We start from the raw sequence: 72089 nt of genomic DNA, 5'->3' as shown, positions 1-72089 counted from the left end.
TGATTTGAGTCGCCTGAAACACTGATCTTATCATCATGTAAACAGAGAGAGCATGCATTTTTATGAGTCAAACAGGCACGGCATTCAACAGCTCTTGGTATAAGAGCTACATACAGTAATATAGTAAGTAAACAAACCCTGTGGTTGATACATTTGTGGTTTAAAGGCCCATTTCTATCTACAGGTGGAAAATAAAGTCCTTATTCAGTGGCTGAATATTCTACTCTATTCTATTCAATTCTATTCTATGCCATTCCGTTCTATTTTATTTTGTTGGCCCGAATTATATCTCTAGCACACACAGCAGCATCACCTACTCTGTGGCCTGACTATCCTCTCCCCTTTCCCCTCAGCATTCATCAGGTTCATGTCAGCGTAGTTCTTAGCCAGCAAGGCAACCATGCCGTCGTGCCCCAACATGACTGGGGTGCAGGAAGCTTACCATGTTTGTGTTGTTGGCCACAGCTGCCAGGTGAAGGATGCCAGTGCCCTCACGTGGCTGTGTCAGGTTGATGAGGTCCTTTACGCCCATGTCCACCATCTTCTCTATCTGGTGCTTTTCTCCCTCACTGACACTCTGGAGGAGAGGGTAGATCTGCAGCCGCTAGGTTATTGAAGTCTTCATCATCAGTCAGTGGGCCAGGCCAGTAGGGAGCTCTCCTTCTAAACCTGAGTAAAATACTGTCAAAAGTTTAAAATACTTTCAAGCATTTTTACAATGGAACAATGGAATAAAGACAAATTTCAAGCTAAAGCACACTCAAATAATAGACTACCTTCAAGTAAATGTATCTGTCCCAGGTGTGTCTTCTTGAGATGAATATACATTATACTATCAATTCCCTCAACTCTTGTAGCCTACCTTGTGGCCATTATTCCTCGCTATTGTAAGCTGATGATGTGATTTCTATATACCTCATATCAAATCAAACACAAGTTTCGTTTAGGTTATTAAAAAAGAATCACATTTAAAAAAAACATGAAATGCACAATGCATTGTGTCGTGGTTCCTCCTGGCACCAGAGGGCAGCAGAGACCGCCCTAGAGACTTTTATTGGACTCCGGTGTGTCTTATTATTTCATGATTGTGTCCCTGTTAAAAGAGGTGTGTTTTCTGTGGTCCTTTGCAGAAGCTTGAATTGTTTACTGTGTGTGTGTGTGTGTGTGTGATTGTGTGATTGTGTGTGTGTGTGATTGTGTGCGCGCGTTAGTTTCTTGAGTGAGTTTTTGAGACTTAGTGTTTGTTGTTTTCCCAGTGTTACTGTGATCCTTCCGTTACCGTTTCACAGTAAAGTATTATGTTTATCCTTAACCATTGATTCCTCATCTGGTCTCTTCTCTGCACCTGGGTCCAACCTCACCACGTCATATTATGTGAGGTGAATGCTGTAACAACAAAATTAAAAATTAAGTCCCATGATGGTTGTGACTGCCCATTACTGCTTATCACTTATTAACCATAATTTATTCACATTACTTTACTTTAATAAAATATTTCAGTTGTGTATATTACATTCATTTTACTTGATGAATTTATTATTTCATTTCAAGTCATCATCTCATCTCCATAGAGCTGCTGCCTGTGCTGTCTGACAAAATCACTATTTTGTAGTTCTTCAATGTAAATAAAACATACTTTTATGACTGGTGAATAGCAACTATCAATCACTTAGATAATATATTTTCAGGTAGCGATACCTTTCGAAGCATCAGCTGCTCTCCCGAACAAGTAGATGCGCAATGGATTATGTCATTGTAGTAAAATGTTGGCCTCCCTAATACATTGCACAGTTCAGGCTGGATCTGACTGATCTCTAGAGAAACTGTGCAATGTGAGCATTTATCTTACAGAGGAAGAAAAAATTTAATAAAATTCAGATAATTGAACCAAAAATTTACCGAAATTTCGTCTCAGCACTATTTGTTGACAAATCTAGTCATCATTAGGAGTGAAAATAATCAGTAATGGAGGGAATAGTTAGGACACTACTTTGTTCAAAGCACAACCTCTGAAAAAATCCCCATAGCAACGGAATGTACAGGTAAACTCACTAGAGGACAGTCCGAGGCAATATTCACATAATAATAAGGAATCCCTTTCAACCACGCCCAGAAATTGGGGAAAAACAAACATTATTTCATATTGACCCCCAGTGTAAAAGAGGCAACTTTCTCGTAGATTTTTTAAAATACAGAAATAACTAAACATGCCGAAAAGCTGCTGTTTTGTTCAATGTAGATGGAACGGTTCGCAATGCTCCCACATAGGGAAATAGACACTGCGAGAAGAGCCCTGTGGCTTCAGACTATTTCTCAGCGTGGGAGAGTGGGAAATTGTGGGGAGCTGGTGTCCAAGTAGGCTACACATGTAGCTAGCTATGTGTGTGGGAAAAAAGTCATCACACGTAAGACATTTAACTTGTTTAGTACAGTCCGTTTGTAACTCCATTCACTACTTGTAGCTGTATAGTCAATTTGTTAAGTTGTTGGTCTTGACTAGCTTAATGTTCCGGTCGGTAGCTAGCTAGCACTCACTCACTCACTCGCTCAGGTGGCTGCTGGCATCGTCATGAAAAGGTCCTCAGGGAAGCCCTATATTATTAGGTTTTTCTAAGTAGTGAGAACGCTTGGGAGCAGGCAATGTTCAAAATAAATGGTATGCCAGCAGCATACCACCCTGCATCCCACTGCTGGGTTAAGGGTTATAACACCCTTATTGTAAAGGTATTAACCCTGGTGCCCTGGATAAATTCCCAATCTGGCCCTCATACCATCATCGCCACCTACTCATCCCTAGCTTCTAATTGGCTCATTCATGCCTCCTCACTAAGTATTCCCCTGGTCAATGCTGTAAATGAGAATGAGTTCTCAGTCAACTTACTTGGTAAAATAAGGGTTAAAAAAAAGTGTTTAGACATGTTGTCTTTTTCTTAAATGTAGTTTTGTACTTGACTAAAACAAGCAGACAACAAGAAAATTGTGTTTGAAAAAGGTCAAGTTTTTGCTATGAGCCAATGGGGTAACCTAATGTAGGTAGCCACAGGTGGCCGAGACGTTCTATCTAATACCTACTGGGAGTATGGGCCTCAACCTCGAAGGAATAACTTCAAGCATCTTTAGTGCTGGCACGCAATGCAAATTCAATCTTACTCAATGGCTATGTTCTTAAGTGGGTAGAATTAAGGTTTCACTTCACTGACGCTGCAAATATCAGTTTATACGGTCTATGTTAGTGACTTTGTGGTTGAGTGACAGGGGAGTGACAATCTTTAAAAAGGTAAAAACAATAGGCCACAATGTGCCTGGGAAGGATTTAGATTAGACTGCATGAATAAACGAGGATGAATATTGCTCCCTCCTTCAAAATAGGTAGTCTCTAAATCTTCAGACTGGTTCTCAGCACAGTCAATTAGAGCTATCATATATTTATGGACGCAAGATGTCACTAGTGCCACACAACACTTTACTGTAAAGACAACTAAGTTCATGGTCAAGTGTGAGTCATTGTGGCCTGGACAGAAACAGTTTTGACAGCCTATTGTAGCCTACTGGTAAAATATCAAATATACAGGCTAAAACTTGAATTATTTTTAGACCACAGATTAAGTTTTCACACAAAAGTGGGTGGAAGGAGGTGTGTCCCATATAAAGACGTAGTAGCATTGTGAATAATATAGTTGCGGTCCAGATTAATCATTGTCAGACTCCTCTTCCTCTTTATGCAGATTCCTATGTGACCTCTGAGTTACTTCAAGATTGAGATTCATAGTAATATTTATTGTTTATCTGCATCGGTTGTGTCATTATTCATTGGAACAGAATGAGAAAGGGAAGTGGAGAATACACAGGATATTGTCACACAGAAGTCTGATGCAAGGCCAGACCAGCTGTTGTCTCTGAGCAACTCTCTCACTATGTGTCTTAGAAAGACCTTCTTGACCCTAACCAGTCAGGCTTCAAGATGGGTCACTCAACCAAGACTGCTGTTCTCTGTGTCAAGGAGGCTCTCCACACTGCCAAAGCTGACTCTCCTCTGTTCTCATCCTCCTAGATCTATCATCTGCCTTCGACACCGTGAACCATCAGATCATCCTCTACACCCTATCAGGTTTGGGCGTCTCAGGCTCTGCACACTCTTGGATTGCATCCTACCCGGCAGGCCGCTCCTGCCAGGTGACGTGGAGAGGATCTGTGTCTGCACCACATACTCTCACTACTGGTGTCCCCCACAGGGTTCCGTCCTAGGCCCTGTCCTCTTCTCCCAATACATAAAGTCTGTCATATCCTCACAATGTCTTTCCTATTATTGCTATGTGGATGACACTCAACTACTTTTCTTCATCTCCCCCGTATGACACCAAGGTGGTGACACGCATCTCTGCGGGCCTGGCAGATATCTCAGCTTGTGTAACGGTAGTCCTCCTCCTCTTCATCCGAAGAGGAGGAGCATGGATTGAACCAAGGCGCAGCGTTGTGAAATGACATTTTTATTTAAGACACGACAAAACAACGAAGACAGAAAACGAACTATACTTGAATAAACTAACAAAATAACAAAACGAATGTAGACAGACCTGGACGACGAACTTACATGAAACACGCAATAACAGGAAAACTGACTACACAAAAACCAAACGAACAAACATACCGAGAACAGTCCCGTGTGGCGTAACATACAGACACTGACACAGGAGACAACCACCCACAACGAACACTGTGAAACAACCTACCTAAATATGACTCTCAATTAGAGGAAACGCCAAACACCTGCCTCTAATTGAGAGCCATACCAGGCAACCCTTAAACCAACATAGAAACAGAAAACATAGAATGCACACCCAAACTCACGTCATGACCAACTAACACATACAACAAACTAACAGAAATAGGTCAGGAACGTGACATAACCCCCCCCTTAAGGTGCGAACTCCGGGCGCACCAGCACAAAGTTTAGGGGAGGGTCTGGGTGGGCATCTGACCACGGTGGTGGCTCAGGCTCAGGACGAGGTCCCCACCCCACCATAGTCAATCCCAGCTTGCTAATCCCCCTCAGAATGACCACCCCTCCATTCCACCCACCTAATATAGGCAACACAAAATAAAGGGACAGCTCCGGGACAAGGTAGCTCAGGACATAGAGGTAGGTGAGAATAGAAAGGTAGATAGAGAGGTAGCTCAGGATAGAGGGGCAACTCCGGACTGAAGGGCAGCTCCGGACAGAGGGGCAGTTCTGGATACATGGCAGCTCTGGACGCTCATGACTAGCTGACGGCTCTGGACGCTCATGGCTGGCTGACGGCTCTGGACACTCATGGCTGGCTGACGGCTCTGGACGCTCATGGCTGGCTGACGGCTCTGGACGCTCATGGCTGGCTGACGGCTCTGGACGCTCATGGCTGGCTGACGGCTCTGGACGCGCATGGCTCGCTGACGGCTCTGGACGCTCATGGCTCGCTGGCGGCTCTGGCAGATCCTGTCTGGTTGGCGTCTCTGGCAGATCCTGTCTGGTTGGCGGCTCTGGCAGATCCTGTCTGGTTGGCGGCTCTGGCAGATCCTGTCTGGTTGGCGGCTCTGGCAGATCCTGTCTGGTTGGCGGCTCTGGCAGATCCTGTCTGGTTGGTGGCTCTGGCAGATCCTGACTGACGAATGGCTCTAGCGGCTCCTGACTGACTAACGGCTCTGACGGCTCGGGACAGACGGGCGGCTCTAATGGCTCGGGACAGACGGATGGCTCAGACGGCACTGGGCAGACGGATGGCTCAGACGGCGCTGGGGAGACGGATGGCTCAGACGGCGCTGGGGAGACGGATGGCTCAGATGGCGCTGGGGAGACGGATGGCTCAGATGGCGCTGCGGAGACGGATGGCTCAGACTGATCCTGTCTAGCGGAAGGCTTTGGCTGCTCCTGTCTGGTGGAAGGCTCTAGCGGCTCCTGTCTGGCGGAAGGCTCTAGCGGCTCCAGTCTGGCGGAAGGCTCTAGCGGCTCCAGTCTGGCGGAAGGCTCTGTAGGCTCATGGCAGACGGGCGGCTTTGCAGGCTCATGGCAGACGGGCGGCTTTGAAGGCTCAATACAGACGAGCAGTTCATGCGGCGCTTGGCAGACGGACAGTTCAGGCGCCGTTGGGCAGACGGCAGACTCTGGCCGGCTGAGACGCACTGTAGGCCTGGTGCGTGGTGCCGGAACTGGAAGCACCGGACTGGAGACACACACTTCAAGCCTAGTGCGGGGAGCAGGGACAGGGCACACTGGACTCTCAAAGCGTACTATTTGCCTGGTGCGTGGTACCGGCACTGGTGGCACCGGGCTGAGTGCACGCACATCAGGACGAGTACGGGGAGAAGGAACAGTGTGTACGGGGCTCTGGAGACGCACAGGTGGCTTAGTGCGTGGTGCCGGAACTGGAGGCACTGGGCTGGAGACACGCACCATAGGGAGAGTGCGTGGAGGAGGAACAGGGCTCTGAAAACGCACTGGAAGCCTGGTGCGTGGTGTAGGCACTGGTGGTACTGGGCTGGGGCGGGGAGGTAGCGCCGGAAATACCGGACCGTGCAGGCGTATTGGCTCCCTTGAACACTGAGCCTGCCCAACCTTACCTGGCTGAATGCTCCCCGTCGCCCGACCAGTGCGGGGAGGTGGAATAACCCGCACCGGACTATGTAGGCGAACCGGGGACACCATGCGTAAGGCTGGTGCCATGTAAGCCGGCCCAAGGAGACGTACTGGTGGCCAGATATGTAGAGCCGGCTTCATGGCACTTGGCTCAATGCTCAATCTAGCCCTACCAGTGCGGGGAGGTGGAATAACCCGCACTGGGCTATGCACACGTACAGGAGACACCGTGCGCTCTACTGCGTAACACGGTGTCTGCCCGTACTCCCGCTCTCCACGGTTAGCCTGGGAAGTGGGCGCAGGTCTCCTACCTGCCCTTGGCCCACTACCTCTTAGCCCCCCCCAATAAAGTTTTGGGTAGTACTCACGGGCTTTTCGGGCTTCCGTGCTAGACACGTCCCCTCATAACGCCGGTTCCCTTCTCCGGTTGCCTCTGCTCTCCTCAGTGCCTCCAGCTGTTCCCATGGGAGGCGATCCCTTCCAGCCAGGATCTGCTCCCATGTGTAGCAACCTTTACCGTCCAAAACATCCTCCCATGTCCATTCCTCCTTCTTGCGCTGTCCCTTCCTCCCGTTACACCGCTGCTTGGTTCTGGTTATTTGGTGGGTGGTTCTGTAACGGTAGTCCTCCTCCTCTTCATCCGAAGAGGAGGAGCATGGATTGAACCAAGGCGCAGCGTTGTGAAATGACATTTTTATTTAAGACACGACAAAACAACGAAGACAGAAAACGAACTATGCTTGAATAAACTAACAAAATAACAAAACGAATGTAGACAGACCTGGACGACAAACTTACATGAAACACGCAATAACAGGAAAACTGACTACACAAAAACCGAACGAACAAACATACCGAGAACAGTCCCGTGTGGCGTAACATACAGACACTGACACAGGAGACAACCACCCACAACGAACACTGTGAAACAACCTACCTAAATATGACTCTCAATTAGAGGAAACGCCAAACACCTGCCTCTAATTGAGAGCCATACCAGGCAACCCTTAAACCAACATAGAAACAGAAAACATAGAATGCCCACCCAAACTCACTTCCTGACCAACTAACACATACAACAAACTAACAGAAATAGGTCAGGAACGTGACAGCTTGGATGTTGGCCCACAACCTCAAGTTCAACCTCGGCAAGATGGCTGCTCTCCTCCCGGGGAAAGCTTGCCCGCTCCAAGGCCTGCCTGCTCCGTCTGGACTTCTGAACTCGCTGTTGGCTGGGCTCCCCGCTTGTGCCATCAAACCCATGCAATTTATCCAGAGTGCTGCAGTCCACCTGGTGTTCAACCTTCCCAAATTCTCCCATGCCACCACACTCCTGTGAACACTCCACTGGCTTCCAGTCTAAACTTGCATCCAGTACAAGACCGTGGTACTTGCCTACGGAGCAGCAAGGGGAACTGCCCCTCCCTACCTTAAGGCTCTGCTACAGTACATCCCAACCTCAATTCTGGCTTCAACTGTGACTCATCTGTCCTGGGCTTCCAAAGCCAATTCTTGGGCTACCCAAGAGGAAACGCTGAAGTTACAGAGGCAAGAGAGGGAGAATCCTGGCGAGATTAAGGCGAAGGGAAAACTGGCCAACTCTTCCCTCCGTTATCACTTGATAATAAGATGGATGACCTTCAATTGTGGATTTGCTACCAACGAGACTGCAATATTCTCTGCTTTTCTGAAGCATTGCTCTTGGACAAGATACCCCTCATGGCTATCCAACTCTATGGATTCTCCAATCACCGTGCCGACAGGACAGTGGATTCAGGGAAATTGAGGGGGGGAGGGGTTTGCCTCTTCGTCAATAACAACTGGTGTGCTGAACTGAGTGCAATGGAAGTGTTGACCAATTGTTCACCCGTCTTTGAATACCTGATGGTCAAATGCAGACCCTTTTTACCTCCAGAGGGAGTTTTCAGATAATATTGTGACTGTTGTATACATTCCACCTCAGGACAAGAAAAATAACAACCAGGCACTTAACAAACTGTACAAGGCTGCTTTTCTGGTTGCTGCCGATTTTAATTCCACGTCATTAAGACACGTGAAGCCCAACTTCCATCAACATGTCTCCCTCACCACTAGGGGCGATAAAGTCCTAGACCACTGTTATTCTACCCACAAGCAAGCATACAAGGCCCTCCCTTTTCCACCAATCGGCAAATCAAATCATGACAGGACTGCTTTGCTTGCGCTGATTGGAATATGTTTCGGGACTCCACCAGTAACATCGATAAGCTAACCACCTCTGTCACCGGCTTCATTAGGAAATGCATCGGCGATGTTGTCCCCACAGTTAAGGTTCGCTGCTTCCCCAATCAAAAGCCCTGGATTAACACTGAGGTTGGCGCTAAACACATTTTTTACAGTTCCCGGACGACACTGGGCCAGGATAGGGCTACCGCACACAGGGCCATCGCAGACAACCTTGAGACTATGGCTGTGGACAGGAACAAGTACAAGAAGTCCCGCTTTGACCTTCGCAGAGTCATCAAATTAGCAAATGGACAATATAGGAATAAGGTGGAATCATATTACACAGGCTCTGACATGCGCCGCAGGTGGCCGGCGTGAGTAAAGTCTTTAATCAGGTCAATAACCGCAAGGCCGCAGGGCACGTTCTCAGAGCATATGCAGAACAGCTGGCATGTATATTCACGGTCATTTTCAACCTCTCCTTTCCCAGTCTGTACTCCACACATGTTTTAACATGACCACCATCATTCCTGTTCACAAGAACTCTAAGGCTTCCTGCCACAATGACTTCCGCCCTGTAGAACTCACATCTGTAATCATGAAGTGTTTTGAGAGGCTGGTTATGGCACACATCAACTCCTTCATCCCAGACACCATAAACCCACTCCAATTTGCATACCGCCCCAACAGATCCATAGACGATGCAATCTCAATTGCACTCCACACTGCCCTCACCCACCTAGGTGTAATACCTATGTGAGAATGCTGTTCATTGACTGCAGCTCAGCGTTCAACACCATTGTCCCCTTCAAGCTCGTCACCAAGCTTAGGAACCTCAGCCTGAACACCTCCCTCTGCAACAGAATCCTGGACTTCCTGACAGGCCGACCCCAGATGGTAAGAATTGGCAACATCACCTCTGCCATGAAGAACCTCAACACATGGGTGTGTGCAAGCTCCCTGCCATCCGGGACCTTTACTGTTTTTCAGGCGGTGTGAAAGGAAGGCCCAGAAAATCATTAAAGACTCCAACCACCCAAGCCACTGTTTTCCCCGCTTTGGGATGGCAAGCGGTACCGGTGCATCAAGTCTGACACCAACAGGCTCTATCCCCGTGCCATAAGACTGCTAAATAGCTACACGGATGATCTAAATTGACCTTTGTATTTTATTCCTATTCTCTATGCACACTGACAGGGCCCTACACACTACGCACACGGACACTCCAACACACACACAAACACTCTCTCATTTGCTCACACTCATATACAAGTATCATATATGCTGCTGCTACTCTGTGTATCACATATCCTGATGCCTAGTCACCTTACCCCTATACATATCTACGTCTATCACTCCAGTATCCCTGTCACCTTACCCCTATACATATCTACCTCTATCACTCCAGTATCCCTGTCACCTTACCCCTATACATATCTACCTCTATCACTCCAGTATCCCTGTCACCTTACCCCTATACATATCTACGTCTATCACTCCAGTATCCCTGTCACCTTACCCTATACATATCTACCTCTATCACTCCAGTATCCCTGTCACCTTACCCTATACATATCTACCTCTATCACTCCAGTATCCCTGTCACCTTACCCCTATACATATCTACATCTATCACTCCAGTATCCCTGTCACCTTACCCCTATACATATCTACATCTATCACTCCAGTATCCCTGTCACCTTACCCCTATACATATCTACCTCTATCACTCCAGTATCCCTCTCACCTTACCCCTATACATATCTACATCTATCACTCCAGTATCCCTGTCACCTTACCCCTATACATATCTACCTCTATCACTCCAGTATCCCTGTCACCTTACCCCTATACATATCTACCTCTATCACTCCAGTATCCCTGTCACCTTACCCCTATACATATCTACCTCTATCACTCCAGTATCCCTGTCACCTTACCCCTATACATATCTACCTCTATCACTCCAGTATCCCTGTCACCTTACCCCTATACATATCTACCTCTATCACTCCAGTATCCCTGTCACCTTACCCCTATACACATCTACCTCTATCACTCCAGTATCCCTGTCACCTTACCCCTATACATATCTACCTCTATCACTCCAGTATCCCTGTCACCTTACCCCTATACATATCTACCTCTATCACTCCAGTATCCCTGTCACCTTACCCCTATACATATCTACCTCTATCACTCCAGTATCCCTGTCACCTTACCCCTATACATATCTACCTCTATCACTCCAGTATCCCTGTCACCTTACCCCTATACATATCTACCTCTATCACTCCAGTATCCCTGTCACCTTACCACTATACATATCTACCTCTATCACTCCAGTATCCCTGTCACCTTACCCCTATACATATCTACCTCTATCACTCCAGTATCCCTGTCACCTTACCCCTATACATATCTACCTCTATCACTCCAGTATCCCTGTCACCTTACCCCTATACATATCTACCTCTATCACTCCAGTATCCCTGTCACCTTACCCCTATACATATCTACCTCTATCACTCCAGTATCCCTGTCACCTTACCCCTATACATATCTACCTCTATCACTCCAGTATCCCTGTCACCTTACCCCTATACATATCTACCTCTATCACTCCAATATCCCTGTCACCTTACCCCTATACATATCTACCTCTATCACTCCAGTATCCCTGTCACCTTACCCCTATACATATCTACCTCTATCACTCCAGTATCCTTGTCACCTTACCCCTATACATATCTACCTCTATCACTCCAGTATCCCTGTCACCTTACCCCTATACATATCTACCTCTATCACTCCAGTATCCCTGTCACCTTACCCCTATACATATCTACCTCTATCACTCCAGTATCCCTGTCACCTTACCCCTATACATATCTACCTCTATCACTCCAGTATCCCTGTCACCTTACCCCTATACATATCTACCTCTATCACTCCAGTATCCCTGTCACCTTACCCCCATACATATCTACCTCTATCACTCCAGTATCCCTGCACATTGTAAATATGGTACTGGAACTGACCCTGTATATAGTATGCTTACTTACTTTATCATGTTCTTATTATTTTATTGTTATTCTTATTTGTATATCTTGTGGGTTTTTGTTCTACCTTGTTATGTTTAGTTTTACATTGTTATTGATTACTGCATTGTTTGGGTTAGATCGGGCAAGAAATGCATTTCACTCTACTTGTGCATGTGACATTTAAACTTGAAACTTGCTCCGTTCTGCCACCTCCAAGTCTGCTAAATGACAAAAATGTAAAGGTAATGTAAATGTTGGAAGAACTACACTTTTTTGGTATAGCTTAACTCGGAAAGTTTATTTCAAGGGAACCTTCAAGTTCTTACATCTCCACTTCATAGCCCCTTCAAATTAAAATCTGGACCTTGAAGCCAGTTCCATTCTTATTTGTTCCATTAAGACCTAGAACAGGTAGAACTGTTCTACCCTCCTTCTGAAGGTGACAACCAGAGCTGCGGCCACACACACAGCCACACACACCACCACCCTCATTGGCACCCTGATCAGCACCGACTGTTTAAGACCTGATGGAGGAAGACAGAGAGCACACCTGTGTCACTTGAGATGAAAGAGGGACTGGCACACAATAGTCCATAGATGAAGCACAATGAGGTACAGTACTAAAAGCATTGCCTTGGTAAAAAAAGTTAGAATTTTACTTAGTACATTGTAAACCCCAAGGCATTTTTAACTGAAATAATTATTGTAAGTTGTACTCAAAGTTAATGAAAAGTTATTTATACTTAAAATGTTTATGTGGTACTGACTCTAAGAACTAAGTCACACCAACAATTATTTTTAAAGATATGATAATAAATCAACTGGTTTCCGAGCATGCTCTACTGCAGGTAGAGTTTTCTATATAGTTTTAATATCTGTGTTTATGCATGTACATTGACTGATTGATTGATTCAAAAGTTATGCTACATAAAGATAAATAACATTTTTCTAAACTAATCCGGTCACCAAATATTTGCCCCATTACTGAAATGGTTGTTCCAGTTTACATGGTTTCTCCTCCCACTGTTCTTAACCCTGGCAGTCATTATGAATGCAGCTAGTGGATGAATACGAATTTCAACTGTTGGATAGATGCGTGATCGATTTCAATACGAGTTACACATCACTTTGCAAGCCAGCATGATGTGATTTAGAGTAAGGGTTGCAAAATTCTGGTACATTTCTCAGAAATCCTCGTTCGAATATTACTGGACATTTTTTGGGGTACGTTTGTGGAATTTTGCAACCCCGCTTAAACTATAAGTTTCAGGCTACTGTATTACGCTTTATGATATAGATAATAGTTTAATTATAATGTTATTATAATAATATTAACCTAGGAACTCACTTGAAGGCCACAGGACTGAAAATGAACGAATTCAACAACCATGTCTCACGAACAAATAAAGTCATGGCTGGTAAAGCTACAATTCAACCGAAGAGCCAAGGCACACAGGGAAATGATTGGAGTCGTTGCTTAGTGGGGGTGTTCAATTTAAGTATATCTTAGTCCAAAAAACTGCATTTGTATTACTCATATGAAGGTAGTACTGCTCGGTTCAGCTATTTTTAAGTTTCTTAAGTTCCTATTTTTGAGGTAATCGTTTCCTCAAAATGTTTGAACAGCCAGAACTTATCTGGTTTTACAGTGTAGATGGTTTCTTACCGTCGTTGTCCTCTCCACCGTAATCATCCGTGTCTTTAATATCTAGTTCAGGAGCAGAACATGCTCTTTTAAATAACTCTTCATTATCAGACACATACAGTAGAGCAGTATGTTTGTTCTTTTATGTCATTAAATCTTGTGAACTTATCCATCCCCTCTCTGGTCCTGTGAGGTCCCCCACTAAACCAGTCCTCCACCCCCTCTCTGGTCCTGTCAGGTCCCCCACTAAACCAGATCCTCCATCCCCTCTCTGGTCCTGTCAGGTCCCCCACTAAACCAGCCCTCCATCCCCTCTGTTCCTGGCTGGTTCTCCACTAACCAGACCCCCATCCTCTCTCTGGTCCCGGCTGGTTCTCCTCCACTAAACTAGATACCATGCCCTCTCTGGTCCTGGCTGGTTTTCCTACACTAAACCAGACCCCATCCTCTCACTGGTCCTGGCTGGTTCTCCCCCACTAAACTAGACCCCATCCTCTCTTTGGTCCAGTCAGGTCCCCCACTAAACTAGACCTCATCCTCTCTCTGGTCCTGGCTGGTTCTCTTCCACTAAACCAGACCCCCATCCTCTTCCTGGTCCAGTCAGGTCCCCCACTAAACTAGGCCTCATCCTCTCTCTGGTCCAGTTAGGTCCCCCACTAAACTAGACCTCATCCTCTCTCTGATCCAGTCAGGTCCCCCACTAAACTAGACCTCATCCTCTCTCTCACCCAGTCAGGTCCCCCAGTAAACCACCCCTCATCCTCTCTCTGGTCCTGGCTGGTTCTCTTCCACTAAACCAGACCACCATCCTCTCTCTGGTCCTGGCTGGTTCTCTTCCACTAAACAACCCCTCATCCTCTCTCTGGTCCTGGCTGGTTCTCCCCCACTAAACTAGACCTCATCCTCTCTCTGGTCCTGCCAGGTCCCATACTAAACCACTCCTCATCCCCTCTCTCGTCCAGTCAGGTCCCCCACTAAACTAGACCTCATCCTCTCTCTGGTCCTGGCTGGTTCTCCCCCACTAAACTAGACCTCATCCTCTCTCTGGTCCTGGCTGGTTCTCTTCCACTAAACCAGACCCCCATCCTCTTCCTGGTCCTTTCAGGTTCTCCACTTAACCAGATCCTCCCTGTGACTGTAGGAGTGGCTGTGGGAGCAGTTGTGTGTTGTCTTTATAGTACGCAGAAGGAGAACATGTACATACTGACATTCATCATTTTTCTTTGACTTTAATGTAGTGCAATAATAACACAGTAATACACATGGAGACAATTGGTCCACTGTATCAGTTATTCAGTTATTTGTTCTTTTCAGAGAATCAACTGATTACTGATTACTCACAATCAACAGCATTGTGAGTAACAGAAACACGTCATTGACACATTGTGACTAAACAGTTAGTGTATCATACTATTGTAGTAAAATAACTAAGAGGTTCCACTATAATTATATTGTTTTGAATCCATTACCTTTGTTATTAATTTATGAAGGGTCTGAATGCAGTAAACCACTCCACCCCACCAACCAATGAGGACAAGGTTAGTGCATCAATATCCTAATGGAAGTTGAAACATGGTTCATATGAAACATCATTTGACCCAGTTGATATCCTGCAATCAGACTAATGTCCAGTTTCAATGATTCACGTTTCAACAACAATTCTGACCCTTGTAGAGTCAACCTGCTGACAGAATCACCTATGCCTCCATTCAATCAAAATCCTCCTCAGAGAGTTGATGTAAGTGAAGCTATACTGAACATATTGTAATGGTATCACTCTCCCTCCTATACACTGTTTACAGCCTTTACTTTGGTGTGACCTTGTGCGTCTTGTCTCTGTTGGTCCAAGGTGAAGATGCGATGACTTATGCCTCTGTTATTTTCTTTTAGTATGTAGCACAATAGCAGCTTCTTAGAAAAACATATTTTAGCTTAGCTGATAACAGTTTTTTTCCTGCATTACTCATGTTGAAAATGATTTTGACTAAAGTAAGTCAGAACTCCTTTCAGAGGTCCATAACATTGTATTACCTGTTGGGGTTTAATTCAGTAATTTACTGTCTTCGTCAGTAGGAGGCAGTATAATTCTCAACTGTGAGATATACTCCCTGTGTCACCTTTACTCCCGCTCCCCCTCTCCGGCGCTCGTTGTTGCCAGTGTGGTGATTATTGCGCACACCTGTCACCATCGTTACTTCTTGCTTCTCGTCTCCCAGCGTCTGTTACACCCTGCTAGCTAAGCTATAGCCTAGTTCTCTCTTTCCGTATTGAATATCTTTTCATTTTGTTCCACTAAGAGGCAGCTGCCACAATGAAGCAGAATATTTATTCTGAAACTAAATGAAAATCAAAGATTGTGTTTCAATGTCTTGCCAAGGCTGCACTGTAGCATCTTGTCACAGACGCTAAACCACTAATGGACAGGGGCTTTGACCTGCTTCATTTCTGACCTGGGCCGGTGTACCCCTCCTTAGGCAACCTGGTGGTCATACCGATACCAAACTTGATGTGGACACCTGTTTAACGTAGCGTGATACAGCCTCCAGATGTTTGGATTACAGGCAGCACCACTACGCCTGGCAAGAAACTCTGCTGCAGGTAAAGGTGATGAATGGAGTAGTCTGTGACTAGGCTAACGTCATTTGCAATGTCAACGGGAAGAACTGGTGGCTATGGTAAGCAAGGCCTTCAAGTGCTTAATAAAATTCTTTATTTTGTCATAGAAATTCTGAGTAGGTTTTGAGAAAGAGGACAGACAAATCTATCTTTGCTGCTGACTAGAAGAAGGTTGTAAATGAAATAAGGTCAATGTATTCATGCTTTACCTGACATTGTGGAAGGGTAGCCTGAAAAACACCTGTAGCAGTTTGAAATACTGTATTTTTATTAGTTTATTTAAAAACAGTTTTAGTAATTAATATACATTTTAGAAGAAGCATTGTGCTCATTTTAAGTCTGCTTAGGACACAAATGATTAATTAAACAATACCAAGGAATTTCTCCATGCTGATGTCATTAACGGACAGAAAAAATTAAACACATCAGCCAAGGTTTGCTGATATTTGAATCCCTACTACATAAAGGTGTATTAAAAGATACTATAAAAAAGATACATCTTCCACTCTATGCACTAAAATATATAAACATCAACTTTAAAAACATTTATAATATCCTCTGTTACTGAATCAATAAAGCTACAGACAGTTTGAAAGTCTTAGTCCAGCACAGGGAGAAGAGTGAGGAACAAGGGGTCATTCCTCCAGGACATGGACCTCAATACCAGAGGCTTCTTCTATACAGAGAACAAAACAACATGTCTCACCATTCATTCTATAGCAGACGATAAAGATGAACTAGTTAATAGGATTAGAGGAACAAGATGAGAATATTCAATGACTATTTATGACCTGATTCCGTTTCAGTTCACACATCTGAAGATCAGAATGTGAATGTAATGTTTGCTCCATGTGTTCTATAGATTGATGGAACCATTCAGAATGTTTAGGTCTATACAGTCCTATCAGATCTGTGAACTCTGATGTTGTGGGAGGAGTTAGGAACCTAAATGGAACTGGACCAATGCCTGTGACTCTCACCTGCTTGTGGGGGCAGAGCCTTGGGTGGGCGGTTCCTCCTTGTGTGAATAGTGACTATGGCAGCCATGATGGTCAGTGTCACAAAGAGCATGATGTGACTGATGGGCAACTTAACAACATTACTGGTACCTGGACAATGAGACAGACAGTGATTAAACACAGTCAATCATTTAGATTGATTTAAAGTAAAGTTTGAAGACCAATATCCATCAACCAAACACCTCTACAACTTCGTCTCTGTCTGAACAACAAAGATCTAATTCAGCATTTTAATTTGTGTGTAATGGATTATGATATTTCAACATTCATCACAGGTAACTTAAACTCTATTTTTATTCAAACAGTTGAGAGTATTTGTCTCATCGGATGGGGCCACAGTGTCTCCTGACACCTGTCTCAGCCTTCAGTATTTATGCTGCAGTAGTTTGTGTCTGGGGGCTAGGGTCAGTATGTTATATCTGGAGTATTTCTCCTGTCTTATCCGGTGTCCTGCGTGAATTTAAATATGCTCTCTCTAATTCTCTCCTTTCTCTCTCTCGGAGGACCTGAGCCCTAGGACCATGCCTCAGGACTACCTGGCATGATGACTCCTTGCTGTCCCCAGTCCACCTGGCCGTGCTCCAGTTTCAACTGTTCTGCCTGCGACTATGGAACCCTGACCTGTTCACCGGACGTGCTACCTGTCCCAGACCTGCTGTTTTCAACTCTCTAGAGACAGCAGGAGCGGTAGAGATACTCTCAATGATCGGCTATGAAAGGCCAACTGACATTCACTCCTGAGGTGCTGACTTGCTACACCCTCGACAACTACTGTGATGATTATTATCTGACCATGCTGGTCATTTATGAACATTTAAACATCTTGGCCATGTTCTGTTATAATCTCCACCCGGCACAGCCAGAAGAGGACAGGCCACCCCTCATAGCCTGGTTCCTCTCTATGTTTCTTCCTAGGTTTTGGCCTTTCTAGGGTGTTTTTCCTAGCCACCGTGCTTCTACACCTGCATTGCTTGCTGTTTGGGGTTTTAGGCTGGGTTTCTGTACAGCACTTTGAGATATCAGCTGATGTAAGAAGGGCGATGTAAATACATTTGATTTGGATAGCCTTTCTATGTTAAAGCCTTTTTTCTTGTCTCTCCATTTTTTGGTTTGTTACACGTTACTTTTACTCCCTAACCTAAGTTGGTGGGGGTTTTCTCTACCTTTAGAATGTCTGATATCTGGCAAATCTAATGGGCGTCATGGTGGGTGTTTTATTAAAACCATGATGTGTGCAAACCCTGGATGACGAACAGGGGGGGGCTGTATTGAAGCCACAGGCAGCAATATTGGTACTCCTCCTCAATTGTAAAATATTTTGGAAGCTATAGAAATGCATTTAATTTCTTCACTTGTTTTTTTTTACCCATTTATTGTATTACAGACACCTTTATGCATACTTTCAATGTATATTATGTGAGCTAAACATGAAAAAAAAAATATATAAAAACATTTTCCTTAAAATATTAATTTTTTGTACTAATGTTACTGTCCTCACTACAACAACAAAAATACTTAAATGCATGTAATTTCATCCTTGAAACTTTTAATTGAAAATACTGTAGAATTCCATTCATTTCTATGGAGGACTGCTCCTACTAGGGAGTGCCAATATAGCCGAGCGGTGGCTTCAAAGCATCTCATTGGCCAACACAGCATCAGCAATCCAGGGTATAAATACACTACCGTTCAAAAGTTTGGGGTCACTTCGAAATGTCCTTGTTTTTGAAAGAAAAGCCAATTTTTGGTCCATTAAAATAACATCTAATTGATCAAAAATACAGTGTAGACGTTGTAAATGACTATTGTAGCAAGAAAAGGCTGATTTAAAAAAATAAATAAAAAAAAAGGAATATCTACAGAGGCCCATTATCAGCAACCATCTGTGTTCCAATGGTACGTTATGTTAGCCTTTTTAAAATGATAAACTTGGATTAGCTAATTGATCATTAGAAAACCATTTTGCAATTGTTAGCACAGCTGAAAACTGTTTTTCTGATTAAAGAAGCAATACATCTGGCCTTCTTTAGTTGAGTATCTGGAGCATCAGCAATTGTGGGTTCGATTACAGGCTCAAAATGGTCAGAAACAAAGAACTTTCTTCTGAAACTTGTCAGTCTATTCTTGTATGAAGGCTATTCCATGCGAGAAATTACCAAGAAACTGAAGTTCTCATACAACGCTGTGTACTACTCCCTTCACAGAGTAGCGCAAAGTGGCTCTAACCAAAAATAGAAAGAGTGGGATGACCCGGTGCACAACTGAGCAAGAGGAGGACAAGTACATTAGTGTCTAGTTTGAGAAACAGACGCCGCACATGTCCTCAAATATCCCAGGTCAGTGATTGGGGACATTGCCCTGTGTAGGGTGCTGCCTTTCAATTGGGATGTTAAAACAAGTGTCCTGACTCTCTGTGGTCACTAAAGATACTGCAAGAGTAGGGGTGTTAACTCTGGTATCCTGGCTACACTCCCAATCTGACCATCATACTGTAGCCACCGAATCATCCCCAGCTTCCAATTGGCCCGTTCATCTCCCCTGTAACTATTCCCCAGGTTGTTGCTGTAAATGAGAATGTGTTCTCAGTCAACTTAACAAGTTAAATGATGCATTTAACCGCGGCGCTGAGTGATCTAAGGCACTGCATCTCAGTGCTAGAGGCATCACTACAGACCCAGGCTCAATTCCAGGCTGTATCACAACCAGCCGTGGGTGAAAGTCCCATAGGGCAGCGCACAATTGACCAAGAGTCGTTAGGGTTTGGCCTGGTAGGCCGTCATTGTAAATAATAATTTGTTCTTAACTGACTTGCCTAGTTAAATAAAGGTTAAACAACAGAGGTTAGTTGACAGTGGAGTAGAGGGAGCTGGGGTCAGCAGGGTTCTCTGTCTCTCCTTATGTCTTGGCTCCCTGAGGTTAGTTGACAGTGGAGTAGAGGGAGCTGGGGTCAGCAGGGTTCTCTGTCTCTCCTTATGTCTTGGCTCCCTGAGGTTAGTTGACAGTGGAGTAGAGGGAGCTGGGGTCAGCAGGGTTCTCTGTCTCTCCTTATGTCTTGGCTCCCTGAGGTTAGTTGACAGTGGAGTAGAGGGAGCTGGGGTCAGCATGGTTCTCTGTCTCTCTCCCTCTGGTAGTAGAGGGCTTAACAGAGGAATAGGTCACTGCATCCTCCCCCTGGAGCTACACACACACCCACACACACGCACAACCAGTTAAAGGCTTTAAACATTATGTAGGAGTAAGAGTCATACCTGCACACAGTAGTATTTAGTTTCACTTACATCAACACTCTGTGGGGGATTTTGATTGAAGTGGAGGATGGAGGCATAGGTGATATTGCCATCAGGTTGATGCTTCAAGTGAACAGAGAACAATAAGATTATGGACTAATTAACTGGACATTAATCCCATTGCATGATAACAGCTGAATAACATGATTCACATGAGTAAATATAATGACAGAAATGTAATCATATTGTGATTTACTGACCTTGTCCTCATTGGTTGGTACGTTAGAGTGGCTTCCTGCAGTCAGATCCTACAGAAAAAAAATGAAATGTAAACAATGCACAGGATCTAGTAAATAACGAAAGAGAAGTATATAATATGCAATAATGTATATTTGTTCCTCACAATTTTGTCATCAGCTGACATTCGGTTATCTGAAAAGCAGAGCAAAATTGAAATGAGGTGTCTGAGGTGTCACTTTCCTATCACTGTGATCTGGTAGGCTATATTTATTCAATTTATGATATACTTGTTCTCCTTTTGTGTAGTACGATGACAGCAGCAACAACACACACAGCTGCTCCCACAGCCACAGGGAGGACGAGGATTTGGATTGGTGGAGGAGAACCTGGCAGGACCAGAGACAGGATGGTTCAGTACAGAGAGCCTGAGGTCATATGGAGATCAGAGGAGGCTGGTGGAAGGAGCTATAGGAGGACGGGCTCCTTGTAATGTCTAGAATGAAATGGAACAGTATCAAACATATCAAAGATATGGAAACCACGTTTGACTCTGATCCTTTAATTCCATTCCAGCCATTACGATGAGCCCGTCCTCCTATAGATCCTCCCACTAGCCTCCACTGATGGAGATAGTATTGTATAAAGTAGAGCTACTACACCAGAAGTGAATGGATTGGATGATGTGGATGGTCTTGCAGTTGTGGAGGATATGTTCTCTGGATATGAATAAGATGAATGTGTCATATGGTGAATTTTGGTTTCACATGTGGTTGAGTAGCAACATTACTATCATCAACACTATGGGGTTTAATTCAATCAAACCCGTATTGCAGCGATTATAACATTGATTTTGTCCTTTGAAATGATGCAACTACTCAGACAATGTTACTTTGTTCAATCAGAGAAAAGGTCACTTCAAAATTCTAATTTCAAATACACTACATACATTTTCTTTGTGCTGGGACTGTTGTCCTTTTTCAATGTCCTGTACGCATTACCCACATGACAAGGTCAATCTTACTCAAACATACTCTTACTGACATAATTGATCAGCTTTTCATTGAAAATGTTGGCACTGCAGAGCAACAGATACTCACTGGTTCTAACAGACAGATGAACAGGAACACCCTTTCCATGTTGTGGTCCAGTCTTTGCAAGGTATTGTTGACAAGTGTAGAGTCCAGCATCCTCAGCTCTGACATCACTAACATTTAGAGAACAGTTAGACCCCACACTCAGTCTGTCAGCTATGTTGTTCAGTTGTTGTTGTTTTTTCACCTTCCCTAGACCCACTAGTTCAATGGCAGTTCCATCTCTGTCATAGATCCATGTAGTTGAGGAACAGTTTGGATAAACCACATTGTTACACGGCAGACTGACATCATCTCCCACTATGGAGGACATAGAGAGAGTTTGTCCACTGACACCTGACAAGAACATAAAATCAGGTCATTATTTTGAATACAGATTAGAATAGAGATGGCGACCATTAATATACTTAAAAGGTATGCTTTTCACATAAATGGAGTCACCATATCCACCGAATGTCACAGCAAAAATGTTTACCCAACCAAAGAAATTCTACAATATGAATATTGTTTTCTGAGATGGATAGTTTGCATGTTATTCTCTAAATATCGCACTGGTCTCACCTGTTAGCAGATATAAAAGGGACCCAAGCAGTCCCAAAACAGCCATTTGAACCATTGTCCTCTCCCTCACTCTCTCCTTTGCTTCTCTCTCTGTCAGAGTGTCTCTGCACTACAACTTTCTCACCATACACTACTCACTGGGCACATACGTCAATTCAATGTCTATTCCACATTGGTTCAACGCAATTTTGTTGAAATATTGTGGAAACAATGTTGATTCATCCAGTGTGTGCCAAGAGGGAAGTTTCTCTATCACCATAGCGTAATTTCCTTTCAGTGGTTATATCATTTCACACTCTTGGTGGACTGAAGTTCACAAAGCAGAAGTGTTTCACACCCTTGGTGAGAACGCTCACCAACCACTGATTCAAAGGTTAATTGTGAAGTGTTATGAGAACATTGGTTTAAACACCAAAACAACATAATGATATCTTCTCAATTTAGTAGTTTCAACATCCAGTTAATCCAATAGCAAACAATGCAATATACGGCCTTAGAAGTGCTGAAAGTAATATGCTACAGTACTGTAAATTACAGTAGATTACACACTTTCACATTAGGCAATACACTTATATTACCCAAAAGAATTGACAGAATCTATAATTCCATAATATCTATCCAACGTGTAATCAACGAAGACATCCTCTACAATCATTCATGGGAAAAAAAATATCATATAATTGCAACATAGGTGTACTGTCTGTAATCAAATGTAAGAAAAATAAACAAAACAAATTAAATGAATGAAAATAAACATAACGTTTAGCTTTGTTGGGTTCGACATTTTGAACATTGAGATATTTAATAAATGAGAGAGAAGAAGCATAGAATCAAAGGAGAAAGTTAATGGTTCTCTGAAGAAAGACCGGTGGCTTCGGAATGTGTTGGAGGGATGAGAGGAGAGCGACGTGTGAAACGGGAGACATCTGTAGATTAGATGAAGGAGGGGTTGAGGTCAGGAGGTGAGGACAGATTCTCTTAAGGGAGTAATCAAGGTTTGTTATCCTGTTACCCTTTTTATTAGCTTCCTGTAGAGCCATAACATGTAAGGATTGGAGAGAAGGAGGAGTGTCTTAAGTGGGATGTAAATATCTGATGGGACAAATGTTGGGTTGTCTGATTACAGCTGTACAGGACCTTTGGGAAGAATTAAACTTGGTTGAAGCTTCTCTAGTGTCCGTGGGTTATTTACTCTGAAAAATAAGAACGTAACAGCATGCATTCATTTGCATCAAGCCTGTCTTGAGCATTTGGCCATGAATTCTCATCCACATCACAGTGAATGTCCTCTTTGTTCATGCACGTTGGCAAAAACCTTATGGCATGGCGAATCCAAGCTTGACGTTAGTCTGCATTGATGTCGTCGCATGGCTCATCCATGCCCAGAAGGAGGGTGGCACGGTCATGGCAATTGTACACCTTCCACCTCCATTCTGAAAAATGGGGTTGAGGGAAGGGGAGAATGGGGGCAGGTATAAGGTCATGAATCAGGGATGGGTCTGAAACCATGCCTTGTGTGGAACCTGATATTGTCCCACAATATATTTTAGTTAATTATTTTTACAGTATAGTTCCAACATAATACTGTGAAGTAGCATGTGCATCAAATAGTAACAGAGATAGATGGGAGGGGTTGTCACGGCTGTTGAAAGATGAGGACCAAGGTGCAGCGTGGTGAATCAAAATGACGCCAAACAAAACAGTAAACACTACAAAACCAAACCGTGAAGCTCAAAGGCTATGTGCCCTAAACAAAGTCAACTTCCCACAAAGACAGGTGGGAAGAAAGGCTACCTAAGTATGGTTCCCAATCAGAGACAACGATAGACAGCTGTACCTGATTGAGAACCCTACCCGGCCAAAACATAGAAATACAAATAATAGAACATAGAATACCCACCCCAAATCACACCCTGACCAAACCAAATAGAGACATAAAAAGGATCTCTAAGGTCAGGGCGTGACAAGGTCTGAATAGTTTGATCGGAAACACTGTGATCATTTCTGATTACTGGTGCTGGGTTTTATAGTTTAGGTAACACCAGTGAACTTGAACAGGAAGTTAACCTCTCTGGGATATGTGGAACGCTAGCGTCCCAACTGGCCAACATCCAGTGAAAATGCAGAGCGCCAAATTCAAATCAATTACTATAAAAATTAAACTTTGATGAAATCACACATTCTATACACCAAATTAAAGCTACACTTGTTGTGAATCCAGCCAACAAGTCATATTTCAAAAATGCTTTACGGTGAAAGCAAACAATGCTATTATCTGAGGATAGCACCCAAGCAAACAAACACAGACCATCATATGTCAATCCTCCAGGCGCGACACAAAACACAGAAATAAAGATATAATTCATGCCTTACCTTTGACGAGCTTCTTCTGTTGGCACTCCAATATGTCCCATAAACATCAAACGGTCCTTTTGCTCGATTAATTACGTCGATATATATCCAAAATGTCCATTTATTTGGCGCGTTTGATCCAGAAAAACACAGGTTCCAACTTGCACAACGTGACTACAAAATATCTCAAAAGTTACCTGTAAGCTTTGTCCAAACATTTCAAACTCCTTTTGTAATACAACTTTAGGTGTTTTTTAACGTAAATAATAGATAAATTGAAGACGGGATATACTGTGTTCAATACCGGAGGAAAACAAAGTGTAGCTAGTTTTCAGGTCACGCGCCTCTAACAAAGAGTACACTTCTCTCTACCCTCCTTCTGAACAATGTTACTTCTTCATTTCTTAAAATCCCTTAGAAATCTGGATTCCCAATGAAAATCCATTGAAAAGAGAGTGACCTCCAAAAAAAAAGTCTGAATGGTTTGTCCTCGGGGTTTCGCCTGCCAAATAAGTTCTGTTATACTCACAGACATGATTCAAACAGTTTTAGAAACTTCAGAGTGTTTTCTATCCAAATATACTAATAATATGCATATCTTAGGTTCTGGGCCTGAGTAGCAGACAGTTTTCTTTGGACTGCTTTTCATCCGGACGTGAAAATACTGCCACCTATCCCAGAGATGTTTATGTATTCTAACATCATAATCTGTGTCCATTACATGGAACAAAGTCCGGACATTAATGTGGATTGCAGTTTGAGTTTGAGTTAATTTTTATTTCTACAGGGACAGTGCACATTAATAATCAACGGTTGCTGATGAGACAGCACCAACTTTTTGATGGTTCTAGATTTGTTAAACAACAGGTATATATTTTTACTAAATTAATGCAACAGGTTGAAATTATTAGATTACTGGAGAGGGGTTACGGGTTTGTTTATTGTTTATTTTAGGTGTCGATTCCACTTAATGAAACACTGTATTATCTGATGTGTTTTGAGTAGGATTCTTCCTTCCGGGATTGACGGAAGTCCCCTACAGTATGTATGTTAAAAGAGACTTTTTAATAGATACCTGGGATCAAATATCACTGATTCCTTAAGCTGAGAAATTAACTACATTTGCGACATCATTTTTTAAAATTACATTTCGTAACGATGCCAGGATAATTTTATATGGTTACGGAAAAGAGAGACCAGTCATATAATATAATATGGGAGTTAATTGTTAGACTTGGTGGCGAGATACATTTTGCTGTGTCTAGGGGTAGCACTGTGTCTAGGGGTAGCACTGTGTCTAGGGGTAGCACTGTGTCTAGGGGTAGCACTGTGTCTAGGGGTAGCACTGTGTCTAGGGGTAGCACTGTGTCTAGGGGTAGCACTGTGTCTAGGGGTAGCACTGTGTCTAGGGGTAGCACTGTGTCTAGGGGTAGCACTGTGTCTAGGGGTAGCACTGTGTCTAGGGGTAGCACTGTGTCTAGGGGTAGCACTGTGTCTAGGGGTAGCACTGTGTCTAGGGGTAGCACTGTGTCTAGGGGTAGCACTGTGTCTAGGGGTAGCACATTAAGCACACATAAACGTTGGGGTACATTAAAACAAACAATTAATGATTTGAGGGACTACAGGGGACTTATTGTCAGGTTTTGTTTGTAGTTAAAACTTTTGGCTTGCTGTATCAGTGTAGTATAGTGAGTGCTAAGAAAATGTTTTGTGTTTTTTTTTTCTGGAAAAATGGGGGTTTCATTGTCTCTCTTTGAAATGTTTCCCGGGGCTGTGGTCTTGGGGAGAGCAGTGAGTGAGATTGGTAATTTTTGTTTGTTTTTACCTTAAGGTTTGCAAATACCCACAACACACAACACACAACACACTTGTTATGACTATTTGTTGGTGTTTTTAAAATACTATGTTTGATTTCATTTGGGTTTAGTGAGTTTTCCATTTGTCTTTGTGCCATGGTATCTTAAAGGGGCACACACACACATGGAATTTTCTGAAGTTTTCCTTTTCTGAGTTTTAATTGAACACGTGAATTCTTTTGATAAGACAAGTACTGAAAACTTACTGGAAACCTTGGATACGAAATGTATGAACTGTTTGACTGTGTTTTATTAATTTGTCAAATATAGTAAGAAACACTAATTTGAATGGTTTGTATGACCTCTGTCCTGACTTTCCTGTGTGGTTTGATCACACAGGTAATTTGTAATACTAATTTGAAGGTAATTTGTAATATTGATAATTATGATGAAGTTTATAGTTCTTAGCCATATTTGTGATTTTGACCAACGGGAAGAAGGAGAGGGCATTACCTTTGACTAAGGGTAGGCTGTCTTAAGTCTGTTTTCCTATGACCGTATGGGTACAATTATTTTTCTTTATAGAGTTATTAAGTGTAGTGATTCTAATTCTATTTTGTTATTTGAAATTATTTTGTTTAATTTTTAACAAGTAGTATTTTAGATTTTTTTTTTACACATTACTCACATTGGGAGTCATGTGTCAAAAGGGGGGGTAACAGTCCTCTGAGGTTTTGGATTGAAGTGTACACGCCTTGATATGTAGGAGTGTATTGAGTGATATGTGAAGGAGTGTATGGTTGTGTTGTTTGTTCTATTCTGTTGTGATACAAATCTGACCAGATGAGGTCTGCTGGATTGTTGGGATTTCTCTCAATGGGTTATAGGTCTAACTTCCTGATCCTGTGGTCCAGACCATGGAAAACCATTGAAAGTGTCTTGACTGGCTGCATCACTGCTTGGTATTGCAACTGCTCAGCATCCGACCACAAGGCCCTGCAGAGGGTGGTGCGTACGGCCCAGTACATCACTGGGGTCGAGCTCCCTGCCATCCACGACCTCTATACCAGGTGGTGTCAGAGGAAGTCCATAAAAATTGTCAAAGACTCCAGCCACCCAAGACATAGACGGTTCTCTCTGCTACCGCACGGCAAGCGGTACCGGAGCGCGAAGTCTGGGACCAAAAGTATCTTGAACAGCCATAAGACTGCTGAACAGTTAATCAAATGGCTACCTGGACTATTTACATTGACCATTGTTTATTATGTATCCTGATTGCCTAGTAGATTTTACCCATACCTACATGTACATATTACCTCAAATACATCGTACCCCTGCACATTGACTAGCTATTGGTACTTCTTGTATACAGCTTCATTATTGTTATTTTATTTTGTTACTATTGCTTTTCCCCCCCTTTTTTTAACTATTCATTTTTTTCTTACCTTTTAACTCGGCATGGTTGGGAAAGAGATTGTAACTAAGCATTTCACGGTAAAGTCCACACCTGTTGTATGTTTTATCCGGCGCATATGACAAATTACATTTGATTTGTTGGCCCATCAGTCAAGAAACGACCTAAGACAAATCATCTGAAGTTTCCAAGCTGATGTACATTTTTATATATATATACTTAAATCATAGATCATTAACATATTTGAACATATTTAAGTATATCTGTGATAAATATACTTAAGCATATTTAAAATGATCTAAATTGGAACAATTTGAAACACATTTAATGTATATGTATTTATATTTTATTCGCATTTAAGTATATTAAATAGATCTACATTGAGATGCTTTTGTTGTACTTAAATAAAGAACAAAACAAATATACTTTGAATACACCTTAAGTACATTTTATGTTTATTCCTCATAAATTAGAAATATACTAAAATGGTATTTGAATTAGAATTCCTGTATTTTACTTACACAAAAATCATATTTATGATGTGTTTTAAGTATACTTTTACAAATACAACTGTACTCATTTAACACATTAGCCATTGTAATTAGCCATTGTCGTGGAAATTACAACACAGTTAAATGAACAGATCTAAATTGATATCGGCCGGAGAGGTTACAACAAACGTAATACTCAAAGTACAAGTCTGTCAGAAGCTCTGAAGGGGTGCTCCCCTACAGCAGTCTTTATACTCATGCACAAACTAGGCATCTCTGCTCTTAAGGTGAAATAGGCTGATCGTGACCTTGCACACATAGTTTCTAGGCTTTGGGCCAAAGTAACAATGTGTCCCCATCTTTGTGTTCTTCTATCAGTCTTTTCCCTGAGAGCAGTCACAGAACATCCTTACACAATAACAAGAAACAATACGCTACATGTAGTCATGCATTTGCAGAGACACAGAGGACGCTAATATTTACAGTACACTCCCTCCTTTTATCACTATAAGTGATAACAAAAATGTATTTAGCTTCTTAACATACAGTACCAGTCAAAAGTTTGGATACACATACTCATTCCAGGGTTTTTCTTTATTTTTTTTACTATTTTCTACATTGTAGAAAAACAGTGAAGACATCAAAACTATGAAATAACACATATGGAACCATGCAGTAACCAAAAAAGTGTTAAACAAATCAAAATATATTCGATATTCTTCAAAGTAGCCACCCTTTGCCTTGATGACAGCTTTGCAGCTTTGAAGAATCTAAAATCTAAAATTAATTTTGATTTGTTTAACACTTTTTTTGGTTACTACATGATATGTGTTATTTCATAGTTTTGATGTCTTCACTATTATTATTAAATGTAGAAAATAAAAAGTGAAAATAAAGACAAACCCTTAAATGAGTAGTTGTGTCCAAACTTTTGACAGCTACTGTACGTTCAGTCAATCATCAGGAGTGTATTCAGTAAATACAAATTATTACATACAAGAGGCATAACAAAAGGCAAAAATCCATCTTAATTTTTTATCCTTTTTCCATTACCCTTTACATTATACGTTTTCTGTTGTTTAACAACCTAGCTTAAAACCTTCAGTTACTTCATCAAACATGGATACTAACTCATTGTTGTATATTATCCTCCATTATAGGGGGAAAGTTCCTGGAGAGACAGCAAGTTATCAGTATCACTTTCACAAGTACCCCCTTTGACCAGCCAATAAGTAGTCAAGTGCCTCCCTGTTTTGCAGGGCGACCTTGGGGAGTGCTTTCACTTCCTCATTCAGAGAAAACAAGGCATCTCTAGTAGCATTTCCCATTTTCTAAACTTAAATAGACTTTCTAAACTTTCTAAACCTTAATAACTCACATTTCCTGGTGCTCCTGTAACATAATCATGTACTACAAGAGAGCAGCTATTGCTGTCATTAATCAACACAGTACAATTACAAACATTTTCACCCAAATGGTTTCCTTTAATACACCATGTGGCTACCAGTGATCCTACTATAGGGATGGGTGTGACATTGCAATTGTCTGGTCTAGGTTGTGGACATCTAAAAGTACATTAAAAGATAAGTCATAGGGTAGGGATTCCTTGTGGGGGGAAGTAGCCAATGACAGTATTGGGGGACAGTGTAATTGTTAAGTTCACCCCAAAGGAAACCCCTACATATGGAGACCCTTTTCTACTCCCACAGGACCCCACCCACATACCCAACAATAAGTCTTATATGAGGTGACATTTGCCACCATTTCAGCTGGAGAGAAAACAGATTCCCTCCCTCATCTTGACCTTTTACTTATCTTTTCCTTCAGCTCACTTCTCCGGGTCTGTGGTGGTCCCTTCGGCTCACTTCTCCGGGTCTGTGGTAGTCGCTTCGGCTCACTTCTCCTTCTGGACCACTACTCTGGGTCTGTGGTGGTCCCTTCAGCTCACTTCTCCGGGTCTGTGGTGGTCCCTTCGGCTCACTTCACCCGGTCTGTGGTGGTCCCTTCGGCTCACTTCTCCTTCTGGACCACTACTCTGGGTCTGTGGTGGTCCCTTCAGCTCACTTCACCGGGTCTGTGGTGGTCCCTTCGGCTCACTTCTCCTTCTGGACCACTACTCTGGGTCTGTGGTGGTCCCTTCAGCTCACTTCTCCAGGTCTGTGGTGGTCCCTTCGGCTCACTTCACCGGGTCTGTGGTGGTCCCTTTGGCTCACTTCTCTTTCTGGACCACTCCTCCGGGTCTGTGGTGGTCCCTTTGGCTCACTTCTCCTTCTGGACCACTACTCCGGGTCTGTGGTGGTCCCTTCGGCTCACTTCTCCTTCTGGACCACTCCTCCGGGTCTGTGGTGGTCCCTTCGGCTCACTTCTCCTTCTGGACCACTACTCTGGGTCTGTGGTGGTCCCTTCAGCTCACTTCTCCGGGTCTGTGGTGGTCCCTTTGGCTCACTTCTCTGGGTCTGTGGTGGTACCTTTGGCTCACTTCTCCTTCTGGACCACTCCTCCGGGTCTGTGGTGGTCACTTTGGCTCAATTCTCCTTCTGGACCACTACTCTGGGTCTATGATGGTCCCTTTGGCTCACTTCTCCTTCTGGACCACTCCTCCGGGTCTGTGGTGGCCCCTTCGGCTCACTTCTCCTTCTGGACCACTACTCCGGGTCTGTGGTGGTCCCTTTGGCTCGGCACTTTCATCTTCACCTGAACAGTCACCCACTGGAGGGCAACCAACTGTTCCAAACAACACAATAGTGCAGATCCAGACAGCAAGGCCACACAGCCTAAAGGATTGGACTCCCTCTCTCCTCCTCAGGGGCAGGAACTCGTCTGCAGAGGAGATGTGTCACGCTGCATGAGGCAAATGGCGGTCACACATTCTAGCTAAGATCTGGTTCATCCAAAATACTGTCTGTAATCCAAGTCACTGGGAGGCTGAGGTTGGTTGATCGAGTGAGCCGAGGAGCTCTGGGCTGTAACACGCTATGTTGAACAGGTGTCCTCACTAAGATCAATATGGTGCTCCTGGGGGAGTCTGGTACCACCAGGTCGGCTATAGAGGGGTGCACTAGCCCAGGTTGGAAACTAAGCAGGTCAAAGCCCACATGCTGTCCAGCAGTAGGATAGTGCCTGTGAGTATGTGTTAAAAATATCTACTTCATGGTGGCAACTGCCTCTGCGAAACAATAACTTGAGCAGCCCACAAGAGTAAGAAAAGTAAGCAGACAAACTATATTTAGCAGTGAGTGAATAACACATTCATATCAACGCAGCAGACATCTATTTTACTGGGATGTGTATTTTACTGGGATGTGTATTTTGCTGGGATGTGTATTTTACTGGGATGTGTATTTAGCTGGGATGTGTATTTTACTGGGATGTGTATTTTACTGGGATGTGTATTTAGCTGGGATGTGTATTTTACTGGTGTATTTAGCTGGGATGTGTATTTTACTGGGATGTGTATTTAGCTGGGATGTGTATTTTACTGGGATGTGTATTTAGCTGGGATGTGTATTTAGCTGGGATGTGTATTTAGCTGGGATGTGTATTTTGCTGGGATGTGTATTTTGCTGGGATGTGTATTTTGCTGGGATGTGTATTTAGCTGGGATGTGTATTTTGCTGGGATGTGTATTTTGCTGGGATGTGTATCTTACTGGGACGTGTATCTTACTGGGATGTGTATTTAGCTGGGATGTGTATTTTACTGGGATGTGTATTTTGCTGGGATGTGTATTTTACTGGGATGTGTATTTAGCTGGGATGTGTATTTAGCTGGGATGTGTATTTAGCTGGGATGTGTATTTTACTGGGATGTGTATTTTGCTGGGGTGTGTATTTTGCTGGGATGTGTATTTTGATGGGATGTGTATTTAGCTGGGATGTGTATTTTACTGGGATGTGTATTTTACTATGCAACATTATAAAATGCAGTATGACAGTAAAACTATTGTTTTCAAGGCAAAGGAATAATGACATGCAGAAAGATCTTAATCTGAGTCAGTCGTTTATTGATTTTCAAATGTTCTACAAGTCAAACTTGATGAACCAAAGCATGAGATACATTGACTGGCTCAGCTTCGTTAGTTTGTTACAAAAATATCAGTGTCTCCATCTTTTGAATCTTCCTTTTCCAAGCTCATGTTTGTAACAGCAAAACCCACAAGATAAGAGAAAGACAACAAAACAAATTCTGGTCAAAATCAAACATTGAGGACACCACATCTAACAGATTGAAAAATATAGGTTTTATATATATTTACATTTTCATTCCCCCTTTCAAATCATCTAACAGATTATCATCACACAAAACTTAGATCACATATTTTGTTCGCATCTTCCCAGTCCAAATTATTTTCATATGCCAGTTTTTTACTTTAGCCTCTTGTCCAGGACTGGAGGAGTATGAGAACATTAAAATGATCACAATAAAGCCCAATAAAACATTATGGTGACAAACACATAATGTGATACAGTATATAAAAAATATTAAAATGAACAATGGCAAAAACTGAATGTCACTAAGCAATATAATATTTTCACTACCCCACAACCACAATCCCAATTCACCAATTCAGCAGACTGCAGGACATCAGTATTTCAAGGGTTGTGGCTTGGATTAAACATCCAAGCAGCAAACTACCTCGAACCAACCAAAATATATAGAAGAGAAGCTGATTGTTACAGGTCTCTAGTACATGTTTGTTCTCCTCCTGGTAAAAGTCAGAGACCATTTTGTGGGGTAACATATTGTTACATTCAACAATTCAGTACATGTGGATATGTTAGAGACTGTCATTATGATGTCACTGTCGCTGTTTTAGAGAATGCCATTATGATGTCATAGCTCTTTTAAAGAACATTACTGTGGTGTCATCGGAGATTTTCCTGAATCCGTTTCAGAAGGTTATGACAATGATAGTTATTTACTGCAGCAACACACTAGAGACAATTCAGTGTGTGTGTGTGTGTTCTTCCCCCACCCCCCCTTACAGTGAAGGAATAAGAGAGAATAAGAGAGTCATTAATAACACATGAATACTGTGTCAAAGCTACCATACTGTAGGTCCACAGATGTGTATAGCCTACTATATTAATACCCTCATACAGGAACAGCATGCAAAATGTCCCCATCATACATATCGCAGAGAGATCTGCCAATCTCTGCAAATACGACTAAGTATCTCACAAACCAGTAATAACATACATTACCAGTCAAAAGTTTGGACACACCTACTCATTCCAGGGTTTTTCTTTATTTTTACTATTTTCTACATTTTGAATAATAGTGAAGACATCAAAACTATGAAATAACATATATGGAATCATGTAGTAACCAAAAAAAGGTGTTAAACAAATCAAAATATATCTTATAGTAGATATTCTTAACTGTCGCCAACCTGACAGCTTTGCATTCTCTCAACCACCATCATGAGGGAGTCACCTGGAATGCATTTCAATTAACAGGTGCGTCTGGTTAAAAGTTAATTTGTGGAATTTCTTTCCTTCTTAATGCATTTGAGTGAATCAGCTGTGTTGTGACAAGGTAGGGGTGGTATATAGAAGATAGCCCTACTTGGTAAAAGACCAAGTCCATATTATGGTAAGAACAGCTCAAATAAGCAAAGTGAAACGACAGTCCATTATTACTTTAAGACATCAAGGTCAGTCAATCTGGAAAATGTCAAGAACTTTGTAAGTTTCTTCAAATGCAGTTGCAAAAACCATCAAGCTCTATGATGAAACTGGCTCTCATGAGGACTGCAGGATAAATTCATTAGAGTTACCAGCCTCAGAAATTGCAGCCCAAATAAATGCTTCACAGTGTTCAAGTAACAGACACATCTCAACATCAACTGTTTAGAGGAGACTGCGTGAATCAGGCCTTCATGGTCGAATTGCTGCAAAGAAACGACTAATAAAGGACACCAATAATAAGAAGAGACTTGCTTGGGCAAAGAAACACAAGCAATTGACATTAGACCAGTGGAAATCTGTCCTTTAGTCTGATGAGTCAAATTTGAGATTTTTGGTTCCAACCGCTGTGTCTTTGTGAGACGCAGAGCAGGTGAACGGATGAGCTCTGCATGTGTGGCACCCACTATGAAGCATGGAGGAGGTGGTGTGATGGTGTTTTGCTGGTGAAACTGTCAGAGATTTATTTAGAATTCAAGGCACACTTAACCAGCATGGCTACCACAGCATTCTGCAGCGATACACCATCCCATGTGGTTTGCCCTTAATGGAACTATCATTTGTTTCAACTGGATAATGACCCAACACATCTCCAGGCTATGTAAGGGCTATTTGACTAAGAAGGAGAGTGATGGAGTGCTGCATTAGATGACCTGGCCTCCACAATAACCTGACCTCAACCCAATTGACATGGTTTGGGATGAGTTGGACTGCAGAGTGAAGGAAAAGCAGCCAACAAGAGCTCAGCATGTGGAAACTCCAAGACTGTTGGAAAAGCATTCCAGGTGAAGCTGGTTGAGAGAATGCAAAGCTGTCATCATGGCAAAGGGTGGCTACTTTGAAGAATCTCAAATATATTTTGATTTGTTTAACACTTTTTGATTACTACATGATTCCATATGTGTTAGTTCATAGTTTGATGTCTTCACGATTATTCTACAATATCGACTGAGTAGGTGTGTCCAAACTTTTGACTGATACTGTATATCAACTCCCCATTAGAAATCCTCTAAAATTACAGGAGTTAACAGTAACAGATATACCAAAGTCTACATTATGAGGAACAAGAGACACAGATAGATTAGTTAACAGCAACCACAGTAACATTCCGGCTCAAATAATAAAACACACAAAAATCCTCTAGAATTTGCAATATTTAGACATTTTGCCAATCACATCTTTAAAAACAAAATACAATGAATCTCACATTTATACACAAGTAAAACACCAAAGACAAAACTTCCCATTACTCAGTAAAACACAAGCCATGTCCCAAAACAAAACACACAAGATACATTACATTATTGCCAACTCTAATAGGGATTCACACTTGTGCTTCAAACACAAAACGTCACATTCGGGGCTTTCATTCAGTTTTCAGATATCGCTCAGGTACATTATAGGTTTATTTTCAGTTAGGACATGATAAGTGCTTTAACTCAACTAGTACCCTACATGTGAATCTCCTGAGTGGCCAAAGTAGACTAATGAATAGTTACTGTGCAAAGACAGAGCTATAAAAGGATAAACTGCATAACCATACCATTACAGTGCTTGTTAGTATACATGTGGTTGTACCAGTTAGTACCAGCGACTTAACCTTAACTCTTCTGGTTTATTTGAGAAATACTAGGGTCTGAGAGAAAGTGGCATATTAAGCTTTGGGTTCAATCTCAGTCTCACTACATTCAATTTTCTTTTTTTGTCGCATCTTCCAAAGATATAAGTGCTTCGACTTCTCCATTTCAGTAAAACTGTTCAAATGTAATAAGGCAGGAAATAACGGTTACTTTAAACATTATACCCCCCCCCCCAAAGTAAATTATATATACAAGTCAAGCGCAGTCTTAGCCTGCAAATCTGTAGATCTACACTACTGTTCAAAAGTTTGAGGTCACTTAGAAATGTCCTTGTTTTTGAAAGAAAAGCAAATTTTTTGTCTATTAAAATAACATCAAATTGATCAGAAATACAGCGTAGTATCCGCTAAACACCAGTCTCAACGTCAACAGTGAAGAGGCGAATCAGGGAAGCTGGCCTTCTAGGCAGAGTTGCAAAGAAAAAGCCATACCTCAGAATGGCCAATAAAAATAAAAGATTAAGATGGGCAAAAGAACACAGACACTGGACAGAGGAACGCTGCCTAGAAGGCCAGCATCCTGGAGTCGCCTCTTCACTGTTGACGTTGAGACTGGTGTTTTGCGATTACTATTTAATGAAGCTGCCAGTTGAGGACTTGTGAGGCGTCGGTTTCTCAAACTAGACACGTACTTCTCCTCTTGATCAGTTGTGCATCGGGGCCTCCCACTCCTCTTTCAATTCTGGTTAGAGACAGTTTGCACTGTTCTGTGAAGGGAGTAGTACACAGCATTGTACGAGATCTTCAGTTTCTTGGCAATTTCTCACATGGAATAGCCTTCATTTCTCAGAACAAGAATAGACTGACGAGTTTCAGAAGAAAGTTCTTTGTTGCTGGCCATTTTGAGCCTGTAATCGAACCCACAAATGCTTATGCTCTAGATACTCAACTAGTCTAAAGAATTCCAGTTTTATTGCTTCTTTAAAATCAGCACAACAGTTTTCAGCTGTGCTAACATAATTGCAAAAGGGTTTTCTAATGATCAATTAGACTTTTAAAATGATAAACTTGGATTAGCTAATACAACATGCCATTGGAACACAGGAGTGATGGTTGCCGATAATGGGCCTCTGTACACCTATGTAGATATTCCATTAAAAAAATTGCCGTTTCCAGCTAACATAGTCATTTACAACATTAAAAATCTCTACACTGTATTTCTGATCAATTTGATGTTATTTTAATGGATTTTTTTTATTGCTTTTCTCTCAAAAACAAGGAAAATGTTTAAGTGACCCCAAACTTTTGAACGGTAGTGTACATATAGCTATATCAGGAGTCTATGGGTTTCCATACTCAGCGATTCAAAGGGCATTGGGTCCCAATGGGTTTCCCTCCCTCCCCCACCCCACAGTAGAGCAGCTTTGGTGGGAGTAACACCTCCAGACTCAGGTCACAAGCTGGAAGCCTGGGTCTGCTGCGGTAGCTGTGTGTGGTGAGCTGTGTTGGGGGGCCCCAGCTCACAGTCTTTGGGCCCCTCTTCCACTCCCCGTGCGTACAGCAGCACCAGCGTGACGGTGGCGAAGGTGGCAGCATTGACGGGAAACGCTCTGAGCAGGGTGGAGGTAAGACCTCGTGTGAACACTCTGAGCCCCTCTCTCCTCACGCTCTGCCGCACGCAGTCAGCGATGCTGGTGTACTGGTAGACCCCACCCACCCCATCCGCCTGGAGGCGGGACTTAATCACGTCCACTGGATAGGTGGAGAGCCAAGAGGCAATCCCGGACATCCCACCGGCGAATAGCAGTTTGGGGATCATGTAGGGGTCATCAGGTTCACAGCCAATGGAGCGAGTCAGGACATCATAGGCCAGGAAGTAGACTCCGAAACCGGGGGTTTCTCGGACCAGCGTGGTAACCATGCCACGGTTCACCCCCGACAGCCCCTCCCGTTTGTAGATACGGGCCAGACAGTCCAGGGAGTTCTTGTACAGCTTCCTCTTGGACTTCTTCTCCCCAGTGCCTTAGTAACACAGTATACTTATAAATACTAGTGATGGGTACCAATATAGAAAAGTTGACTCTAGGACAAACATGAAATAGGTGGCCATACATGTTTTGAAAAGGTTTTAATGGTTAGTGCCATTGGTGAACCCTTTAAAAACTGATGCTATAGACGGATGGGTTGACAACGTCACCAAAATGATGCGTGCGCATCGCAGAGGCAAAAGAAAATGTGTTTTTATCATTCTGAATGGTCAGATCTCTAGCAGTAATGACAAGAAGCGGCCATGTGGAGAATCGTAGCTGGCTTGTTTCAGCTAGTTGTATGTTGTTCTTGAAAACATGTCTTGTTTTTAGGTGTTTTCACTTATGTCACGTCAATGCTAATATGGCAAAAATTTGCTAGCTAGCTAACCAACAACTGTGACTATGCATTAGAGAAAAAATGTGTGTGTATTGTGTTATAGTTTACAATATAGTTAACATGTTGTCAATAATCCTTTGATACTAAGGCAACCCACTTTGTTTTGCCCCAAAGTTGAGTATGCATCGTCTTTGTTGCTAAACAACCCATCCGTCTATGGTGCACACGCTTTCCAACAGTGTAGGGGCAGTGCACCGAGTACATTATGCTAGCTAGCTCAGATAAGCTAAAATGACAAACATTTGACAACTAGCTAGAAACGTTTGCTAACTAGAACAAAAACATCTGCACAAACATTAACTACACAGAATGTGCTTCTTAGAAATTATTGTTTGCTAAAGAGGTAGCTAAATGGCTAGCTTGAAAAGGCAGAGTACAATCCACAAATTGTTTAATTTGCTGGCTAGTTAGTTAAGTTGCTCCACCACCAAATACTGGGGAAACCAATGAATGAAACATGGAACACTTTTGCCCAGTAAAGTCTTCATGCAAGTGTTAACAACAGTTTTTGTTATCTTAAAGTAACAAATACCTCATCAAATCATGATATGGCACTCTCCTAAGGCAGTGCTGCATGCTTGCAACAACGGTATGGTTACCACAACATACTTCACTCAAATCAATAGGATATCGAATTATCAAAATTGGTCCCCAAGGTTGTCAAAAAAATGTCTAATTCTTGTTCATGACTTTCTTCATAACATATAGCAACTTCAATTGAAATACGTGTGTGCATCTTTTTACATGCATGGGCATACGAGGACATCTAGTGGTCAGATGACCTGGTTTATACCTCACCATGACACACGTGGAAACAAAAGCATATATATATATATATATATATTTTTTTTTTTAATTCAGACCGTTTTAAGCAGTCTTTTCCGAGTATTAAAATGGTGTTTTCAAGACAACTGGGAAAGCAGAAAAAAAACAGGGGTCAAATTATGATGTTGACCTCCAGGTCGGCACTCTAGAAAGATGCCGGAGGTTCCAGCTTGGAATTCCGATTTGGATGAGCGTTCAAAACTATTTTTCCCAGTCAGAGTTCTTTTTCCCCCTGAGTTGCCGGTTGTCTTGAATGCACTGAAGTCTGAGATTTTTGAGTTCCCAGCTGTTTTGAACGAGACATTAAAAGCCCATTATTTTGATAATCCCTACCTTGCATCTGCATGCGTGTCTTGGCCAGCTCCATGGGGCAGCAGATGACACACTGGATGGTTCCGGCTGCGGCCCCGGCCAGGAACTGGTTCATAGGGGTGTCATGGCCCAGGTAACGCATAGCGTTTCCCTGCACTCCAAACACTATGGCGTTGATGAAGGTTAGGCCCATCATGGGGGAGCCGATGCCTTTGTACAGCCCAAACATCTGGGGTGGGGGGTGAAGGAGGGAGAGAGAGATGGGTCAGGCAAAGAGAGGGTGAAATGGAGAAATTAAAAACATTTTATATTTCAGGCTATGGACTTATGTGGAGCATGAAAAGAGCGAGACACATAATTCTAACTCAACGCATGTTGAAGAATTAATTTATAAACTTGTTAAAACCCTTATAAAGTTAACAGAACACAAACCAAAATACGTATTCCCAATGCCCATATTTACTACAGGGCGCTACGTTTACCTTTTTTTACAAGGAGCATATGTGGAAAACGTAGGCGCACACAAAGAATTTAGGAGCACAATGTAAAATATTTGGGGTAATAAGGGTAGAATCCTTCATTTTTCAAGGGACACTAATGCTCTTAAATAAAAAGTGCTCTTGAATAAAAATTCCAGGTCACACACTAAATATTTTGGCGCATTTGCGAGTAAAATGGTCGCACTGTAGAGCTCTGTGCTACTGCCTCTCCCACCCCAATCAGCTCTGTGAGTATTCTATCAGGCCCATAACAATCAGTCACAAGACAGGTGAGGTCGTCTGAAACAGACAGGTCCAGGATCAGCGCTTAGGACAAACTGACCTCATTAATAGCTCAAACAGAGCAGACTTCAATGTGGTTGTGTTGATGGGAGAGTGGCCAAAGTCTCAAACAAATCTGAAGCCTATAGGACTATAATATACCAAACATGACAACTTAACATGAGCTCATCACCTGTTTAAAGTTAAATTGGAGACACAGCTTCCACTTAATGATAAAGATTTAGGTAGGACTTACCGACTCCTGCCGAACGATGGACTGGAAACAGTGGTAGGTCCCGCGGTAGAGAGGCTTGTCCACATTCTGAACCTGGAGTCTCACCTGCAACACACACACAGGTCAAGGTCAAAGAGAACCTGTACGGCCAATCAGCATCCCTCCTGAACAAACCAACACTTCCTGACAACAGTATCACAACATAGCAAAAAAAATGAGGGAATACAGAATAGCTTACTAGTACACACAATTATACACCACATGACCAAAAGTATGTGGACACCTGCTCGTCAAACATCTCATTCCAAAATCATTAGCATTAATATTGCGTTGTCCCCCCTTTGCTGCTATAACAGCCTCCACTCTTCTGGGAAGGCTTTCCACTATATGAAGATTGCTGCGGGGACTTGCTTCCATTCAGCCACAAGAGCATTAGTGAGGTCGGGCACTGATGTTGGGCTACTAGGCCTGGCTTGCAGTTGGAGTTCCAATTCATCCCAAAGGTATTCGATGGGGTTGAAGTCACTGCTCTGTGCAGGCCAGTCAAGTTCTTCCACACCGATCTCGACAAACCATTTCTGTATGGACCTCGCTTTGTGCACAGGGGGCATTGTCATGCTGAACCAGGAAAGGGGCTTCCCCAAACTGTTTTTACAGTTGGAAGCACAGAGTCGTCTAGAATGTAATTGTATTCTGTAGCGTTAAGATTTCCGTCACGGTAACTAAGGGGCCTAGCCCGAACCATGAAAAACAGCCCCAGACCATTATTTCTCATCCACCAAACTTTACAGTTGGCACTATGCATTTGGGCAGGTAGCGTTCTCCTGCCATCCGCCAAACCAAGAGTCGTCCATCGGACTGCCAGATGGTGAAGCGTGATTCATCACTCCAGAGAACGTGTTTCTACTGCTTCAGAGTCCAATGGTGGCAAGCTTTACACCACTCCAGCCGAAACTTGGCATTGCGCATGGTGATCTTAGGCTTAGGCAGCCTAAGGCAGCTGCTCGGCCATGGAAACCCATTTCATGAAGTTCCCAACGAACAGTTCTTGTGCTGATGTTGCTTCCAGAGACATTTAGGAACTCAGTAGTGAGTGTTGCAACTGAGGACAGACAATTTTTACATGGTACGCGCTTCAGCGGTCCCGTTCTGTGAGATTATGTGGCCTACCACTTAGCGGCTGAGCCGTTGTAGACGTTTCCACTTCACAATAACAGTACTTACAGTTGCCCAGGGCAGCTCTAGCAGCGCATAAATTTGACCAACTGATTTGTTGGAAATGTGGCATCCTATGACAGTGCCAAGATGAAAGTCACTGAGCTCTTAGTAAGGCCATTCTACTGACAATGTTTGTCTATGGAGATTGCATGGCTGTGTGCTCGATTTTATACACCTGTCAGCAATGGGTGTGGCTGAAATAGCCAAATCCACTAATTTGAAGTGGTGTCCCCATACTTTTGGATATATAGTGTATGTACTGCCATGAAGTGTGTAAACATGATTTTTCTGACACAACTTGCTAAACTCAGACATCAAAATGTTGATAGGGGATGGGGAAGAGTCCTATTCTTGTTGTGGTTCAACAAAAATAAGACAGTCAAAGTGACAGAGAGACGGGTGGATGGATTGACCTTTGCTGTACTTACTACAGTGTACTGTTGTGTAGAAGTATCTACTAACACAGTAAGACCTTTTCTGTGAAACTAATAAAGTCCTTGTTACATTAACAAGGAAATCTTCCACAATCATTAGACCTACGCAAGCAGGATGTGTATGAAATCAGCAGCATACATACATACAAACAAAACAGCATCTGTTATAGTGTGGAGAATACGGTCATCAATTTCCCCTTACTATACTGTGTTGCTGCTTTTTATGGTTGTTTGAGACAAGCAGCAACTATTGAACTTAGTGACTGCAAGCTTTATTTTCATATAATGGAAAGAAACAGCCCAAAACGATAACAACCAGACTCACCTTAACCGTGTCAAAAGGGTGTCCTACTAAGACTCCGGCAGCACCTGAAGAGAAGAATGAGAGAGCAGTCAGACAGGATAGACTACGCTATACTTAACCGAGCAGATTGTTCAAAAAAAATTACAAGTAAAAATGACTGTAGCCTATATGATACACAGATAGTTGAGAAGTTGTATTCTGGTAGGTAAAAAAAGTTATTTATAGCAACCAAAACATTGTTTCTGTAAACTAAATAAAATAGCCATGTCCGCTATTCAGATCTCAACAACAGAAATTGTAAACATAAGCCATTTAATGTTGGCTCTCACCCCACAGAGGACATCACATCAGCCTGACAAAATATAAGCTGTGATTCATCTGAGAAAGATCTGGAAACCCTGTAGCCATCAACAACAACCTGTAGCCTAACTGTAGACCAACAACCTGTAGCCTAACTGTAGACCAACAACCTGTAGCCTAACTGTAGACCAACAACCTGTAGCCTAACTGTAGACCAACAACCTGTAGCCTAACTGTAGACCAACAACCTGTAGCCTAACTGTAGACCAACAACCTGTAGCCTAACTGTAGACCAACAACCTGTAGCCTAACTGTAGACCAACAACCTGTAGCCTAACTGTAGACCAACAACCTGTAGCCTAACTGTAGACCAACAACCTGTAGACCGACAGCAGACCTGGGTTCAAATACTATTTTAAAATCTTTCAAAGAGTTGAAGCATTTGCTCCAGCCTGCCTTGCGTGCCAGATGGGCAGGGTTTACAGTTGAGACTATTCCATTAGTCAGGCTGGCTCAATCAAGCACCGGCAAAGTATTTAAAATGATTTCAAATAGTATTTGAATCTAGGTATGACAGACCGCTGCCTCATATATGGCAAGGCCACTGGGGAGAGACTGAGTCTCCTTCAGGAATAGCTTTGTCCAAGCGACTGCTCTGGAAGGTACTGTACATAACATGTGTACAAGCCCTCTCCTCCACTCCCCATGGCTCTGAATACAGAGTGATACCTCAGCCCTGGGCCCTGACAGCAACTGTCCTGCTATAGGCCTTGATATCGGCCTACATAGTTTGGCGGACTATACTCCAAACTGGCATCAAACGTTCCAAAACAAACAACATTATAGAAGGTTGGAATGTGTAGTGCACCAACAGAATGCTACAACCCAAACAGAGCTTGCAGAACTCTGTGGCTGTAGGCCATCTGTCTTTGGTATGTCTGTGCCTCTCTGGGACTGGCTAGAAGAGCAAGGCTAATCCTTACTAAGTGCCTGCTGTGCCACAGCCAGCCAATCAGAGCCAGCCTCCTTTTGTAAGCCGGGAAAAGAACAGCAGTAGGCATGTGCATGGGTCAGTGCGATCCGGGATCCTTGGGATGTCCCTACCCTAAATCCTTACCTTAACAGAGAAACTGACACGATTACTTGTGTCCTTGGCAACCGGCAGGCAAAGGGCCATTTTGGTCATATTTTACAATACCTTAGGTAGCTACAGCTACAGCAGAAAAAACTACTATCAAACTAACAGTACCCTGGGTAATTTGTAAGTTGAGTTATTTCAAATTTTCTATCTATACCGAACAAAAATATATAAAAATGCAAAAATGTCAAAGATTTTACTGAGTTACAGTTTTTATAAGGAAATCGTAAAATGAAATAAATTCATTAGGTCATAATCTATGGATTTTACATGACTGGGCAGGGGTGCAGCCATGGGTGGGCCTGGAAATGCAAATGGAGCCAGGCCCACCCAATCAGAATGAGTTTTTCCCCACAAAAGAGCTTTATAACAGACAGAAATGCTCCTCAGTTTCATCAGCTGTTCGGGTGGCTGGCCTCAGATGATCCCACAGGTGAGGAAGCAGGATGTGGAGGTCCTGGGCTGGCGTGGTTACATGAGGTTTGCGGTTGTGAGGCCGGTTGGACGTCCTGCCAAATTCTCCAAAACAACGTTGAAGGCGGCTTATGGTAGAGAAATTAACATTACATTATCTGGCAACAGCTCTGGTGGACATTCCTGCAGTCAGCATGCCAATTGCACACTCCCTCAAAACTTGAGACACCTGTGGCATTGTGTTGTGTGACAAAACTGCACATTTTAGAGTGGCCTTTTATTGTCCCCAGCACAAGGTGCACCTGTGTAATGATCATGACGTTTAATCAGCTTATTGATATGCCACACCTGTCAGGTGGATGAATTATCTTGGCAAAGGAGAAACATGCTCACCAATAGGGATGTAAACAAATTTGTGCACAACATTTGAGAGAAATACGTTTTGCTGCATATGGAACATTTCTTGGATATTTTATTTCAGCTCATGAAACATGGGACCAACAATTTACATGTTGCGTTTATATTTATATTATGCAAAGGTGTCTGCCTAGTACAAAGTACCTACGCAAGTTTTTCATTCCTCTACGGTCAGCTTGGAATGATTGCTTTGAAAGCCTAATGCAGGTTTTCAGAGGAATTGATACACAAATGCTCAAAGGCTTGGTTTGTCATAATTTACATTTTAGTCATTTAGCAGGCGCTCTTATCCAGAGCGACTTACAGCAGCAATTAAGGTTAAGTGCCTTGCTCAAGGGGCACAGGCAAATGTTTCACCTAATCAGCTCAGGGATTTGAACCAGCAACCTTTCAGTTACTGGACCAATGCTCTTAAACACTAAAGCTACCTGCCGCCCACTTTTGCAGCGTGCCATGTTGGCAGCAAAAGTTCCAACATAATTACATTCTAGTCGGAATAGCAATTAGAATAGTATTGTTATGGAACACCTGGTGCCAACATGGAGGATAGTTTACACTCATGTATGTTTATGGCTCACCTCCAAATAGTGGGCCTAATGGGCTTACATTCCCATATAATCCTAAAGTTGCCTTCTGAGTCGAGTCGGGCTTTTCACGCCACTCCACTAACGTTGAGCATGTGGATCCCTCCCCTATGGGTTTACATGTACACCAGACCCTTCCATAGCAGACCAGTGACAGCAGGAGGGAGTGTGTGATTGGTCTGTGTAGATGCATATCCTTTTTACAGTAGAGCCATCTTAGGTTATCTGTTTCAGTCTGCAAATATAACAAATGTATGCACTCACTACTGTAAGTCGCTCTGGATAAGACCGTCTGCTAAATTACCAATGACCAAAGTGTAAAATGTAAATGTAATGCTACAGGACATAGGACTACATGCTTTCCATTCTTCACAGGGTGTACCGAGGACATTAAGGAGGCTTGTGGGTGGCTGGAAAACACCTGTGGTAGGATTTCTAGACCATGTCCAAGTGCGAAAGAAGGAAGGAAAGAAGTCATTTTATCTTTCTCCATCGATAGCCAAGTAATTGAATATTGACAAGTAACTTTGTATGCCTGTTATTTGACGTATAAATCATTGATTGATGGAGCAGTAACTGAAACCACAGGATGTATCACTTATCATAAATAATTTCACCAGAAGTAGACCTTTAACTTTCAACAACATAAACTTAGTCTTCCTGGAGAGAAGGGCCATCCATCTACTTTATGAACCAACCACCTATAAACAAATCTAACCAAGAAGAAAAGCACCAGGGTAACATTGGAGACTACTGGCATCAGATTCCTAAATAAGGTCTAACCTTGAAATGTTGACGTGGTTACCCATATCCCCTGGTATCCAGCTTTTCTGACAGACTACTTTTTTTCTGACACCAGATAGCAGACTCAATATGGCTTGCACCGACCTGACTTACCAAATAGGCATATATCTACATTGCAACAATGTCATGCCTACCAATTATTCAGACTGTAGGCTACAGTATCTTATGGTGTCAAAATGAGTTTGTTATTCCTGGTATATGATGTTACAATCATAGCCACAGGAAGATGTTTGGGTATGGGGGATGCTGTGAATTGTACCGCAGTGCACTGCCTTAATAACAAATATATAATAATAATAATAAAAATGTATTAATATTTTACTTTCAATTTTCAGGGGGTTCAGCACCTCTACTTCCCGCGGCTATGGTTACAATCACACAGAGTCAGTTACTGCATTGTCTGAATAGTTCCAGACAGCTACAATATGTCACGTCTTCCCATTTATATAGATATCATTTGGAAAATGTACCTTGCGTGCCCCGTTGACTCACTTGCGCCAAATACAAAAATGCGGTTTAAATCACGGAATGGGATTGCATCATCACACACTATCGATGTCACTACCTACAGTAGTTAGCCGGGTGACTACTAGTTCATGTGAACAAGGCTAGAGTTGAACAATCTCAATGACATACATTGTGTCAATTTGTGTGAGCTATGTAAGAATGAATTTCTCAAATTGGTGTAAAGACAATTATCTGTGTGTGTGGTGTGACGATAGGTAGCCTATGACGATGGATGTGTGCGCTTGCCTTCCCTGATTGGCTTAGTGCAGCCAGTAGTTAGCTAAAGCTGCCTCCTGGGTTGGTGTGCTTCAAATCAGACTTACCTCCAATGCAGCCAGCGAGAAAGTCCATCACCACTCTTCAGTACAAATGTGCTATTAAGAGTGTCAAATATCGGTGAATTAATACGTTTTGATGCCGATTCGTTTGCCACTTAAACAGTTTGATGAAACACAGCTGCGCTAGTTGGCAACAGTCTTCGTCTCCTAGCTAGGCTAATGTGCTATCAACTTGCTAGCTAATATATCCTTGTTGCGGCCGTTAGAATCACTGAGGTATGAATAGAGTAGCTACACGACCTCCATGAACTGTCCAAGCTAAGTGATTTTACGATCCCCTTTCTGTAGTAACCTCGACCCTGTGTCTGTCTAACCAACGTTTTGACAGATGACATTGGAGGTGTTTACTACCTGCTTCGGGTAAACATCGTATCCAATCACATTACAGTGCCGAAGGCACCACCCCTCTTTTCAATCTTACCCCCAACGTTTATTGGTTGTGTATGAAAATAATCGCACATTCAAGGTTGCGTCAGCAATACGGTGTGACGTTTTTGGTCATTGATGAAAACACCCCACAACCAACTCTCGTTTGAATCATTATGGCAGGTTTGAAATAATATCGATTTTACATAGGGAAATAGAAGTTTCTACGCATAAGCAAACGGGCTGAAAAACATCTGGCTGCTGAAAGTTGCGATTACCATATCAGACATATGCCAAACCTAGACAAAATAGAAACTATTCCATATGTTATGGCTTAACTACCTACATTCAAGGTCACGTATGGACAAGCATACCATAGCATAGCTACCACCTTTCAAACTTCTCGTTTTAACCTTATCAATGACATAATGTATTTCAGAACAGTTCTCAGTTTTAGACACTAGTTTTAAACACAATAAGCCTTTGTGCCATTTGTAAGGATAGTTCGTTTTTTATGTTGCACATGTTGTTATAGTCCTATTACATTTGTAATTATTTTTTCAAAAGCTTTGATAAAGCCATTCAATGTCTGTTTCAATGTGTCTTTGACACTTCGTATACTGTCATTGCTTAGACACGATGACTGTTTTGAGCGCACGAATCTATCAATGGCAACTTCGGCATTATTCGGCTATACTCGGCTCCTCTGTTTCGTAACGCTCAACCGAACATACACGTGGTATTTTGGTATGAAGGACGCAGAAGATTCACATAACTGGCTCGAATAGTCCTTCTATAACAGGGGAAACAGTTTACACAACGACAATCAGTGGAAGCATGAGAAACATGCAGTGATATCGTTTTCACACAAGTGATCTTATGTTTGAAGATGCATATTGCCGATTTCGCGGCAGGATCCATAGGAGGTACGTAACCTATTGCGATCTCGAGGCTGTATAGCGTTATTTAAAAACAACGTAGGCTAATATTAATGTTGGTTGTCCGAACCCTGAATAACAAGTTTATGGAAAATATAATTCATAGAAATGATGTGTGAGTCGTCAATAATATTTGGAGGTTCATTCGTTATAGAAGTGTGTGACCCCACTCCTTTTGGGGGCTTTTGAGGTTATACCGTAGCAGACTAGGCCTCTGCGTATATAGATAGTCTATATATATATAATAGTCTATATAATTGTACAGGATAATGTTGCTGGAAACCCGACTTAGAATTGCCTTGAAATCTCTGTCGGGCAGAAATTTGCATTTGAATCAGGAACGTTTCCTTTCACGACCTCTATAACCCAGAATGTTTAATAAAATTATATTTGAAGGTACTTTACCTTTTGTCCATGTTCATGCTGTTGTTTCTTTTGGCGGTAGGAATGTGAGACAATATGTACACAGAGAAGTATAATTACATCCACTTTTCAAAGCGCTGGTAGTGCTTTCAGATTTCTATGACCTGAAGCATGCGCAGAATACGAAAATACATGTATACAATGAGATGCATGTATACTTGCAGGCTCGTGCGCGTGATTACATGGTTCGGTGTATGCTTCAGGTGCTAGAAATCTGAACACACTACCAGCGCTTTGAAAAGTTGATGTAATTATACTTTCCTGTGCATATATTGTCTTAAATTCCTATCGCCAAAAGAACGAACTGCATAGACAACCACTAAAGTGGTTAAAATATAGTAAAGTGCGTTAAAAGATAATTGTATCCAACATTCTGGCTTGTAGAGGTCGTGAGAGGAAGCTTGCCTGATTCAAACCCATTTTTTTTCCCCAACATTGAATTCAATACAGTTCAATTCAGGAATGTCCAGAAGGCCTCAAAACCCAAATCCTAATCCTTTTCTAAACATAGTAACATCTTTGGCAGTCTATCCTCCTTGATTAACCAGGCCACCTCATGCACCCACTGTATGTTACTTTGTGTCAAATACGTTTTTAACAGTATTACAAAGTATCAACTTAATGTTGTGTGGCAGTCAAAATTGTTATGCCATCCCAATGTTAGGATGTTTGTTAACAAGGACCAGCATGACAGACTGATACTGCTCTCATACATGTATCTAGTCGTCTTAGCAGCTCCTTCATTTACATTTGGTGATAGAAATGTGGTCATGTTACCACAGTAACACCTGGAGTTTGCTTAATTAAGATGGTTAGCTAACACAGATGTCATCATTCACCAATCAAGCTAGCTATAATAACATTGTAATAACAATGTCACCTAGTCTGCTGTGTGTGTGGTCTTCATCATTTACATTCCTCTGTCTAAACACAGGGGCATGTGGTGTTGCTGTGGGCTATCCTCTTGATACAGTAAAGGTAAGTGTTTTGATGTTAATGTGTTTTATTGAAGTGGAGACAAACCATACCAGTCAAAAGTTTGGACACACCTAGCCATTCAAGGGTGTTTCTTTATTTTTACTATTTTCTACATTGTAGAATAATAGTGAAGACATCAAAACTATGAAATTACACATATGGAATCATGTAGTAACCAAAAAAGTGTTAAACAAATAAACAAATATTTGAGATTCTTCAAAGTAGCCACCCTTTGCCTTGATGAAAGCTTTGCACGCTCTTGGCATTCTCTCAACCAGCTTTCTGAAGAATGATTTTCCAACATTCTTGAATGAGTTCCCACATATGCTGAGCACTTGTTAGCTGCTTTTCCTTCAGTCAGACTAAAGGACAGATTTCCACCGGTCTAATGTCCATTGCTCGTGTTTCTTGGCCCAAGCAAGTCTCTTCTTATTATTGGTGTCCTTTAGTAGTGGTTTCTTTGCAGCAATTGGACCATTAAGGCCTGATTCACACAGTCTCCTCTGAACAGTTGATGTTGAGATGTGTCTGTTACTTGAATTCTGTGAAGCATTTATTTGGGCGGCAATCTGAGGTGCAGTTAACTCTAATCCTCTGCAGTAGAGGTAACTCTGGGTCTTCCTCTCCTGTAGTGGTCCTCATGAAAGCCAGTTTCATCATAGCGCTTGATGGTTTTTGCGACTGCACTTGAAGAAACTTTCAAAGTTCTTGAAATGTTCTTTATTGACTGACCTTCATGTCTTAAAGTAATGATGGGCTGTCGTTTCACTTTGCTTATTTCAGCTGTTCTTGCCATAATATGGACTTGATCTTTTTACCAAATTGGGCTATTTTCTGTAATTGAAATGTTAATTGTTATTTGAAATGCATTCCAGGTGACTACCTCATGAAGCTGGTTGAGAGAATGTCAAGAGTGTGCAAAGCTGTCATCAAGGCAAAGGGTGGCTACTTTGAAGAATCTCAAATATAACATATTTTGATTTGTTTAACACTTTTTTGGTTACTACGTGATTCCATATGTGTTATTTCATAGTTTTGATGTCTTCACTATTATTCTGCAATGTAGAAAATAGTAAAAAATTAAGAAAAACCCTTGATTGAGTAGGTGTGTCCAAACTTTTGACTGATACTGTACATACCTAAAGATGCTGCCATGAGCCTTATTCTGGTGATGACATAACTCCTGCCAGGCTGAACTCTTCCTGACGTTGACAGGTGAGGATACAAACTCAGAAGCAGTTCACTGGAATTTTGCATTGCTTCATAACAACGTTATCTAAAGAAGGGGTGAGTGTCAATCTTTTCCGTCATAAAGCAGTCCTAATCAGTTGGTTCATCAGTCACCTTATCTTATTGTAAGTACTGAGAAGCACACTGACCCCCCCTCCTCTCTCTCCTGTACCTCCAGGTCCATGGCTTCTTCAAAGGAATGTCCCTGCCTGTTACCACGGTTTCCATGACTTCCTCTGTGGTGTTTGGGATGTACAGGAACTGCCGTCAGTGTCTCAGTCAGCTGAGGGGAGGCCCAGGAACCCCAAACACCAAACTAGAAATCTTCCTCTCCGGCCTGGCCGGCGGTGTGGCTACGGTGAGGAGTTTTATTTCTGAGGATATATATTCTTTTGTTGTTGTTTTCCAGAATGAACTTTCACAGGATTTGTGATTGTAGGACCATTGTATTTACTTTCTAAGGAAGGACAATGTCATATTATCCAAACTTGGATCTTATTGTTCACCCTGCTACCATCTAGAAGGCGGAGACAGTACAGGTGCATCAAAGCTGGGACCGAGAGACTGAAAAACAGCTTCTATCTCTAGGCCAACAGACTGTTAAATTGTCACCACTAGCCGGCCTCCGTCCATTACCCTGCCTTGTACTTAGTCACTTTTAGTAGCCGGCTACCACCCGGTACTCTACCCTGCACCTTAGAGACTGCTGCCCTATGTACATAGTCATTGAACACTGGTCACTTTAATAATGTTTACATACTGTTCTATCCACTTCAAATGTATATACTGTATTCTAGTCAAGGCTCATCCAATGTAGCCACTGCTGTACACATCTTTTCTATTCCTATACTGTCCATACTGTCTGTACACACCATCATATACATATATATTAATATTCTTGACTCTGACATTGCTCGTTCTGATATTTCTTAATTTCTTGAGGGAATTGTGTGTAATGTTTTGTACTGTTAGGTATTACTGCACTGTTGGAGCTAGAAACATAAGCATTTTGTTGCACCTGCGATAACATCTGCAAAATATGTGTACTCGACCAATAACATTTTATTTGATTTATTGACATTATTTGTCTTTAAAATATGGTAGTCCTGTTACAGTGTAATTAGTGAGTAACTGCCAACCTGTATGTGAATTCACTGACTGTCCCGTTTCCTTATTCTGGTCTCTCAGGTGACAGTGATGTCACCAGGCGACATAGTGAAAGTCAGGCTGCAGTGTCAGACAGAGTCCATGCGAGCCAGAAAAGGGGCCAACTTGCCCAAACCCAAGTACCGCGGCCCCGTCCACTGTCTCCTGACCATCGTCAGAGAGGAGGGGGTACTGGGGCTCTACAGGGGAGCTCTGCCTCTCATGCTGAGAGACGGACCGTCCTACGCCACCTACTTCCTGACTTACAGCACACTCTGTGAGTGGTTCACCCCGACTGGAAAGAAGGGACCAGGTGGGTGAGATTCTATTTGGTCCATAGCTTACCTTTTGACCCTCCAGCTGGTTTTCTATTGGTCTAAAGTGTGGGCTTCAGTCCTCAACAGGATACAACGTTGGTCTCTTATGAATGTGTTCTACTCTACAAATGGTTAAAGTAATTATTGTTGTAGTTCATAGATAGAGCATTTAACCCTAATCCCTATCTCTTGCGATTCTCAGAGTGGACAGGGGTGATGCTGGCTGGTGGGGTGGCTGGTATGACCGGCTGGACAGTGGGTACGCCCATGGACGTGATTAAGGCCCGCCTCCAGATGGACGGTGCCAGGGATATCAAGAGATACAAGGGCTTTGTCCACTGCATCACAGAGACAGTCAGGGTGGAGGGGTCAGGGGTGTTCTTTAGGAGCTTGGGTATCAACTGTCTACGTGCCTTCCCTGTCAACATGGTGGTGTTCGCGACCTATGAACTCCTGGTCGGCTTCCTCAGAACACAGCCTGATGCTATAAAGCCCCCCAAACTAGAGTTTGAGTAGACACTGGTAGTGCTGAGCGATTAACCGAAATGTTGGTTATTTTTTGTTTTTTAAACAACTAATAGACCAATTAGTTTAATTATTTTCATTCCATTTCATTCGTTTTTTCGCACAGTTTCTCTAGAGATAAATCAGATCCGGCCTGAATTGTGCAATGTACAGTAGTAGGGAGTTGAAATTTCCAATAGTTTAGAGCATAAAACGTGGTAATTAACTACAATGACCAAAATCCATTGCGCAGATGACTTGGAATGAAATAATAAATTCATCAAATAAAACAAATATAATATATACAACAACTGAAATATTTTATTAAAGTAATGTGAATAAATGATGGTTAATAAGTGATAAGCAGTAATGGGAAGTCACTACCATCATGGGACTTTGATTAATTGTTTTATTCTGTGTTACAGTATTCAACCCACATAATGCATAGTGCATTTAATGTTTAAATAAATAAATAATTAAAACTGTAATTATTTTGTAATAATCTAACGGAAACCGAACCGACCTCAAAAAACATAAATCGCTCGGCACTAGACACTGGACTTGAGAGACGAATGTACCTCTCTCTCTTGATTGTACTCCTCTCTCCTCTCTCTTGATTGCACTCTCTCACACTCCCGGTTCGTCTGTCTGACCGTCTGTCTGACCTTTCTGTCTGACTGTGTTTTTCTGTCTGACTGTCGGTCTCTATCTGTCTGTGTTTTTCTGACCTGCCTGTGTCTGTCTGTGCTTGTCTGTCTGATTTTGAACCATTTGATTGTCTGTCTGCCTGTCTTCTCCCTCTCTCTCTCTCCCTCTCTCTCTTTCTCTCTCTTTTGGGTCAGTAGAGGGGTTAGATCAGTGGTCACCGATCGGTCAATCGTGATCGACTGATCGATCTCCAAGGCATCTCTAGTCGATCTTCAAATATTTCTGTAAAAAAACAACTCTAAAGCATTGCGTTACTTTTTTTGTTGGTATTCCTCTTGTGCAGTTGGCGGTAGGTGTACCCGATTCAGCTGCCCTGCGTGCTGGGTAGCCGAAGTGTTCAGATTTTGAACCGTTTCATGTGTCTGAAAGGACAAACTCTGCCTTCCCCACGGGCCCGGAGAGCAAATCAAGTGCACTATACTGCTGACCAATCGGATGGCTCGAATGACCGTGTCTGCAGTAACGTAGCAGGAATAAAAGGAAGCTTCAGCAAAGTTGTGAGATTTAAAAACGTTTAAAACCATGACTAGATAGAGACTGTCTACGAATACAGTAAAGAGATGCTGTTTTTATGAGTGTGTTTAAGTTCTTACTCAGCACATACAGTTGAAGTAGGACGTTTACATACACTTTGTTTGGAGTCATTAAAACTCATTTGTCAACCACTCCACACATTTCTTGTAATCAAACTATAGTTTTGGCAAGTCGGTTAGGACATCTACTTTTATGCATGACACAAGTAATTTTTCCAACAATTGTTTACAGACATATTATTTCACTTATTATTCACTGTATCACAATTCCAGTGTGTCAGAAGTTTACATACACTAAGTTGACTGTCCCTTTAAACAGCTTGGAAAATTCCAGAAAATGATGTAATGGCTTTAGAAGCTTCTGATAGGCTAATTGACATCAATTGAGTCAATTGCAGGTGTACCTGTGGATCTATTTCAAGGCCTACCTTTAAACTCTGTGTATCTTTGCTTGACATCATGGGAAAATCAAAAGAAATCAGCCAAGACCTCAGAAAAACCTCCATAAGTCTGGTTCATCCTTGGGAGCAATTTCCATACGCCTGAAGGTACCACGTTAATCTGTACAAACAATAGTACGCAATTATAAACACCATGGGACCACTCGCTCGTCATACCGCTCAAGAAGGAGATGCGTTCTGTCTCCTAGAGATGAACAAACTTTGGTGCAAAAAGTGCAAATCAATCCCAGAACAACAGCAAAGGACCGTGTGAAGATGCTGGAGGAAACAGGTATAAAAGTATCTATTTCCACAGTAAAAACGAGTCCTATATTGACATAACCTGAAAGGCCGCTCAGCAAGGAAGAAGCCACTGCTCCAAAACCGCCATAAAAAAGCCAGACTACAGTTTGCAACTGCACATGGGGACAAAGATTGTACTTTTTGGAGAAATGTCCTCTGGTCTGATGAAACTAAAATAGAACTGTTTGGCCATAATGACCATCGTTATATTTGGGGGATAAAGGGGGATGCTTGCAAGCTGAAGAACACCATCCCAACTGTGATGCACGGGGGTGGCAGCATCATGTTGTTGGGGTGCTTTGCTGCAGGAGGGACTGGTGCACTTCACAAAATAGATGGCATCATGGGGCAGGAAATAGATGGCATCATGAGGTAGGAAAATTATGTAGATATTTTTGAAGCAACATCTCAAGACATCAATCAGGAAGTTAAATGGGTCTTCCAAATGGACAATGACTCCAAGCATACTTCCAAAGCTGTGGCAAAATGTATTTAAGACAACAAAGTCAAGGTATTGGAGTGGGCATCACAAAGCCCTGACCTCTAACCTATCAAAAATGTGTGGGCAGAACTGAAAAATCGTGTGTGAGAAAGGAGGCCTACAAACCTGACTCAGTTACAGCAGCTCTGTCTGAGGAATGTGCCAAAATTCACTCAATTTATTTTGGGAAGCTTGTGGAAAGCTTCCCGAAACGTTTGACCAGAGTTAAACAATTTCATGGCATTGCTACCAAATACTAATTGAGTGTATGTAAACTTCTGACCCACTGGGAATGTGATGAAAGAAATAAAAGCTGAAATAAATCATTCTCTCTACTATTATTCTGACATTTCACATTCTTAAAATGAAGTGGTGATCCTAACTGACCTAAAGAACGGATTTTTACTAGGATTAAATGTCAGGAATTGTGACAAACTGAGTTGAAATGTATTTGGCTAAGGTGTATGTACACTTCTGACTTCAACTGGAAATCGTACTTGCACTTGTGCTACAACAAGCACTGCAGCTGCAATGAATGAGTAGGAAAGTGTATCAATAGGCTTATGTTGTTGTTATTAGCAGCTTGGGTCTTTTCAATATCAAGGAACGTTTCACTTTCTCTGGTCATAGGAGTAACAACATGAATTTCTGTATGAGACAGAAATAATCAAATCAAACTTTTTTTGCCACATGCGCCGAGTGTAGACTTTACCGTGAAATGCTTACTTACAAGCCCTTAACCAACAGTGCAGTTCAAGAAGAAGAAAATATTTACCAAGTAGGCTAAAATAAAAAGTAATAATAAAAAGTAACACAAAAAGAATAACAATAACGAGTCTATATATACATGGTGCACCGGTACCGAGTCAGTGTGCAGGGGTACCGGCTAGTTGAGGTAATCTGTACATGTAGGTGGGGGCGAAGTGAGGTAACAAACAAACAGCGAGTAGAAGCAGTGTACAAGAGGAGGAGGGGAGGTGTCAATGTAAATTGTCCGGTGGCAATTTTTATGAATTGTTAAGCAGTCTAATGGCTTGGGTGTAGAAGTTGTTGCAGATCCTTTTGGTCCTAGACTTGGGGCTCCGGTACCGCTTGCCTTGCGGTAGCAGAGAAAACAGTCTATAACTTGGATGACTGGAGTCTCTGACAATTTTATGGGCTTTCCTCTGACACCACCTTTATATACTGTAGGTCCTGGATGGCAGGAAGCTTGGCCCTACACTCTGTAGCGCCTCACGGTCTGATGCTGAGCGGTTGCCATACCAGGCGGTGATGCTACCGGGTCAGGATGCTCTCGATGGTGCAGCTGTAGAAACTTTTGAGGATCTGGGGGCCCATGCCAAATCTTTTCAGTCTCCTGAGGGGGAATAGGTTTTGTCATGCCCTCTTCATGACTGTCTTGGTATGTTTGGACCATGATAGTTCGTTGGTGACGTGGACACCAAGGAACTTGAAACTCTCAACCCGCTCCACTACAGCCCCGTCAATGTTTATGGGGGCCTGTTCGGCCCACCTTTTCCTGTTGTCCACGATCAGCTACAGGTCTTGCTCACATTGAGGGAGAGGTTGTTGTTCTGGCACCACACTGCCAGTTCTCTGACCTCCTCCCTATAGGCCGTCTCATCATTGTCGGTGATCAGGCCTACCACTGTTGTGTCATAAGCAAACGTAATGATGGCGTTGGAGTCGTGTTTGGCCACCCAGTCGTGGATGAACAGGGAATAAATCAAATCAAATTTTATTTGTCACATACACATGGTTAGCAGATGTTAATGCGAGTGTAGCGAAATGCTTGTGCTTCTAGTTCCGACAATGCAGTAATAACCAACAAGTAATCTAACCTAACAATTCCACAACTACTACCTTATACACACAAGTGTAAAGGGATAAAGAATATGTACATAAAGATATATGAATGAGTGATGGTACAGAACGGCATAGGCAAGATGCAGTAGATGGTATAGAGTACAGTATATACATATGAGATGAGTAATGTAGGGTATATAAACATAAAGTGGCATAGTTTAAAGTGGCTAGTGATACATGTATCACATAAAGATGACAAGATGCAGTAGATGATATAGAGTACAGTATATACATATGAGATGAGTAATGTAGGGTATGTAAACATTATATTAAGTGGCATTGTTTAAAGTGGCTAGTGATGCATTTTTACATAATTTCCATCAATTCCCATTATTAAAGTGGCTGGAGTTGAGTCAGTATGTTGGCAGCGGCCACTAAATGTTAGTGGTGGCTGTTTAACAGTCTGATGGCCTTGAGATAGAAGCTGTGAGTGAGTGCTTTTGGTGACAAGCCAAATTTCTTCTGCCTCCTGAGCTTGAAGAGGCGCTGCTGCACCTTCTTCACAACGCTGTCTGTGTGGGTGGACCAATTCAGTTTGTCCGTGATGTGTACACCGAGGAACTTAAAACTTTCCACCTTCTCCACTACTGTCCCGTCGATGTGGATAGGGGGGTGCTCCCTCTGCTGTTTCCTGAAGTCCACAATCATCTGCTTTGTTTTGTTGACGTTGAGTGTGAGGTTATTTTCCTGACACCACACTCCGAGGGCCCTCACCTCCTCCCTGTAGGCCGTCTCGCCGTTGTTGGTAATCAAGCCTACCACTGTAGTGTCGTCCGCAAACTTGATGATTGAGTTGGAGGCTTGCATGGCCACGCAGTCGTGGGTGAACAGGGAGTACAGGAGAGGGCTCAGAACGCACCCTTGTGGGGCCCCAGTGTTGAGGATCAGCGGGGTGGAGATGTTGTTACCTACCCTCACCACCTGGGGGCGGCCCGTCAGGAAGTCCAGGACCCAGTTGCACAGGGCAGGGTCGAGACCCAGGGTCTTGAGCTTGATGACGAGTTTGGAGGGTACTATGGTGTTAAATACAGGAGGGGACTAAGTACACCCCCCTGAGGGGCCCCAGTGGTAAGGATCAGCGTGGCAGACGTGTTGTTGCCTACTCTTACCACCTGGGGGCGGCCCGTCAGGAAGTCCAGGATCCAGTTGCAGAGGGAGGAGTTTAGTCCCAGGGTCCTTAGCTTAGTGATGAGCATTGAGGGCACTATGGTGTTGAACACTGAGCCTTAGTTGATGAACAGCATCCTCACATAGGTGTTCCTTTTGTCCAGGTGGGAAGGGCGGTGTGGAATTCAATTGAGATTGCGTCATCTGTGGATCTGTTGGGGCGGTGTGCGAATTGGAGTGGGTCTAGGGTGTCCGGATGCTGTTGATGTGAGCCATGACCAGCCTTTCAAAGCACTTCATGGCTACCGAAGTGAGTGCCATGGGGCGATAATAATTTAGGCAGGTTACCTTCGCTTCCTTGGGCACAGAGACTATGGTGGTGTGCTTGAAACATGTAGGGATTATAGACTTGGTCAGGAGAGGTTGGAAATGTCAGTGAAGACACTTTACAGTTGGTCCGCGCATGCTTTGAGTACACGTCCTAGTAATCCGTCTAGCCGGTTTAAAGGTTTTGTTCACACCGGCTACCGAGAGCGTTATCACACAGTGGTCCAGAACAGCTGGTGCTTTCGTGCATGCTTCAGTGTTGCTTGCCTCGAAGCGAGCATAAAAGGCATTTAGCTCATCTGGTAGGCTCGCGTCACTGGGCAGCTCGCATCTGGGTTTCCCTTTGTAGTCCATATTAGTTTTCAAGCCCTGCCACATCTAACGAGTGTGATTTAATTTTTAACATTGTATTGACGTTTTGATGGTTTGTCTGAGGGCAGAGCAGGATTTCTTATAAGCGTCCGGATTAGTCTCCCACTCCTTGAAAGCGACAGCTCTAGCCTTTAGCTCGATGTGGATGTTGCCTGTAATCCATGGCTTCTGGTTGGGATATGTTCGTACAGTCACTGTGCACGACGTCATCGATGCACTTATTGATGAAGCCGATGACTGAGGTGGTGTATTCCTCAATGCCATTGGATGAATCCCGGAACATATTGCAGTCTGTGCTAGCAAAACCGTCCTGTAGTGTAGCATCTGCGTCATCTGACCACTTCCGTATTGAGTGAGTCACTGGTACTTCCTGCTTTAGTTTTTGCATGTAAGCCGGAATCAGGAGGATAGAATCGTGGTCAGATTCGCCAAATGGATGGCGGGGGAGAGCTTTGTATGCATCTCTGTGTGTGGAGTAAAGGTGGTCTAGGATATTTTCCCCCCTGGTTGCACGTGACATGCTGGTAAAAAAAATATGTAAAACTGATTTCAGTTTGCCTGCATTAAAGTCCCTGGCCACTAGGAGCGCCGCTTCTGGGTGAGCATTTTCTTCTTTGCTTATGGCCTTATAGAGTTGGTTGAGAGCTTTCTTAGTGGCAGCTTCACTTTGTGGTGGTAAATAGATGGCTACGAATAATATAGATGAGAACTCTCTTGGTAGATATTGTGGTCTACAGCTTATCATAAGGTACTCTACCTCAGGCGAGCAATACCTCGAGACTTCTTTAATATTAGGCATTGCGCACCAATTGACTAAAAGACTAAAAGACACACACACCCACCCCTCGTCTCACCAGAGGTAGCGTCTCTGTTCTGCATGGAAAATCCCGCCAGCTCTATATTGTCCCTTTCTTTGTTCAGCCACGTCTCGGTGAAACATAAAATGTTACAGTTTTTAATGTCCCGTTGGTAGGATAAGCTTAATAGTATGTCATCTATTTTATTTTCTAATGATTGCACATTAGCAAGGAGAATGGAAAGCATTGGGAGTTTACTCGTTCGCCTCCGGCTTCTCAGAAGGATCCCCAATCTGGTTCCCCTTTTCCGGCGTCTTTTCTTCACACAAAAGGTGTGGATCTTGGCCTGTTCCAGTGATAGCAGGAAATCCTTCTCATCGGACTCGTTAAAAGAAAAAGTTTATTTCCGTGGTGAGTAATCGCTTTTCTGATTTCCAGAAGTTATTTTTGGTCATAAGAGATGGTAACAGCAACATTATGTACACAATAAGTTAAAAAATAAGTTACACAAACACAAAAAAATTTGCACAATTGGTTGGGAGAATGTAAAACGTCAGCCATGTTCTTCGGCGCCGTCTTTATTTTTTAATAATGCAGTGCGACTCGAGTTTCGCCATCAGCTGGAAGATGGTTTCCCTTTTTGGTCAGTGTCAGCAGAGGAAAAGGAGAGCGGAGTGACGTTGAGAGGCAGACCGTCAGTCTGCTGTTCTCTCCCTCCACTGAGACTGACCATCAGATGCAGGCACCATCAGCCCAGTAAAATAAATAAAATAAAAATGATTTTATTGTATGCTCACTCAGCTGTAAATGTACAAGTAATAGAACAATTGATCTATAACCGGTGTGATCACATAGCCTACATTAAATTTTAAAATATGAAATATATTTTAATGGTCCAAACAAAAATGCATTGGCAGGGCAATTCAAGTAAAGCCAATATGCAGTGATAATGTATTGGACCTATAGCCTACTGCACAAACCTCATTGCTACAGTACTGTTTTCATTATCTTAAGGTTGCATAGGATTACGTTTTTTTCAGTCATGTAAAAAAAAAAATATCGGTACATCTCGGCTTGTATTTTGGCTCAGGAAGTGATCATGACCCAGAAAAGGTTAGTGACCACTTGGTTAGATGATATGCACATGCTTTTATGGGCTAAGGACTCAAAGGGTGTACCCCTCGGGCCTCAGTGTCTTCTGAATTTCATTCTTGCCCCTTAATCTGGGAAGCCAGATGTGTTGGACACTTAAGCAATAAGGCCTGAGGAGGTGTGGTATATGGCCAATATACTACGGCTAAGGGTTGCTCTTAAGCATGACACAACGCAGAGTGTCTGGACACAGCCCTTAGCTGTGGTATATTGGTCATAAATCACAAACCCCCGAGGTGCCTTATTGCTATTGTAAACTGGTTACCAACGTAATTAGAGCACTTAAAATAAATGTTTTGTCTTACCTGTGGAATACGGTCTGATATACCACGACTGTCAGCCAATCAGCATTCAGGGCTCAAACCACCCAGTTTATAATGGTTAATAAGTACTGACAAATTATCAATATCAGTGAGAGTACCAGGAAGAAACGACAAATAGCTTGACTGTGACAGCAGCTTTTCCACCACTGGTCTTCGCAACTCCTGCCTCTCCTCCCTTGTAGCTTAGTTGGTAGAGCATGGATCTTGCAACGCCAGGGGTGTGGGTTCAATTCCCAAGGGGGACCAGTATGGAAAATGTATGTCACTCTGGATAAGAGCGTCTGCAAAATGTAAATGTCTGTCATCAAAGCAGAGAAAGATAAGATTAGGCAAGATGGCATCTAGCAAGCTGAAGAGTACGGGTCTGTTTTGTAGGCACTTTTGTACTTGAATCAATTTTATTTGCAATAATTGAGCCTTTTATCAATGCGCTGCAAAGTGCACAATTTTAAAAGGGATTGTTGATTGAGGCTAAAATGACTGCAGGAGCGGTAATGATGGTATGACTACGGGCACTGGAGAGAGAAGTGGTATTGCTAAGGGGACCGGAGAGAGAGTGGTATGACTACGGGGACTGGAGAGAGAGTGGTTATGACTACAGGGACTGGAGAGAGAGTGGTATGACTACGGGGACTGGAGAGAGAAGTGGTATGACTACGGGGACTGGAGAGAGAGTGGTATGACTACAGGGAGAGAGAGTCATATGACTACAGGGACTGGAGAGAGAGTGGTTATGACTACAGGGACTGGAGAGAGAGTGGTATGACTACAGGGACTGGAGAGAGAGTGGTATGACTACAAGGACTGGAGAGAGAGTGGTATGACTACAGGGACTAGTGAGAGAGTGGTATGACTACAGGGACTGGAGAGAGAGTGGTATGACTACAGGGACTGGAGAGAGAGTGGTATGACTACAGGGAGAGAGAGTGGTTATGACTACAGGGACTGGAGAGAGAGTGGTATGACTACAGGGACTGGAGAGAGAGTGGTTATGACTACAGGGAGAGAGAGTGGTATGACTACAGGGAGAGAGAGTGGTATGACTACAGGGAGAGAGAGTGGTATGACTACAGGGAGAGAGAGTGGTATGACTACAGGGACTGGAGAGAGTGGTTATGACTACAGGGACTGGAGAGAGAGTGGTATGACTACAGGGACTGGAGAGAGAGTGGTTATGACTACAGGGACTAGTGAGAGAGAGTGGTTATGACTACAGGGAGAGAGAGTGGTTATGACTACAGGGACTAGTGAGAGAGTGGTATGACTACAGGGACTGGAGAGAGAGTGGTATGACTACAGGGACTGGAGAGAGAGTGGTATGACTACAGGGAGAGAGAGTGGTTATGACTACAGGGACTGGAGAGAGAGTGGTATGACTACAGGGACTGGAGAGAGAGTGGTTATGACTACAGGGACTAGTGAGAAAGAGTGGTTATGACTACAGGGAGAGAGAGTGGTTATGACTACAGGGACTAGTGAGAGAGTGGTATGACTACAGGGACTGGAGAGAGAGTGGTTATGACTACAGGGACTGGAGAGAGAGTGGTTATGACTACAGGGACAGGAGAGAGAGTGGTATGACTACAGGGAGAGAGAGTGGTTATGACTACAGGGACTGGAGAGAGAGTGGTATGACTACAGGGACTGGAGAGAGAGTGGTTATGACTACAGGGACTAGTGAGAGAGAGTGGTTATGACTACAGGGAGAGAGAGTGGTTATGACTACAGGGACTAGTGAGAGAGTGGTATGACTACAGGGACTGGAGAGAGAGTGGTATGACTACAGGGAGAGAGAGTGGTTATGACTACAGGGACTGGAGAGAGAGTGGTATGACTACAGGGACTGGAGAGAGAGTGGTTATGACTACAGGGAGAGAGAGTGGTTATGACTACAGGGACTAGTGAGAGAGTGGTATGACTACAGGGGACTGGAGAGAGAGTGGTATTACTACAGGGACTAGAGAGAGAGTGGTATTACTAAGGGGACTGGAGAGAGAGTGGTATGACTATGGGGACTGGAGAGAGAGTGGTATTACTAAGGGGACTGGAGAGAGAAGTGGTATTACTAAGGGGACCGGAGAGAGAGTGGTATTACTAAGGGGACTGGAGAGAGAGTGGTATGACTACAGGGACTGGAGAGAGAGTGGTATTACTAAGGGGACTGGAGAGAGAGTGGTATTACTAAGGGGACTGGAGAGAGAGTGGTATTACTAAGGGGACTGGAGAGAGAGTGGTATTACTAAGGGGACTGGAGAGAGAGTGGTATGACTACAGGGACTGGAGAGAGAGTGGTATGACTACAGGGACTGGAGAGAGAGTTGTTATGACTACAGGGACTAGTGAGAGAGAGTGGTTATGACTACAGGGAGAGAGAGTGGTTATGACTACAGGGACTAGTGAGAGAGTGGTATGACTACAGGGACTGGAGAGAGAGTGGTATGACTACAGGGACTGGAGAGAGAGTGGTTATGACTGCAGGGACTAGTGAGAGAGAGTGGTTATGACTACAGGGAGAGAGAGTGGTTATGACTACAGGGACTAGTGAGAGAGTGGTATGACTACAGGGACTGGAGAGAGAGTGGTATGACTACAGGGACTGGAGAGAGAGTGGTATGACTACAGGGAGAGAGAGTGGTTATGACTACAGGGACTGGAGAGAGAGTGGTATGACTACAGGGACTGGAGAGAGAGTGGTTATGACCTCAGGGACTAGTGAGAGAGTGGTATGACTACAGGGACTGGAGAGAGAGTGGTTATGACTACAGGGAGAGAGAGTGGTTATGACTACAGGGACTAGTGAGAGAGTGGTATGACTACAGGGACTGGAGAGAGAGTGGTTATGACTACAGGGACTGGAGAGAGAGTGGTTATGACTACAGGGACTGGAGAGAGAGGGGTAAGACTACATGGACTGGAGAGAGAGTGGTTATGACTACAGGGACTAGTGAGAGAGTGATATGACTACAGGGACTGGAGAGAGAGTGGTTATGACTACAGGGACTGGAGAGAGAGTGGTATGACTACAGGGACTGGAGAGAGAGTGGTTATGACTACAGGGACTNAGAGAGTGGTATGACTACAGGGACTGGAGAGAGAGTGGTTATGACTGCAGGGACTAGTGAGAGAGAGTGGTTATGACTACAGGGAGAGAGAGTGGTTATGACTACAGGGACTAGTGAGAGAGTGGTATGACTACAGGGACTGGAGAGAGAGTGGTATGACTACAGGGACTGGAGAGAGAGTGGTATGACTACAGGGAGAGAGAGTGGTTATGACTACAGGGACTGGAGAGAGAGTGGTATGACTACAGGGACTGGAGAGAGAGTGGTTATGACCTCAGGGACTAGTGAGAGAGTGGTATGACTACAGGGACTGGAGAGAGAGTGGTTATGACTACAGGGAGAGAGAGTGGTTATGACTACAGGGACTAGTGAGAGAGTGGTATGACTACAGGGACTGGAGAGAGAGTGGTTATGACTACAGGGACTGGAGAGAGAGTGGTTATGACTACAGGGACTGGAGAGAGAGGGGTAAGACTACATGGACTGGAGAGAGAGTGGTTATGACTACAGGGACTAGTGAGAGAGTGATATGACTACAGGGACTGGAGAGAGAGTGGTTATGACTACAGGGACTGGAGAGAGAGTGGTATGACTACAGGGACTGGAGAGAGAGTGGTTATGACTACAGGGACTAGTGAGAGAGTGGTATGACTACATGGACTGGAGAGAGAGTGGTTATGACTACAGGGACTAGTGAGAGAGTGATATGACTACAGGGACTGGAGAGAGAGTGGTTATGACTACAGGGACTGGAGAGAGAGTGGTATGACTACAGGGACTGGAGAGAGAGTGGTTATGACTACAGGGACTAGTGAAAGAGTGGTATGACTACAGGGACTGGAGAGAGAGTGGTTATGACTACAGGGACTGGAGAGAGAGTGGTTATGACTACAGGGACTGGAGAGAGAGTGGTTATGACTACAGGGACTAGTGAGAGAGTGGTATGACTACAGGGACTGGAGAGAGAGTGGTATGACTACAGGGACTGGAGAGAGAGTGGTATGACTACAGGTACTGGAGAGAGAGTGGTATGACTACGGGGACTGGAGAGAGAGTGGTATGACTACAGGTACTGGAGAGAGAGTGGTATGACTACAGGGACTGGAGAGAGAGTGGTATGACTACAGGGACTGGAGAGAGAGTGGTATGACTACGGGGACTGGAGAGAGAGTGGTATGACTACAGGGACTGGAGAGAGTGGTATGACTACGGGGACTGGAGAGAGAGTGGTATGACTACAGGGACTGGAGAGAGAGTGGTATGACTACGGGGACTGGAGAGAGAGTGGTATGACTACAGGGAGAGAGAGTGGTATGACTACAGGGACTGGAGAGAGTGGTATGACTACAGGGACTGGAGAGAGAGTGGTATGACTACGGGGACTGGAGAGAGAGTGGTATGACTATGGGGACTGGAGAGAGAGTGGTATGACTACAGGGAGAGAGAGTGGTATGACTACAGGGACTGGAGAGAGAGTGGTATGACTACAGGGAGAGAGAGTGGTATGACTACAGGGAGAGAGAGTGGTATGACTACAGGGACTGGAGAGAGAGTGGTATGACTACAGGGACTGGAGAGAGAGTGGTATGACTACGGGGACTGGAGAGAGAGTGGTATGACTACAGGGACTGGAGAGAGAGTGGTATGACTACAGGGAGAGAGAGTGGTATGACTACAGGGAGAGAGAGTGGTATGACTACGGGGACTGGAGAGAGAGTGGTATGACTACAGGGACTGGAGAGAGAGTGGTATTACTAAGGGGACCGGAGAGAGAGTGGTATGACTACGGGGACTGGAGAGAGAGTGGTATGACTACAGGGAGAGAGAGTGGTATGACTACAGGGACTGGAGAGAGAGTGGTATTACTAAGGGGACTGGAGAGAGAGTGGTATGACTACAGGGAGAGAGAGTGGTATGACTACGGGGACTGGAGAGAGAAGTGGTATGACTACAGGGACTGGAGAGAGAGTGGTATTACTAAGGGGACCAGAGAGAGAGTGGTGTGACTACGGGGACTGGAGAGAGAGTGGTATGACTACAGGGACTGGAGAGAGAGTGGTATGACTACAGGGACTGGAGAGAGAGTGGTATTACTATGGGGACTGGAGAGAGAGTGGTATTACTATGGGGACTGGAGAGAGAGTGGTATTACTAAGGGGACTGGAGAGAGAGTGGTATTACTAAGGGGACTGGAGAGAGAGTGGTATTACTAAGGGGACTGGAGAGAGAGTGGTATTACTATGGGGACTGGAGAGAGAGTGGTATTACTAAGGGGACTGGAGAGAGAGTGGTATTACTAAGGGGACTGGAGAGAGAGTGGTATTTCTAAGGGGACCGGAGAGAGTGAAATGCACAACAAAGGAGCATGTGTGAAAAGTTGAAACTCAGAGTAATTGTTTTTGAAACAATATAAGCGCAGTTATAGTATTTTGTGCCCGCCAAGATTTGAACATTCATAATACTTACAGCTCATGACCTAACAGCGGCAAAATTTTGCCCACTGTGTCCTTTGTATCTTGCTGCCGAGGTTCAGCCTACTTTGCATGCTGACAGTTAGCCTCGCCTACAACTTTATAACAAACACAGTAGATAAACAAAGAACTCATGCCACTTCCTAGGAGCAATATGATGGTACTGTCAGTAGTATGACTCATCTCTGTGTTGAATTTGAGGGCTGTATTCTGTGTTTTACTCAGGTATCCTGTGATGAATAGTTTCTGTTCATGGACAATACTGTAACCATAGATCTCTCTCTCTCTGTCTCTCTGTCTCTCTGTCTCTGTGTGTGTGACATATAAATAATGTACTCCCTCTTCATGAAATAGTGTTACAATGATGCCTGTTTAGTGGGATACTGCTATGAGGTGAGTGATGGCTGCTGATCTATGCTTGACTTTGAGGCTTCTATCTTCTAAAGCCATTCAAGGGGGTGTTGGTCACATATATGTATAGTGTGTGTGTGTGTGTATGTATGTGTGTGTGTGTGTTTTATTTATTTTAGATATTTATTCTGAAACTTAAAATTGTACATTTGACTTTGGGCAGAATGTGTATTAAATGCACCAAATAAATGCATCACCTTCCTCAAACAGCATCACCCTCCTCACACTACCCTCCCATGAGTGATGAGTCCCATATCAGGCGTGAGCCAAATATTTCCAAGGGCCATTTGACTTTGTGAAACTCCAACAAGACATTTAACCAGGTGGCAAAGATGAACCAGGGTTGAACATGTTTGTCTGAGGTCTATAGGAGAGTGTAGAAGCTCGGGGCATGAGGCTGATTTTTAGGTTGGCTAACGTTAGATTACAATAGAAGTCTCAGTTGGTGATTGCTACTGAGTACCTCAGATTCCTGGGCCATATTCTGCTGCGGTGCTACACTACCGCTCTCTACTGGCCACGTATGGAACTGAGCCAAACACCACCAACACTGTTGCTTAATATTCACAAACAATGCCTAAAATCCTGCAGCATTTAATTCTAGCAACTTTCAGGGAGATGATAGATCTATTGTTTAGTAAAATAATCAAATAAAATCACATTATCCAGAACTGATGTGGAGAGGGATAACCTTTGAAATCAAGGTTCTCGACTTGTTTATTTCCCACAAACATGCTGAATAATCGTGATCACATGCACACACAAAGGCATGCAGGCATGCTTGCACACACACACATACATACACGCACATGCACATGCACACACAAAGACATTTATGCACGCGTGCAAACACACAAACATCACTGAGCGCTTTGAACTTGAAGGACAGTCATAGAATAATCGTAGTAATGTGGCTTCAGGTCAAAGCATGAGAAGCCTCTATCCAGTCCTGACCTGACCTGTCAATAATATGAAAGAAGAGGATGAATAAACAAACAGAATAGGTGAATGGAGGTCATCTGAGGACAGCCCCAGAGAGGTCTGTACCGCCAGTGTAATGGGCTATACATTAAACCACAGGGGGGGTCGCTAATTTGTACTAACAACCAACTAGACGCCAATCACCATAAAGATCTGTGCACATTTGGGTATAAGGGCTTCTCCTGGAAACTGGGCTCTCTAACAAAGACATAGTTGATGAAATTCTAGGTATTACAGACTGTGTATTGTGAAACAAGAAAAACCCTCAATGTTTCCTTTGTTCTCTGCTCATAATTAAACCCTGCATGTCTTTTCCCCTTATGCAACGAAAACGGCATGCAATTATGCAGGCTTCTACAGATCTCACTGAGCTAAGTTACAAGCTGGCTAACTATGCACCACACTACGTTTGGACAGAGATAGATTTATTAATTTGTAACCTATTGAAAATGTGTTCATGTTCAAGTCTCCACTTGCATTCCCTGTTGCTAAGGCCAAAGGCAGGAAGCCACATCAGAATAGAAGAGTGACCTAATCAGAGGCCATTGTGGTACTTGGTGCAGCTATACAGACCTTTCTTACCACTACGTCACCTGCTCATTGTGGATTGGACTGATTGAAGAGGGTTGAAAAGTGAATACTGAAGATTACATGTCTGGTCTGCATGTGGACAGTCATTGAGTACGTTTACATGCACACTAATGATTCAATATTAAACTGATTATGTGTCACGCCCTGGCCTTAGTATTCTTTGTTTTCTTTATGTTTTTTAGTTTGGTCAGGGTGTGACATGGGGAATGTATGTGTTTTTGTAGTGTCTAGTGTAGTTGTCTAGTTATGTCTATGGCTGCCTAGATTGGTTCTCAATTAGAGGCAGCTGTGGTTCATTGTCTCTGATTGAGAGCCATATTTAAGGCAGTCATAGGCATTGGGGTTTTGTGGGTAATTGTCTGTGTCTATGTTCTATGGTGCATGTGTGCACTTAGTTCATTTATATAGCTTCACGTTCGTCTATTTGTTGTTTCGTTTTTCTTCTTAATAATAAAGAGAAGATGTATTTTTCACACGCTGCGCCTTGGTCCACTCTCTCACCCTTAGACAGCCGTGACATTATGGCAGTAGGCCGAGTATTGGCATTAGTCATGGAAACACCTGACTCTGCTTATCTTAATCGGCGTCAGGTCATAATCGAAGTAAGCATACGCGATTAAAACAGCTGGTTTTCTGAGCAATCTTTCTAATTATTAGAACATGTAAACAGCTGAATCAGCGTTCCAGTGGTGTATTTGATCTGCACATGTACCAGCACCGGGTAACACAACCTTCCCTCTTATCCATGAGAAAAGTGAGTTCAGAAGAACTGAATGTGTGCACCTTGTAAATAGTTTTCACATACACACTTTATATGTCAAAACTCAAAAATAACAGTCACTTGTAGAAGGGTTATTTTGATTGGTGATTTTCTGCATTTATAAAAAGTCCCATCAGTAGCCTGATTTCAGATGTGTCCATGTAAACAGAATTATTATGGAAATCATTCTTCTTGCAAAGCATGTAAACGTTTTAAACAAACTATTATATTAACTTGACTATCCACAATAATCACATTATTATGTGCATGTAATGCATGTAACCATGCTCAATAGTATGCCCTCTACAACATTCTAGCCACAGCCTGTCTATGTGTTGTGTGGCTGCTTGAACAGGCTGGCTTTGAACACTGGTCATCTGTGTGCCACAAGACTGTCAGCTCACTTTGCTTAATCCCAAAAAGCTAATGCAACTCTTCAGACGTCTCTCAGGCAAGGTTACTCATCACACCAGCGTAGTCCACAGAACCACCTTCTTTTATATACAGATACACAAACTCATCCAAGATCAGTGAATGTCATTTAGATGGCAAGATAGGTCATTATGAATGCACCTTTAGTTGCCTCCTCTCAGATCACGTTAGGCCAAAAGAAGAAAGAGATAAGAAAATGCCACTGAGATCTTTGACGGACAAGCTGATCACATGAAGCAGCTCAGCCTAGTCAGCATACTGGCCCGAAGTTGACATCTCTTTCACTAAGCCAATATTGTGTACTCCCCGTTTGCAATAGTATGACATTGCATTAATCCGTGGTTGACTCATATCGACGGAACCATTTATGTGTCTTTGATTTGTATGTATGTTGTTCAGCGTTGCATAATCACCCCCCCCCTCCAGAGTGAGGCTTTATATCAACCCCAACTGGCATGACTTTGCCAACATTCTTAATCAACGTGTGCCATTTCTGTAAACTGAGAAATAAATACAACTAAATGTGCTCAGAGTTGCTTCCAAACACCAGCTCTCATCTCCTCCCTCTGCAGTGCAGTAACATTGCAGGCTGTCTAACATCACCATAGAAAATATGAGATCATTTGAGGGGGCTGGAAGGAGAGACAGACACTTGTTCACATCCGGTTTGAAAAGCTCAATTTTGTTGTCAGAATCAGTCCTTGGTTAGCAGCACTTAGGTCCCCATTCACCCAGTGCTATTTGGGCTATTTTGGGCGTTCTGCGCTTCCCCGGTGGTGACGTGTGCTGCTGAGTAAATCTGCAGCTCCGACGGCCCCGGCCTGTTACCTCAGATGGCACTGAGAGAATGACAGTCAGGGGAGAGGGATGGGAGGAGAAGAAACAGTTGTCTGCTTGATTGGGAGACCATGGCTCTGCAGAGGACAAGATGTTGTTTTTAGTTTCCCATAGTTTATATAGCTGTATGTACACTCAGCTAGCAGGGTTCCACATGACAGACGTGATAAATGTTTAACAGATGCTAGTCTGGACTGAACGTATGAAAACAGAGCAAGATGTACAGACAGCCATATCAGACAGCCATATCAGACCCATATCAGACCCATATCAGACCCATATCAGACCCATATCAGACCCATATCAGACCCATATCAGACAGCCATATCAGACCCATATCAGACCCATATCAAGGCAGGTAAATCAGAAAGGCTTCATATCATGTATCTGTATGAAGAGTTTCAGAGAAAGAGAATAGAGTGGAAAAAAGAGAGGGAGGTGAGCAAAGACAGAGTGGATCATGAGCCAAGTGGGTCTCATGCCTCGGCAGCCTTGATGTTAGTCCTGCCCACTCACTCGGCCGGTGGGGGGGGGAGAGAGAGAGAGAGAGAGAGAGAGCTGCACTATGGTAGAGGGTTCAGCTTAGGTCAGCTACTCACAGATCAGAGAACATGAATCTGGATCTGCACACACATACAGGAGGGGAGAGGTAGAGGAAGTGTAATAGACATAAACTGTATGTTAAATAGATTTATACACACCCTATTGAGTTGTGTTTTCCCACAGCCAAGCCAAACGTTGCTTAACCCTTCACCCTTTAAACATATATTTTCTTATGTGTGTAATACTTTCCTCTGTTATTCTAGATATCTCTGTGTTGTTCATCACATTCTGTTCTTGTTTCGTCTCCCACAGTAGACTCTAGGATGCTGTCATAGCTGGGTTGCACAATTCTTGGCCACCATCATATTGGATAATCAGCTATATCATTAGAGGACATGATGACTGACTCACCATACAGCTGGATGGGGGTTGGGGAGGGGGGTTGTCCTGTAAACCATTGCTTCTCTATACATTTCTAACCAAAGGCTTGGTGATTAGTAAAGCTGATACATCAGGGTTTTTAGTCAAAAAACAACGTGGTCAGCATAAACTTCTGACGTAGTCGTCACTCCAGGACCTAGTCATAATTCCGTGAGTCGCTCCGTTCTACAGTAGTATGACATGTAGTGACTCCCTGACTTCTAGCATCTTTGATGATGTGAGGATGACGCCTGTCAATCATTCACAAGAAGGTAAATAAATACAAGATCTTTGGGGCAGAGTTGGTGTGTGTGTGGTGCATGTGTTTACATAGCAGAGGTTGTTCACCTTGCATTGCATGAGAGGAGAAAGAAAAAACCCTGGTAAGTAACCCACTCCTCCCTCTGTGAAAGGTCAGGGTTGAGGTTTGGTTTGTGTGTGCATGTTCCCTTCCCACAGTTACAGCTCGCTACCCGCTCTGCCCTCTACACTCCGTGGTGCTGTTCCAACTGTTCCAAAGCAGGGGACAAACAAGGACAGCACTTGGGAGAGGAGAGGACGTCAAGGGTGTATTAACCCCCACTTCTGGACCCATATGAACCTGCATACACATCCCTGCTCTGTATCAAACTTCCTAAATGGTACAGTTAAAATTATAAATTAATAATGATTTTC

At 43.1% G+C, this 72089-nt stretch overlaps 3 protein-coding genes and 1 pseudogene across 6 annotated transcripts; 1 reads left to right on the top strand and 3 right to left on the bottom strand.

The window, feature by feature from the left end:
• Positions 1-402, bottom strand: part of LOC129825664 (ankyrin repeat and EF-hand domain-containing protein 1-like) — a 2972-nt pseudogene extending 2570 nt beyond the window's left edge.
• Positions 403-16452: 16050 nt separating this feature from the next.
• Positions 16453-24480, bottom strand: LOC129825387 (uncharacterized). Of its 3 annotated transcripts, none has more exons than XR_008754857.1 (9): positions 22259-24480; positions 21704-22033; positions 21266-21322; positions 20894-20992; positions 20770-20798; positions 20627-20674; positions 20418-20489; positions 17101-20199; positions 16453-16796 (listed from the first exon to the last, which is right to left on the bottom strand). XR_008754857.1 is itself a non-coding variant. In XM_055885457.1 (8 exons), exons 1-8 carry the CDS (start codon positions 22311-22313, stop codon positions 20206-20208), a joined length of 801 nt encoding a protein of 266 aa, XP_055741432.1. In that variant the 5' UTR covers positions 22314-24475; the 3' UTR covers positions 16453-20205. The 3 variants fall into 3 exon arrangements, 1 of the variants encoding a protein (XP_055741432.1); XR_008754856.1 differs by having other exon boundaries at positions 17101-20316; positions 22259-24475; XM_055885457.1 differs by having other exon boundaries at positions 16453-20316; positions 22259-24475.
• A 7813-nt stretch (positions 24481-32293) lies between these two features.
• LOC129825385 (mitochondrial basic amino acids transporter-like) lies at positions 32294-48507 on the bottom strand. 2 transcript variants are annotated; one of them, XM_055885455.1, is made up of 5 exons: positions 48305-48507; positions 42115-42158; positions 40159-40242; positions 39163-39370; positions 32294-37599 (listed from the first exon to the last, which is right to left on the bottom strand). In XM_055885455.1, the coding sequence occupies exons 4-5, from the start codon at positions 39368-39370 to the stop codon at positions 37031-37033; spliced, it is 777 nt and encodes a 258-aa protein (XP_055741430.1). In that variant the 5' UTR covers positions 40159-40242; positions 42115-42158; positions 48305-48507; the 3' UTR covers positions 32294-37030. The 2 variants fall into 2 exon arrangements, with proteins under 2 accessions (XP_055741430.1, XP_055741428.1); XM_055885453.1 differs by lacking the exon at positions 48305-48507 and adding an exon at positions 46581-47535.
• On the top strand, positions 47690-53441 carry slc25a47a (solute carrier family 25 member 47a). The gene is made up of 6 exons (XM_055885456.1): positions 47690-47887; positions 49257-49300; positions 50516-50587; positions 50709-50888; positions 51719-51989; positions 52196-53441. The coding sequence occupies exons 1-6, from the start codon at positions 47851-47853 to the stop codon at positions 52507-52509; spliced, it is 918 nt and encodes a 305-aa protein (XP_055741431.1). The 5' UTR covers positions 47690-47850; the 3' UTR covers positions 52510-53441.
• Positions 53442-72089: the final 18648 nt, after the last annotated feature.

This window comes from Salvelinus fontinalis, chromosome 27, assembly GCF_029448725.1.
Source record: "Salvelinus fontinalis isolate EN_2023a chromosome 27, ASM2944872v1, whole genome shotgun sequence".
Lineage (NCBI taxonomy): Eukaryota > Metazoa > Chordata > Actinopteri > Salmoniformes > Salmonidae > Salvelinus > Salvelinus fontinalis.
The sequence above is the reverse complement of the archived record's forward strand: the minus strand, read 5'-3'. Positions and strand labels throughout refer to the sequence as shown.

Coding starts and splice junctions, on each gene's coding strand:
- LOC129825387 (XM_055885457.1), bottom strand. CDS start 22,313: ATGGTTCAAATGGCTGTTTTGGGACTGCTTGGGTCCCTTTTATATCTG. Junction 21,323..21,703: donor TCATCTGTCTGTTAGAACCA/GTGAGTATCTGT, acceptor ATTCATATCCAG/AGAACATATCCTCCACAACT. Junction 20,675..20,769: donor TGTCAGCTGATGACAAAATT/GTGAGGAACAAA, acceptor TTTTTTCTGTAG/GATCTGACTGCAGGAAGCCA.
- LOC129825385 (XM_055885453.1), bottom strand. CDS start 46,608: ATGGACTTTCTCGCTGGCTGCATTGGAG. Junction 39,371..40,158: donor CCATCGTTCGGCAGGAGTCG/GTAAGTCCTACC, acceptor CCCCCACCCCAG/ATGTTTGGGCTGTACAAAGG. Junction 37,600..39,162: donor GACACGCATGCAGATGCAAG/GTAGGGATTATC, acceptor TGTGTTACTAAG/GCACTGGGGAGAAGAAGTCC.
- slc25a47a (XM_055885456.1), top strand. CDS start 47,851: ATGCATATTGCCGATTTCGCGGCAGGATCCATAGGAG. Junction 49,301..50,515: donor ATCCTCTTGATACAGTAAAG/GTAAGTGTTTTG, acceptor TGACGTTGACAG/GTGAGGATACAAACTCAGAA. Junction 50,588..50,708: donor CAACGTTATCTAAAGAAGGG/GTGAGTGTCAAT, acceptor CTGTACCTCCAG/GTCCATGGCTTCTTCAAAGG.